This window comes from Pithys albifrons, chromosome 5 (assembly GCF_047495875.1).
Source record: "Pithys albifrons albifrons isolate INPA30051 chromosome 5, PitAlb_v1, whole genome shotgun sequence".
NCBI classification, from domain to species: domain Eukaryota; kingdom Metazoa; phylum Chordata; class Aves; order Passeriformes; family Thamnophilidae; genus Pithys; species Pithys albifrons.
The window spans coordinates 54,602,319-54,674,407 of record NC_092462.1 but is presented as its reverse complement, the minus strand read 5'-3'; the positions used below and the strand labels follow the sequence as shown (position 1 = coordinate 54,674,407).

At 35.0% G+C, this 72,089-nt stretch overlaps 1 pseudogene; it reads left to right on the top strand.

Annotated features, from left to right (window-relative positions):
• The first annotated feature begins 46,711 nt into the window (after positions 1-46,711).
• LOC139672671 (5S ribosomal RNA) lies at positions 46,712-46,827 on the top strand (annotated as a pseudogene).
• The last annotated feature ends 25,262 nt before the right edge of the window (positions 46,828-72,089 follow it).

Genomic DNA, 72,089 nt, shown 5'->3' with positions numbered 1-72,089 from the left:
GCTATTTATAGTGCTATGAATCATGCTTTGATAGTAATAACAATTCATCAGATAATAATCTATGAGACATACAATTTTTTTTTGCATATTTTAGTACACCTGTAATGACGTTAAAGGAATTAATAACTACTTTAGTGGAATTACCACTAAATTGGTAAGAATGTAAAATAATAGTTGGGCAAAAATTGAAACAAACTTTAGGTGTTATTTATGGTCTTTTATGGTGATTAAGAATTTTTGTGGTTGTATTGTAGTCTGTCAGAAAGTAGCTTTATATGCAGCTACATATTAGACTATAGGAGTCTATATAAAGTTTAGCACAGATAACAAAACATTTAATGGGAACACCTTATCTGAAACTGACAGCTTTCCTCCTCCAAAGATGGGAGTTCTTATAGTATAGGTAAAGCTCATTTATGCATAAGACAGTACCTCTACAGGCAAAACTTTAAGATTGTGAAATGCATGTTCATAGGACCAGCACAAGCCTAATGAATTCCTGCTTAAATTACAAGCTATTTCAATAAATATAATAGATTATATTCTGTTTGAATTACCTAAGAAAGTTTACATATGGAAAATGCTTCATATAGTTTAAATATATGGGAAGAAATGCTTTAGATACTGTCTTTCAAAAGAAAATACAATGCTGTTACTGGTAAATTCAGTTTAGATCACTAGTGAACTTCTTAAAATGAAAAGGTCTTTTTAGTAGAATTGGTGTCCTAAGACTATAAAACAGCACTAATAAGGAAATAATACAGAAACTGAATCATTCATATAAGTTTGTGTATACCATACTTATTATTATTGTTATTGTTATTATTATCATTGTTATTAATAATAATAATGGTAATAATACATATATACCACCTTATTGGTTTGTAGATAAAGTTGAATAATCAGTCTTAAACACAGTTATTCCTCTTCTGTGACAAACTGCTGAGCTAAACAATAGTTAAATGCACTGAATACAGATAAATTGTTTGTTTCTCTTCAAATATGTGAATTTAACTACTAGAAATTGTATGGTTTAGTTCATACCTGCTACAATAAGAAAATGGAAAACCAATGAACAATCATGAAAGATGAGGCTTAAATTTAGGCACACATAAGCTTTGTTATACATGATGTTTTTCCAACCCTCCTTCCTAGGAGTAATATGTCTATATTACTACCTGGATGACGGTATTACTCTATGATAATATTACTGTAGTATTACTATATTACTGTCTTGGCATCATGACCAAGAAAAAATTGGCTCTTTTTATTTTCTTTAAAAACAACTTAGTAACTTCACATATGCAGCTTTCAGATTCTACTTCTTGCCACGCAGTTCAATATGAAACATTCACTGAGAATATTGAGAGTTCTAGCTGTATCTATGTGGTTTAATGCCTATAAATTGCTGTTAAAGTGAATTACTTATGCTGATCTGTCTAGTGCAAAAGAGAAGCAGCAACTCATCTAAGATCAATTGTTTTCCTAAAATACGCTACTTCACTTCCATATCCTATTTTCCCTACATAACAGGTTTCTGCTTTGCTTTGAAGACAACTTCTAGATCAAGCAGCTTCTTAGAGAAAGTATTTCACTGGACCTCATATTTAAAACCAAGGGAAAACTGATGGCAGATGTGAAGGCTGGAGGCAGCTTCGACTGTTTTAGCTGTGAGTTATGGAGTTGGTGCTCACAAGAGGAGGGACCAAGGCAAACAGCGATGTACTAACCCTGGACTACTACACAGTGACCTGTTCAGGTACTTTCTCAAAATAACCTCGGGGAAGCATCATCATGAAGAAAAGGGAGGTGTTACCAAGAGAGCTTGGAGGTTTTCTTTTACCTCAGAATCTGTCCATGTGGACATACAGGAAGTCAAGTTTCAGGAGGCCTGTATGGATGAAGAACAAGATCCTGACAAAATTCAAAAGAGGAGGCATGCAAGAGGTAGAGGTAAGCACAAGAGGGCTGACTTTTTGTCTATCTCATCATTGTTTCTGCTGTTAGAGAACTTGTCAATACTCTTCTCCAGTTTTCATATTGTAGCTGTCTCATTTCCATTGAACTCAAAGCAGGGGCAGAGCACAATTGCTTGTCAACAGACCATATAAATATGTTTGCAATATAAGCATTGATTTATGCCATATATCTGCTCAATGCAGTTTTAAATGATTTATCTATATAAAGTACTAATTACATGAAATAGTCTTTATTATTTACCATGAAACAACTATGCCTTTTGGATGATAAATTTTTATGTTATTTATTTTGATATTTCCCCTAAAAACCCAATGACTTTTAACATTTATAAACCTAAAAGGCAAATGAGCATCCATTACAGAAATCATATTAGAAGAAAATTCCTTTAGAACATAATTTCCCTGAATTTATTTTCCATTATCATGACATCAATTCATTCCCTTAATTAAATTTTTTACTTATTCTCAGCTGCTAACAAAAAATATCAATTTCATGTGTGTGATAATAAATTTTATTTCTGTGATGGAATAACCTGACGCTGTTCATGTCATTCAGTTAGACAAAATTAATATACTACATGCAGATCTTAAAACTGGAACTGGGTTCCATTAATAGAATGGAAAAAGGAAAACAAAAACCAACCTAACCAGCACAGCTTTTTCCTTGCTTCAGACAAATTCCTATGGGTATAAATGAAATTCATGGATTCTGAAAGATACACACCAGAATAATTACATTTTTATTTTGGAGGGGGGTAAGGGGGAAGACGGTGGGGTTTCTTCCTGAGATAAATTTCCTCACATCATAAATTTAGTCTACAGGACACCTATACATTCCTGAGGCAAGTAAAAGTTTGCAATTTGTGGAAAGAATATCCTAAGGGTTGTTCATAAGCACAGAATTTCTTTATGGCTGGCAGGAACATCTACTTATGTACTTCTACTGTTATTGCCAATGGGATTCTAATGAACAGCTTGTCTTATCAGCAACCCGTTCTTTATTATAACCATAAATGGTACCATACAAGGCATCATTCTTCTCTGCAATAAGCATTAGGATAATATATTCTTTTTGTTCAGAATCTGCAGGGAGAAGGAATTCTTTTCTTTTATGTTTCAACCTAAGGTTGTTGACTATGCATAGAGAGTGGTAACAGCATTTAATGAAAGCTTCCTTGGAAAAAGAAAGAATCCCATAAATTCTAAAGCAGAGCTGTGCCAGAAGCAGAACACCTGCCACTGATTCCTTCCCATGGATAACTGGAAAAGACTCACTGCTTGTAGGTAACAACGCACTGGCAGTGAGTGCTCAAAAATAGCTTCTGAATCTGATTGCTTCATGCAACATGACCTGATGCACCCAGTTGTACGTGCTACATTGTACTACCAGTTTAAAGAATCATCGTGCTTTGGAGTTTTATTAGTTTGTTGTTGTTTCTAATAAACAAGGATGTTTCCTGAATAATAAATTACCTTATTCTGATACCCACTTTGTAGATAATGATTTTGGCACATCACTGCCAGATTGACCATAGATTTAAAGATTCAATAATAGTATTTCAAAGCCCCAAATCAATTCTTACAGGAAAATGCTTAATACAGCCCAGAGACTTTTCTGTACTTTCTTGAATTATTTGAAATGAAATGTATTTCTCATTTATTCAATTATACAATTATACCTGATTCCAACAATATTCTCCTTACAGTGATACTCAGAATCTTTCCACTTCACAGCAGTGTTTTCCAGTGAAGTTCTGCAGTGTACCTAATGTGTGAAAGACAATCACTGAAATGTAGAAGGCATATACCCACTACTTCAGCACTCTTAATTATACTTTTCAATTTTTTCTTTTTGAAGTGTGTCATTTGAAGTGTACATTCAAACCTAATCACATAAATTTTCTCTAAAATATAGTCCTATCCATACGTATACACGAACACACCTTGTAGAAAAAGTAAGAAAAGAATTAGCCCAGAGCCTAGGAAGCTGTGTCAAGGAATATACAGGCTTCTTTTTCAATTAGAGCTATGTGATTGGATAAATCATTAACATAGATACATTTGAGCAAATTGTGGGCCATAGAATTACAAAAAGATATTAGGTTGTGACTGTTTACAAAACATGAAAGAGAAAACAGAGAGCTTGCAGTTCAGAAATCTCTTTATGATTGGGTCACCCGTTTTGGGTTTTGGTTGTTGGGGTTTTTTTTTGTTTGTTTTTTTTTCCCCTGCTAGCTGCATAGGATAGATAAATTTTGCATTTGGAGCCATTTTACGTGATCAACACACTCCACTTTCTCAGCTCCAGTGCTTAATATTTGCAGTCTTTTCTCTTAACTTTGAGTCTTTTTGTATATTTTTTTCACCTTCTGATCCTCCCCTATCAAACCTGCCTCCTCATGAATGCTGAATTTCTTCTTTCCAACCAAATTTCCTCTGGTTCTACTACTTTTACTGTATTTTTTTCTCTCCATTTTTGATTCTTCCTTCTCATCTGTTGATTCTAGCTACTGTATCTCCAGTGTTTTTTTCTTCACTGCTATAAAAAAGTATTGGCATGCATTTGCCCGTGACTGTTTCCTACAGGGAGTACAATAACTTTGCTCTTAATCTTACCATCATCTACAGACATACTAAAATATTTCTGCTTCAGTGTCTTTATTTAATTCCCTCAAACATCTCTGCTTGTTATTTACCTAAAAGATGTCATGTCTACAAATTGTCAATCCTGTCACTTTTAATCTGAGGACATTATGCCGCAGAGGCATAAAATCTTGTATATTACCTCAGCTAATATATTACAAGGGTAAAATTCTACTCTATTACCTTTTAATTACCTGGTTAACTGGTAATTACCTGGTTATTTGTTTGCTGGTACAATTCATACTGAAAGTAAAATTTGATCTTAGTGTCTAAGTGATTTAAATATTTGAAACTTTTCAATGCACACTGTAAAATATTTTAGGAAATTAACAGACTACAAATATGACTAAAAAATTTCTTGACAGTAGCCATTGTTTTAAGAAAGAAAAAAATTGAGCAAAATCTACAGGTATGTAAATTGCTGTAGTAGAAATACTTAAGATCTAGTCCCTTAATGAATGAATGGTCTGTGGTTGCTCTGTGCTAGCTGTTTTTATTCCCTTATTATACAAATGGCATCTTTTTATTTTCCTTCATCCCTCTCCTCCACTGTTGAAATGTATCAAGAATCTGCGATTGCCCTCCCACAAAATGAGCATTTCACCATGCATAAAGATATATATATTTAAAAGCTTTAAATAAATGTCTGCAAGTCATGGAAATATGGTTTATTGTTCTATATAAATATTCCTTATTGCTGGGAACTGGATAAATTTGAGCATGAGAGGGAAAGTATCACAAGTGTGTCCAGATTAAACTGATTTTCAGAGTGACAGGATGCAAAGTCAGCAGAGAGTCAGGGAGGGTGGGACAGCCTGAAAAATTTGAGTTTGTTTGTTTGTTTGTTTGTTGTCTTTGTTTTTCTTAGGCATAAGATGACCAGAAAAAAATATTGGAAATGAATTAGTCCCTTGTCAGTTGTGGGAATCTGAAATCCAGTTTACAGCAAAAAGAGCTAGAAATCTTAAACAGCAAACCTTGGTCAACAAAGGCTGAGAGAAATTCCATCACCAAGAACAGAGGAAGTCTTGGTAATGCTCAACTTGAAGATAAGCTGTCTCCTGCCTTAACATAAGAAAAGAGTCTAGAATGAATGTTATCAGATTGTGTTGTAATCCCCTGCTGTCTTCCCTCCATAAATTCCTGAAATTACCATAACCCTTCCTACCTATTAGCATGTGTCTCCCTCAAACCTTAAAAAGTGGTCAAGTGTTCAATAAAGGATTCCAGTTTTGTTCCCCATGCTGGGATCGTGTAGTTTTTGACCGTCTCAGTCAGTGACATAGCCACATGTAGTGTCTAAGCATGTGTCTTCCTGTGTAGTTAAACTATACACATCTTAAATGGCAATTTAATTTTATGTGTTTGTTCTAATTTGTTAGCTTTGTAAGTGTTGTGTGGTCATGCAGATATCTATTAGATAAGTGTATTAATAATTGTTGTTAATGCAATTATTTAAAAACTCGATGTATGTCATCGTGTTAGAGTTATGCTGTATTTCCTCACTAAAGTTCAGCACTTTGTGATTTGCCAAGTGTGTTTTGAAAAGCTGCCTCATATGCCTAGTAGATCTGTAAGAAAAGTAATATATAAGGGGATGCACTGAGAGTGTAGAAAATTAATTTCTTCATCACAGAAATTCGAGACTTAGAAACTGTTATAGCTGATTCAGAAATTTCTGTAGAAAAATATTTTTTATATGGTTCACTTTTATTTTATCCATTTAGGGAATCTTTTTGAATTATTTTCAGAATTCTCACACTGTCTCTTTGATTTTTCCCTCACTCCCCTGAGCTGAACACTTTCTAGATTTTCTGGATAAGTAATCTTCCTCACTAACAGTATTTCCCATGGTTCAAGAATTCCTATTTATAATTTTTGACTAACAAGGATTCAGATTTGGACAAATCTCTCCGTTGTTTAACATGGCAGCAAAATCAATTAATAATCAACAATCCAAAAAGTCAGAACTGTTGTCAACATCTACTGCATATGATAATTTCCTGTTTCCAATGAATATAAAGATATTTAAATTATTTTGTAATAGCTATTTCTTAAGAATGAAAAAGAAGTGACTGAAACTTTTCCATAGGAATTAAGTGTACTTGTCACACTCAATTTCCTTATTGAAAAGTTCCTTGGAGACTTTGGAGCTCTCCAAAAGAATCTTAAATACACATGAAGTCTAAGAATTGATTGATGTACGGATGTGTTCTGTCCAGCTAATTTATGTGCATATTTTGAGAGCTGAATTTTATACAGAAGAACCACAGATCCAAACAAACAAACAAAAAACAACAACAACAAAAAAGTTTGGCCTACTCTGCAAACCAGGCACATAAATATCTCTGAGTAGAGGGATCTGAAGCTAAGACAAAAAAAGAAGGCAGAAGTTAAGGTCAAGTGAACTGAATAGATCTTATTCAAATACTTCTGGCTTTAACAGTCTCAGAGAAACCATTGTTTGTGGTGGAAGTGAGCACACAGTCAAAATGTTAGAATCTGTGTTCTGGAACTGAATGGCAATTTCGCTGAAGTTTTTTTTTTCCATGTACTCTGGGCTACAGCTTTCTCAGAATTTTGTTCTGGAAATATAATCAACGATGTTTTACATATGCAGTCAAGCACACAGAATATTGAAAAATGTGAATATTTAAAAATGTGCTGCAGTTACTTGTTAAAAATTTCTTTTAAAAGACACTAGACTAGTAATTTTCCCTTTTTTCCTTTGTCTGTCTTTTTTTTCTCTGCTTTCAAATAATGAACAATAATAATCAAGATAAGAAGTGTTTTATTTTTCCATCTTTTTCACATTACTTTGCAACAGGAGACTTAAAAAAACAGCAGAACTGTTTAGATTACATCTGCCTTGATCTATAGAAGTCTGAGATCTGACAATGAAGGAAAAGTCACGTAATATAATCCAAATAGTAATGACCAGAGATGTTTTCTTTTCAGAAAGCATATTAGAAAATAATCTGGGCAGCCTCTACTGCTGCATGGATATAGCTCAGGGTAGCTTTGCCAGTGCAGAGAGGTGAGTTGAGTCATAGCCAAATTCCATCTCTGGCGGTTTATCAGTGTTAGATAATCCTGCTGGAGGCACTTGTTAGACTGTTTTTGCAATGTGTTCTGTGAACCTTTAGATGGATCACAGCTTTTCTCTTTTCCTAAGACACTGTCAGGTTTTAATATTACATTAATGCATGCATTAAGGCTAACCATAAATTGGCCTAAAAGTTGGAGAACAAAATTTATGAATTTATTTGAGAAATTCAGTTAATAGTTCTGAACTGAATGAATGAATGAATGAATGAATGAATGAATGAATGAATGAATGAATGAATGAATAATATGTGGAAACTTGCCACAAGTTGCCAGAAAAGAAGAAATGCTGGTGGGTCTTTTCTTCCTAGCCCTACAGATACTCCTTTATAAGGAGCTTGGGGCAGGCAGGCATTTCAAGAATCTGACATAGAATTTTCCACTGATGTTAAATGAGGAATAGATTGAATTTAAACATATCAGAAAGGATGTGATTTTAGCATTAATACCAGAAAGGTGAAAGCAATTGCATTAGTAATCAAATTCCCAAAATACTGTGAGAAATTATTTTCTCTCACAACTCAATGAAGTATTTCTGCATTACTAAACTGTAAAGCTTTCTGTGGTTCATGCACAGCACTTTATTTCAGACTCTGTACTTGCAAGAGAGGATGAATTGCTTATTGAAGATATCCAAGGAAGGCATTTATTTTTAGAGATCTCACGAAAATCTGATGTGGGGCTAAAGCTAATGGTATTTAATTTAAAGAAGGACTTGCAGCTTTTGAACTTTGCTCTTATTACTGTAGATAATAGATAAGAGATAGGATGATTAAATAATAGCTAGAAAACCTCTTTCCATTCCGGGTAACAGCTGTAATTCCTCTGGAGGTTTGGATTAGAGGTGAATGAAGGAGTACTCTTTGCAATTCAGCTCCACATAATCAAAAATCTATAAAATAGCTATTCTATTATGACTTCAAAGATGAACAATATTTAAATAGGAATATTAAAATAAGCTATTAAAAATGTTATATATGTGAGATTCTCAAGTTGTATTCTTTATATAGCTGTTTACATCAAAAAATACCCATCAAGAATGATTTCAGCTATTTTACTGAAAGGTTTTGAGAAAATTTACCTGCAAGTGCAACAAAATGTAGAAATCAGTAACAATAATAACGCTTTAATTTTATGAAACAATCACTTCTTTTCTTATGATACCTTGACAAGTTTCTAATGGAGACTGCAAAATTACTCAAATTATTTTTTAGATGCTAGTGCCTTCAGGTGAAGGCATTCTATGTCAAATTCCAAGACTTTTTCTTTCTGACACTGTACCGTATGAGGAACTACTAGTTGGATGTCTGTGCTGCTGGTCTGACACAATGCACAGGAAAGTGTAATTCCATATACATTTCTAAAGAAAAACTGACAATTTTCTTGAATTCAATTCAAGAATCTTTTATTCCAAACTTAATATCAAAACTCACAACCAAGCAGTTGTTCAGGGGGAGAACAGGACACAATACCTCAATCTGGAAGTGGCTCAAAAGGCTTTATAAGGTTTTTATATCAAGGCTGATTTTTTTTTAAGAAATTGAAAATAAAATATTACCAGTTTTCTATAAGAGAAATAAACAAAAATACAAAGAAAAAAGAAATGGAAGACAAGTTTTTACATTTAGGCTGAAAAGGTCAAGCACAATTTTGTGTTTTGTCCATCTATTTCTGGAGGACTGCCATTTTCCCAGAATGGCTGTGTCTCATGCTTGATTGAACTTCTTTCCCAAGTCTTGCATCATCTTCCTTACCCCTAAATGCCTATGGTGACTTATTGGTAGATTGTAGCTTCCCAGGTACACTTAGATAACAAAAAAATCTAGATTCCAGGACCAACATATAATTTAGAGTCTTACACCTATACCTTTTATTATTCAAGACCTTCTACTTGTGGATTCAATTTGTTCTCTTCAATTGTTATTCCAGTTTTTCATGATCTTTTAGAGCTAAGGCTAGATGGAGTGGAGCCCATTTTGTTAAATTTGAGCTCCAAAAGACAGCTTAGTTCACTTGAATCCAAGTATGACAAGAAATTGGTTAGCATAATGCCATCAAAGTCTTTTTTTCTCTTTTTCAGCTAGGTGATCCAAACTTTTTAGTAACAGAGACTCTTTAGAAGGTGGTTTTGGTTTGGTTTTTTAGTTTAGTTTTTTTAGTAATGATTTCCCAGAATGAATTTAGTTGTGTTCATTTATGCCAAACCTTCTCAGAGCATCACATGATTATTTAAGTTGGAAGTGATCTCTAGAGGTGATCTGGTCCAACTCCCCTGTTCAAGCAGCTCGGTTTACAGCAAGTTCCTCACAATCATGTTAAGTTGAATTTGATTTGCAATGTAGACTCCACAGCCTCCTCAGGCAACCTGTTCCACTGTTTGATGACCCTCAAAGTAGATGTTTAAATGGAGTTACTTGTATTTTACCTTGTGTTTGGTGGGGTTTTTTGTTTTTTGGTTTTTTTCCACTGGACACATCTGAGAAGATAGTGTCTTGGTCCTTTGCTTTTCCTGTCATCCTGTTATAGTTTGAGCCGGCAAAATGCCAACTGCCTGGTACCCAGTCAAAAAGTCCACTCCCAGAGCAGGAGAGTGAGGGAAAACAGCAGAAACGAGGCTTTAAACACAGTGAGGTTTTTAAATTTATACTGAGGAGAGCTTAACACAGAATATGAAATAGCACATAGTGACGGGAAACAACAACAGGCTCACCGAGGTCACCCCAGCTAACAGGTGAAACTCCAAACCAACCAAACCTCCTCCCCAAAGGAAACCTCCCAGCAAGAGGGAAAGAGGAATTAACAGGAATGTGCTCACGTCCCCGGATAAACAGACGCGCGGACCGGCAGCAGGGCCTGATATCAGCAGTCAGGGAGCGGGAACCGTCCTGGTCAGAAGCATGGACCGAAAAGGGTCCGAGACTCCTCCCACCTTGCTTGTTATACTCCCCGATACTTCCTGATGATGTCAGATGATATGAAATACCTCTTTGGCTGCTTGAGTCAGATGATACCTGTCCCCTCTAATCTGTGTCACATCCTTTGAGGCCTGCTAAAAACTGAGGCCGAAATGGGGACCTATGCCAAAACTACTACACATCCATTGATAAAATTCCTTTGATCTGCTGGCAATCGTCTTGCACATACAGAGCAGAATTTAATTTATCTGTTTTTTGTTTAGTTCACCAAAGCAAAACAAACTCATTTAAGGGATAGTCAAGATGTGCACTGCAGTGCAATGGTAAAATCCTCAAACCACTACTATTTCAAGCCAGAATGACAACAGAAGACAGGCAGCTACAAGAAAAAACAAGAACAACAACAAAAACACAAACAAATCAAACAAAAACCAAACGAACCAAACAAAAAAAGACCCAACAAAACCCACAAACAAACAAAATATTAAATCTGGCCTCTTTATCTTTGATCTGGAAAGAACATGGACCTTTTGTAGATTGTTCCTGACCTTTAAGAACTGCCTTTCAGCAGGTCCAATAGCTTGAGTTTATTGAAGATGTGAAACAGGCTGCTTCCTTCCTCCTATAGGGATGATCATTATGATTTCAAGACTCTTTCAATGGTGAATATGTTTTCAGTGCCCTCCCAACCAGAAATCTCCTTCCTTCTGCAATCACCCTAATAGCCCGTCACTGTAGCTTTTCTTCCAAACTCTTCTTTCTTGAGTAGTGTCTGATTACATAAACTTGTCACTTTTCTGATGGATGGAGAAGTTTAGGACTAAACCACCTAGTGAAACAGCATATCTTTCCTCTCCATATTGCATACTTTCTGCCATGGGTATGAAATCCTTGTGCAGAAATTTAATAATTGAGTCAGGTTCAGAGAGCTATTTTTTTCAAAGTGTGATGACTTTTATATTCTTCTTTGTCCATGTTAGAGACATACATTGTGTTTTACAAATCTAGTCCAAAATTTCTTGAGACTTACCTGCACATTTTTAAAAATGAAGCTTATGATTTTATTTATGTATTTATTTAATGAAGTAATAAGTAGTAAGCATTAACATAAGTACTGAAATAATAATCTAGAAAGCAACTGTTGTATAACAGATTTGATCCTAGATTCTGAATATTAAGTTTAATTAAAGTTAATGAAATTTATTCTGGATCTCCTAATCTGTTTTGGTTTGGATTAGGTTGGGTTGAGTTGGGTTTTTTTTTGTTTGATTTGGGTTTCGTTTTGTTTGATAGGTCATTTTATTACAAGAGAGGTGTATTTGTTTCTGTATATTTCTCATGGAAATTCACATTGCTCATGACAACTCAATGGTCATTGTCCCATAAACTCAATCCTTCCAAGCAATGTCTTTCATAAGTATAAGGAACAATCAAAGAGATTGCAAAACAAATATTTTTTGTTTTGTCTTTCAAAATAGAGAGTGAAGTGAATTATAAGTGAACATTTTGCAATTTAAAAAACACAAATCAATTAGGTTTGGTTGGGGTTTTGTTGTTATTGTTGGGGTTTTTTGTTTTTATGACAGTGGCAACTTTAAATCTTTAGTTTAGGATGTAAGCAAGGACACTGTGGACTTCTATCATCCCATGTCCTCAGTCTCTACAAGTGTATGAGTAATACAAAAAAACCCTGGCATTGATTTTACATCCACTAGTGGCATACTTTACAAAAATTGCATCTTGGTATTGAAAGCATAAAGACACTGAGTTGCCTGTCATATACCTGCCTGGCAGAACTCTACTTAAGAATCACTTTCCCAGCAGAAGGTCATAATGCCATTGCAAACTTATGTAAATTTACTTGTTGTATGGAACACTGAAATGAAAATGAGATTCTTCTTTTCATTTCAGTGGACCTAGAATCAGAGACAAAGAATTAATCTTTCCTTTTCAGGAATTTATACCAAAAATGCAAGCAAGAAAGTTTAGTTTCAAAAATACAGTAGCTACTGTGAAATAACCATCAGCAGAGCAAATAAAATCCTCAGTATGAGCATGTTATTCTTCCCAGAGGACCATGTGAAAACCATGTTACCATGAAAAACCCACAGCACTGTGAACTCATTACTGTACCTGGTCAGCTTTCTATCACTGACACAGTAATCTTTACTGCATCTGAGCTATTTATTGAAAGAAAGATGCACTGTACAATAAAGGACCTGAAGACCTTAAGAGAGAGAAATTTATAAAGGCCATTTCTCACTGGTTTTTTAAATAAAAATGGGTCTGTATGTTAGAATGAATCTAGTCACTGTTACAATGACTATATGGAACATATAATTCAGAAATCCACTAAAGTGAGTCACTAGTCATTAATAAAATTATAAAGGTAAAAAATATGTTTATCCTGCATTCTTTAATGATTAGTACCAGAGACAATGTACAGCAAATAGCAGATTAATAGGTCCAAGTCCTATATATGCCCTGTAATTTCACCTGCAGAGTCCTCTTGCTGTGTCATACTGTTAAACTAGATTACCTTAATTAGAAGTTTGAAAGCTGACTTTATTAGAGGGTATAAATACCTTCTCAGGAAAGAAAGAATTGAAAAAGTAGAGTTGAATTATTGTTATCTCCAGTATGACCTAATGTGCTCTCCACTGCTTCTCAAACAATTTACCAACTTTAAGTATGCAGTATAAATGTAAGTATATTCACAGATAATCTAATTCTAGCCAGAAGGAACGCAACAGTGTGGGCATTATGAACCCCACCAAAGGCAAGGCTCCCCTGGAAACAGACAGCAATAATATACTAACATACATGCTGAAGTAACCTCTTCTGAATGCCAGGACATTTTTCAAAATAATTGCCCTGTTTACATACTTTAACAAAATCCACTGGAGTATCTTGAGCCCTGACTCTAAATGATTAATTTTTTACCACCTTTAATTATTTTAAATCTTTCATCAGACTAACTACAGCCATATTTATAAAGCCCTATAAAGGAGTTAAATTCAGTATCATGTTTAACGTAACAGTACACTCAATGTATCTTCCATAAGTCGCAAATTACTTGAAGCCTTCAATGTCTGCAAGTGCTCCTTTGTCTTATATTTATGGTCCCATGACCTGCATAATATAGTTAATGGCAAATTTTGCTTAATCTTACGCTTTGTGTGTTACTAACCTATCTGGGGAAAAAAACAAACTACATTAATCTATAAATATCTATAGTCACTAGCTACTTCTTTTGATTTCTTCGCTTGTGAGACACAACTTTCTTTGAATCTACTTAGGGATGCCAAAAATGTTCTGGTGAAGTACATGTTATTATATCAACAGGCGTATCCTGACTTTTTGTAAGGTTTATTGGGGATAAATCATAGATAAGAATACAACTGTGAGACTGCTATGAAACAAAGCTGGACAGATTGATTTCTCTGCAAATGGAGTTTCTGTTGATACCATGATATAATCAAGTGATTAGTGGGTTCGTCTGACAACTGCAGGTCTTCTTTTCTATCTTTTATTCCCCTGGTAGCCTTTCATTTACCTTGTTATAGTTCATTATTGTATTTTCCTATAGCTCCTATTTATTTCAGTATTATCTTTCTTTTTATGGCAATTACAACACCATTGATACAATTTTATTATGCAGTCCATGTTTTTATTACATGCCCCTGAGGACATGATAGGCTTTCAAATAAAAATGGCAACTGTTGTCAGTTATGCTAAGGAAATAAGTGGTGGAATAGGTTATATCCTTCTTTTCTAGAAATACATTTTTTTTTCAGCTGGAGATTTTTGACCACAATAAATCTGGCTACTGGAATTTAAATCCTATGTCTCCAAGAATATAACTACATGAGAAATTTTCATATTTGGAAATATTTCCTCCCTTCATATTACTTCTCTATTTGCTGGTAATTTATGCACATAAAGGTTAACTTATGACAGTCATTCTGAAAAGAGTATACTGCAATAGATAATGTATGTAAAACCTTGTTATAGCATAACGTGACAATAAAGGCATACTACATATTTGCAACTAATAGTGTAGTAGATATAATTTAGTATTAGTGTCTTGAAAGAGATAGGTGACACCTTTTGTACAACAACATAATAAGAAGGAACAGATTAACTGTTGTTAATGGATTAAAATACACTTTCTAATTATTTCAGTAGTTTTTTGATACAAAGAGTAGGACTACATGAACACAAATATTTACCTTTTCAGTATTGAAATACGGGAAACTTTATATGCCTTTGAAAATGACAACTTGAAAAAAAATACAATTTTTGAAAACAAGTTTTGTTCACTTGTGAAACAAATAGATAAAATTTGCAGCTTAATTGCTTTAAGAAAATGTCTGAACAGAATATTGTAGAGGTTTTCAGTTTCGTTAGTGACCTCGCATATGCTTACTGTAATACAATGGAGGTCTCTAATAGTGAGCATTCTGTGAAAAATAAATTTGGAAGTTCTTAGTAAGTTCCCAGCTCACTTCAGTGTCCTCTGTATATAATTGCATAAGTCATTGCGTTCTTAATCTAAATTTAAATGCATTAAAACTGCAGCAACCAAGACACTTACGTAAGTGATTGAATGCATAATTGGTTAATTTAGGATGATGAAGCAGAAATATGTAAATAGTACCATAACAAAAATTTCCAAAGAGCTGGATGAATTTGAAATAGCATTTCTTTGGAAATTTTGTCATGTCAAAAAGAGGAAAAAAAAAGATTCAAGGTCTAATCTAATTCTATCTTCCTACGAAAGGATTACACAGAATCTCATTTTGTGACTTCTGCATGATGATTAAGAATATGAAGAAGCCATCAACTACTGTAATAATTCAAATGAATTTTCAACAAAAAAGGGCATGCAAATGTTAATGGATTTTAACATATATTAACTTTACTTATTTATTGTATGTGTTTACATTGATTACTTTGATTGATTATGTAGATATTGAAAATGAATTAATGAATATGAGTAGAATGTACTAAGGATTTGAAATATCAAATGATTACATAACTGCTAAGTATTATAACCTAAGTGAGTTGTAAGTCACTCACTTACTCAATGCTACATATTAATTCCATTTGATTCTGTACATATATATGCATATATATATATATGAGAAAAATAAATGTTTAATGAAATTTATGCAATGCAATTTGAAGTATTAATCCAGATCAAAGACAAAGCAGCAGTAGCACATTGTCTGAATAATATTTACAGGAGCAGAGAAAGGGCAACCATTTCAATATGGCCAGCTGGGTTTATGGCCTTTAAAAATATATTACATACACAACAATATTTTTGGCTGCCTGAAACAAGGACCATCTGTTTGGATGGCAGCGTGCCCACTCAGAAGTTGCTAGAGCTTTTTCCTTTAAGCAGAGATGCCAGGTATCAATAGGGTTGAGATAGGAAGGCCTGCAGAACATTGCAAAGGACATCTGCTCTCCAGGAAAAGAGAAGTCCATCTTCTCTGACAGCTCCACTACACTGACACCACATGCTTCCTTGCACCTATTGACACCTGTTCATAGTTATATGCCAAAATAACAAGAAAAAACTGAACCATCTCTGAACAATGAAAAAGGGTCTCTGGGACTGCCAGGAAGATAGGCTTCACTGTGGTAGGCATTTGGGAAACCAAGGCAGACCATATGGGATATCAGAATGAACATTCAGGCATTTTGTATACCGACAAGCCCCTGGCAAACAGTATTTCTGGGAATCAACCAAAATTGCAAAAACAGTAATGAGGAAAATCTAGGCACAGCCCTTTTGTACTTATCATTAGATGCAGACAACAAATGAAAAATACTGACCAATCACTAGAGGTATGGGTTTTTCCTCTGAGTGCCTTACAAAGAAACTTCCCAACCTCTGAGTTCATGAAAATTGTGGATTACATATTATAAATAAGTACATACAAGGTAAACCTTCTGTTTTATCTTGTCATTCAACATGTTTTTGATTTAGAGATATTTTTATATACAGGCAGCTGAAAACTGTTACTTATCTGAGCACTCAAGAATAAATTAAAATGTTTATTATGCATTCAAGAAGAATATCCTTAATTTGTGTTTTCACTTGAAAGATAAATATACTTTCATTTTAAAAGGTGGGCACTAATAGTTCAATACGTGTTTTGCAGAATTAACTCCTTTATGATCCTTTCTCACCGAATAATGGAGTACTGTGTGTTTAGGATATACTTCTGAATCACAAGAAGCAATTAATATAAAGCCATCAGTTGAAGACAACAGCATAGTTTATTTTTATGGGTCCAGCATTTACATCTACATCTTATTGGAATGAATTTTACTGCAGTCTGTCTTGGGAGATGTCAAGAGTCAATTTGGAGCTTATGGGTAAAAATTAGGGGGCAGACCTACATCAACACTATTGCAGTGTGTATTTGCTACAGACCTCTTGATCAGGAATAAGAAGCAGAGGAGCCTTTCTTCAAACAACTGGAGGAAGCTGCACATTATTTTTCTTCACCATGATTTCAAAACCTTGGTGTCTGTTGGAAGGATAATATAGCAGGGCTCAAGAAATACGAGAGATTTCTTTTTGATAGTAAGGTGACTGTATGTCAGCAATGTGCCCTTGTGTCAAGGAAGGCTAACAGACTGGACTGCTTTAGGAGGACTGTTGCCAGTGGGTCGATGGAGGTGATCCTTAACCTCTATTCACCACTGATAAAACCACAACTGAAGTGTGTACACAATTCAGGGCACTGCAGTACAAAGAAGATACAGACCTACTGAAGTGAGTCTGGCACAGGGCCACAAAGATGATTAAGGGTCTGGAGCACCTTTTGTATGAGATGTGGAGAAAGCTGGGATTCTTTAGCCTGGAGAAGAGAAAGGTCAGGAGGGATTTTATCAATATGACAAATTATCTGAAGGAAGGGTGTAAAGAAGGTGGAGCCAGGCTGTTTACAGTGGTACCCAGTGAAAGGAAGAGAAACAACAGACACAAATTCAAATGCATGCAATATTACCCGAATACAAGAAAAAACTTTTCTACTGTGACAGTAGTCAAATCCTGGAAAAAGTTCCTGAGAGAGGTTGTGGAGACTCCACTCTGGAGATACTCAAAAGCCAGCTGGACCAAGTCCTGTGTAACCTTCTCTAGCTGACCATTCTTGAGCAGATAGTTTGGGATAGATGATCTCAAGGAACCTCTTACAAACTAAAAATTTCTGTGAATTTTGTGATTCTGTGATTATTATATTTTGTGAATGGGATAAAAGATTAAGGGATGTGTTAGAAAAAAGGATCAATCATCTGAATTTCATTCCATAATTTTTAATACATTTTTATTTTGTTTAAAATGCTTGATATGGGCTCTTATTTTTGATTATTCACTGGACATATTCATAAATAGGAGACTATGATTAATTAATAATAATGATGACTAAAATGATATATCATTAAATAGTATTTTCCTCTATTATTTTTAAGAAAAGAGGTTTCCAGTTGGTTGACTGAAACATCTTAAAAGGGAAACTATTGAAAAGCTTCTGATGTCATCAGAGAGGTTTCCAGATGAATATTACTTTGTATTATTGTTTTTGAAACACGAAATATTAAAAAAACCCCCAAAAAACATTAACTCTGTTTATCTCATTTTTGAACAAATACTGTGATTTTCTTTGGAATACAGAAAATTGAAGGTTTACAGAGAATAATAATGTTTAGTGCTAAATAAACTGTTAGTACGTATTGCAAGGAAGTATTAATGTTGATATTTAATTATATATAGCATGAAAATAACCATTTTTAGGGTCATGGAAATGGCCTTCTGATAAAAGTGTGAAAATTTCTGCAGAACTCCAGAAGTGACTACTTACTTACTAGTGATCAAGTTGTCAAGCAGAATTTAAATCTTGCATGCATGTGGTTATTATGCTCCAACGAGTCCTTCTGACTTTATCAAATTAGACAAACTTCCACATTTCAGAAAAACATGGCTTCTTGTAGTGTGACTGTCAGTAGGATCCATGAGAAATTCTTTGCCTTATTACCGGTCTCAAACTGACAGAGATGGTTTCATGAACTCTAGTTCTTTACACATATTTATTATGTGGAAATGAATTAAAATAACAAGTTGTACATTCAGCTGTTCATGTTGATAGCCTTTGTGGGTTAACTGGTTTCTTTTGATTCCAGTTTCTTATCTCAGAAACAAATAAGCTCTAAAGGATACTTGTAGCAGATTCAAGGTGACAGGCAACGTAGTAAAGATGTTTTTAACTGGCTGAAAAGCGGACGTATTTCTCATTCCCGTGAGTTTCTAGATAGAAGTTGCATCTCTCAACTGAAAAGCTAAATTTGGTGTATAGTGCATCTTTATTAAGTTTTTATAGTATATTCCAGAAAGTTCATGTTAAAAAGAAAGATCACTCCTGTAAGTAATGTGGATTGTTTGCTATTAATGTTAATGATATTTGAAATGTAAATACTAATGAACTTTTTTTCAAACATAAGTTCATTTTATTTAAAAGAAATCCTTTTATTTTCATATAATAAGCCTTTAAAATTACATTTTTCATTGCATAGTCCATATTTTACTGGAACTGGCCAGAAAATGTTGATTGTTCAGCATATGGTTTTGGTTCTGAAAAAAAAGCTACATGTTCAAAAATTAAAACATTACTATCTATAGTAATAAAGAATTACTATCTCTGCTACACTCAACATTGTGTAAATTGCCTGTTATTTTGTTATTTCCTTTTTACACTAGAAACTCAACACTGCACTCAAAAAATATTCCACTGAAAATTTGAAAAATCTGTAAATAACATCTGCTTTGTCAAATCAGGCTGTTCACCATCCCGTATTCTAGAAAGAAAAATAAAGATTCCAGAGACAGCTTGCTCTTTAGTGCTACTTCATTGTGACTGAAGTGGTAATTTATATTTCTGTAGTATTTTTTATTTATCCTTTCACAAAGGCAAGATTATACAAAATATTTAACATTATAAGCAATAATATTTTCAAAAATACAATATACAGGAAGGAAATAAAAGTGGAGGAGAATAGCTGGTAGACAGAGAGAGGGAGCTGAATAGCCCCGTTGTGTTCCTGGAGGATATAGTTAGTGACTGACTGAGCCAGCTGGATCCTCACAAGTCTATGGGATCAGATGGGATCCATCCCAGGGTGATGAGGGAGCTGGCAGAAGACCTTGCCAAACTACTCTCCATCATCTTCCAACAGTCCTGGCTCTCTGGGGAGGTCCCAGATGATTGGAGGTTGGCCAATGTCACCCCAATCCACTAAAAGGGCTGCAAGCAGGACCCTGGCAACTACAGGCCTATCAGCCTGACCTTGGTGCCTGGCGGGATTATGGAGCAGTTCATCCTGAGTGCAATCACACAGCACCCTCAGGATGGACAAGGGATTAGATCCAGCCAGAATGGGTTTAGGAGGGGCAGGTCATGTCTGACCAACCTGATCTCTTTTTATGATCAGGTGACCCACCTGGTGGATGAGGGGAAGGCTGTGGATGTGGTCTATCTGGACTTCAGCAAGGCCTTTGATACTGTCTCCCATAATATACTCCTGGAAAAGATGGTAGCCCATGGCTTGGACAAGTGTACCCTCTCCTGGATTAGGAGCTGGCTGGAGGGTTGGGCCCAGAGAGTGCTGGTGAACGGAGCTGCATCCAGCTGGCGGCCAGTCACCAGTGGTGTTCCCCAGGGGTCTGTGTTGGGTCCAGTCCTGTTTAACATCTTTATTGATAATTTAGATGAGGGGATTGAGTCCATCATCAGCAAATTTGCTGATGACACCAAGCTGGGAGGGAGTGTCGACCTGCTGGAAGGCAGGAGGGCTCTGCAGAGGGATCTGGATAGACTTCAGAGATGGGCTGATTCCAATGGGATGAAGTTCAATAAGGCCAAGTGCCGCGTCCTGCACTTTGGCCACAACAATCCCCTGCAGCGCTACAGGCTGGGCACAGAGTGGCTGGAGAGCAGCCAGGCAGAAAGGGACCCGGAGGTACTAATTGACAGGAAGCTCAACATGAGCCAACAATGTGCCCAGGTGGCCAAGAAGGCCAATGGGATCCTGGCATGTATCAAAAATAGCGTGACCAACAGGACCAGGACAGTGATCCTTCCCCTGTACTCTGTGTTGGTGAGGCCACACCTTGAGTATTGTGTTCAGTTCTGGGCCCCTCAGTTCAGAAAGGATATTGAGGTGCTGGAGCGGGTCCAGAGAAGAGCAACAAGGCTGGTGAAGGGACTGGAGCACAAGTCCTGTGGGGAGAGGCTGAGGGAGCTGGGGTTGTTTAGCCTGGAGAAGAGGAGGCTCAGAGGTGACCTCATCACTGTCTATAACTACCTGAAGGGAAGTTCTAGCCAGGTGGGGGTTGGTCTCTTCTCCCAGGCACTCAGCAATAGGACAAGGGGGCATGGGCTTAAGCTCTGCCAGGGGAAATTTAAGTTGGAAATCAGAAAAAAATTCTTTCCAGAGAGAGTAATCAGGCATTGGAATGGGCTGCCCGGAGAGGTGGTGGGTTCACCATCCCTGGAGATTTTTAAACTGAGATTGGACGTGGCACTGAGTGCCATGATCTAGTAAATGGACTGGAGCTGGACCAAGGGTTGGACTCGATGATCTTGGAGGTCTTTTCCAACCCAATCAATTCTAGCGTTCTATGATTCTATGATTCCATGTTTGTAAATGTCTAAAACAAGCCAAGCACAGAGTATTTACCTCTGTCATTATACAGCTGATATGAAGGTCCAACATGTTAAAACTAGGACTATACAGGTTAATTAATCAATTACATTTAAGACTGATCAGTGAGGTAGAAGAAATAATAAAGTTTAATATATGTGACAAATTGCTATTAGAGGAATAAATAATAATACATAATCTTTTCCATAACATATATACAAAAAACCCCAAAGTTATATTATTTTTGCATAGAATTTTTATTTGCCTTCTAATTTTGGTCCACTTTTAATTAAATACATAAATGATAAGATTAGTGGATAAGATTACCTCATCCTAAGTTTTAATTGGTGATCTACTGCTTTCCTGTGGTAGAAGAAAAAGGGAGATTAAAATTCTCAGACATGGGGGTCAGAGAGCAGAGAAATAAAAACAGTTGCTAATTGTACATTAAGAAAAAGTCTAAAAAGAACCCAGTTTAATTAGTTAATTTTTGAAATATGGTATGCCTAAAGTGTCTGTTATAAACAGATAATGAGTATAGCAGTTGAGCACCAGTAGCTGAGGATTAATTAGTAGAATTTTTTACAAATTCATACATTGAGCAAAACCTACATGTGATTTTGATTTCTGCCACCTTCTCTTATTTCTCACTTTTCACTTTGGATACAGGGAGGACCTGGAAGACTTAAAATATTCCTTCTGTAAGTTTTACTTCTGTGCAGTTAGACTTCTATCTTTAGTGAGTAGCAGATTAGTAAATGGGACTTTGAAATGTGACCTCTGCATCTGATTCCTCATACATTCCTCCCTTGAAGTTCTATCTTATAGAAAATGAAGTCAGATATCAGTAATTTAACTGACATACTTTTGAATACCACCCCCCCACACCTTTTCTCTTACTTAACATATGCACTGTTAGTATACATGTACATGCTTATTATGAATACAAAAATTATATTTATATTAATATTTCATCATATTAAAACAGAAAAAATATGGATGCTTCCCACCCTCCCCCCCCCCCTCTTCCCCTCCCCCCGCCCCGTAAGTTGTTTTAAAACTTGCTACTTTATTTAAACAGGGATGTTTGGCCAAAATAGCGTTTACTGGTTTTGTCAAATTTCTAATTAAATTAGATTGTGTTTCCTTTATTCTCAAGCTCATAACTATCACTAGAAAACATTTTTTTTTAAGTTAAGAGTTTGCTTGTGTTTTTTTAGAATGTCATTGATTTTAATTACAATAATATACATGAAAGTCTATGTACTGGTTTAAAGATAAAGAAATTGTAATTGTTTTTTTATTGCTCTTTTTAAAAATATATGCTTTCATTATTACGTTTTTTTTTGTGTGTAACATACTTACATGAAAGCAGGAATAATCTAAGATCAACCCAAGTATCCAGCCTCTGAACTATATCAATTATACTCTGGAAAATAATGTTTCTGTAACTGAAACCACAAACAAGCCAAAGATTAAGAACATTGTGGCCACAAGTGTGGTGCACTGCATAAAACATTAGTGTGTTATTAAATGAAATTACTTAGATTTCTGATAAATATTATTTAGCCTTTTTTAGAATCAGTAAATAAGGGACACAGATAAGCCAGACCATAACAGAAGGTAAAGATTAGGTTGATTTAACAAAATTCAAGGAAGAAAATAGGAAATTCTTGTGGGTTTGGCAAATTTCAGTAATATTCAGTGCTTAATAATAGTAAGATACTTCTTACAAAACAATATTCCATTTCTTTAAAATATTCAGGAAAAAATTAAGCTTCTTAATTTATATACCTGTTTTTTAAAGTTAGTATCACAATTTAAATAGCTCCTCAGATAGTCCTTGGAGAAAAAAAAATGTGTTTCCTCCAAGGGAATACTAATTTTTCCTTTTTGACTGTTTGGGGAATGTAGAATAGTTTTTCTCCTGGTTCAGACATAAAAAGTGCCAAACATTTGATAAAGAAATCTAGATATCAATGAATCTTTACATTAGTCATAAAATACAATTTCTATTTCCAGGAAAGAAATTGGCTTTTATTTCTTTGTGGAAAAGCAAGGTCATTGTTTCCTCATCAAAATAAGGTTTAAAGGTAATATTATTAGTAGATTAAACACCTATTTTTATTATAAAATGACCAATAATTATCTTATTTATTCATACATTCTTAAATATCTCTGCGATAGTTTATTGTAGAAAAACAAAAATTTACTGTGGCAGAGAAAAAATAAAGTGGCTATCAAGTCTTTATCTCATCTGATAAGTACTTGTCAGAGTCACGAAAGATAGAGAACATGGTGTAGTAGGAAAAAAGATCCATGTGACAGAGATTAGCAAAGCACAGAAATCAAAGTCTTCTAAAAACTGTTTCAAGAAATCTCCATTCTAAAAAAAAATCATTAACATACTGAAAAAACATAATGTCAATTAATAGAATAAATGTTTTCTTCAGTATGTCCCCAAACATAGTGAGAAAATGCTATATTGAGCCTTGGGGAACAAAATTTATTATGAGCATGAAAAATGTTACCGTTCTAATACAGTTTTTAAATGACAACATAATATGTTATGGATCATTTGATTTTTTTGTATGAAAATGCTATTCAGTGCCCAAAAAGGCATATGCTGCTAACGGCATGTATTGCAGTCCTTTCCTTATGACAGCTGGCAACTAGCAAATGCCAGTCAAAACACAAAATGTCAAGCAGAAATTTTTCCCAATAAATGTATTAGTTTAGATAATAGCATGTAAATAAACTTTACAAAATTGTTTTTTATTATTCTCGGATGCAGCATGCAACTGATTGACTACATTAACCCTTTAATAGTATGCAAAAATATGTAACTAAAAAGCTGGGGAAATATATGCATTCCCTTACATTAGTTACTATTCTTTCCATTATTATTATTTTAAAATAAATATACCTCAAAGTTGACAGCCAAAGTATTTAAGGTGACAGGAGAACATTGCCTTTCTTTATGTGACTAAAACCAGGTCTTGTTTAAGAAAAAAATATGACTTACATAGATTAATTGATACCAATATTGACTGCTTTCTTTGAATTCAGTGAAAGATGAGATATTTGGTCTAACACTAGTTTATACAGAAGTCACCATTTGTTTCCATCAGCAATGACAAACTACTCATTCTGATTTGTTTCCTACAAGTTAACTTGTCATGGTAAAATCTATTGTTTAGGAACTTCTATTTTTATAGTTTTTGACATTATTTTACACTTGTGAGCCACATTTCAATATTGTTTTTTATTCTGCTGCATTACGTAATTCCCTTGTCATTTGGGGTCTTCTTGTTTGTTTTAAAATCAAGATGCTTAATTCTCATCATTTATTAGGGGTAGAAGGAAAAAGGACTATCTAAAAGAAAAAAAAAAAGAGAATGATCCCCTTTTTAGGGAGAGCACATCAAATCACTTAACTAAAATTTCAGGTGATATTCCACACAGATGGAGTGAAAGGCTGACTCCTAAAGACAAAATTATGTAGAATGCCATTGACTTAATTTAAATACTGTTTGTGCATGTTTCACTTTCAGCTTCCTGACTTATGCTGTTTAAAATTTTCAGAACTAACCCCTGTTCAGAACTGAGCAAGTGTTTCAGTGATCTTTTTTATCTAGTGTGAATTGAAACTGATTAGCACATTTTGAGAGCCTGTGAAAAATTTTTGTTAGTCAAAAATATCAAAATCAAACTATGCAAAAACTACAATAAAATATTTAAACGAATGGTTTGGCTTCAAAGCTCATCAGCAGAAATCTTTTTGAGAATGAATACAAAAATTAATAATTACATTAATAATTTCATAGGATAAGAAGTTATATTAATATGGGGTTTTTAAAGTTTTTACATTCAAAAGAGTAGAAAATTATCCATGAATACACAATCATCCTCACGTAGAGAAGGTAGCCTTGAGTGCAATGAGCCACTCTCATATATAATTGGGGTGGATTAATCCTGGTAGGATGCCAAGCCCCACACAGCCTCTCACACACTCCTAACAGGGAACTTGAAGAGCAAATGGATAAATACTTTCCGGTTGAGATAAAGGCAGGTTAATAAGTAAAGTAAGGCTGCTTCCACAAGCAAAGCCAAATAAGAAATTCATTTACTTCTTGTCATCAGGCAGATGTTTAGCCATTTCTTGGAAAACAGGAATTCATCCTGTGTAATTATTACTTGAGAAGACAAGCACCATAACCTCAAACATGCCATCTTCCTCCTCCTTTTCGCTAGGTTTCACTCCTGAGCATGATGTCATATGATATGGAACATCCCTTTCATCTGTTGGAGTCAACTGTCCCAGCTGTGTACCCACCAAATTCTTGCACACCTTTGATGCTCAGCAACACCTAAAAAATAATGTTTTGGTTATGAATCCAAAACACAGGACCATGTGTTACTATAAATAAGATTAACTCCATCCCAGATTTTAGTACTCTAGTGAAAGGACAAGAAACAATGGACATAAACTAAAACACAGGAAACATAAGGAAAATTGTTGCAGAGATTGTGGATTCTTCATCCATTTAGATGTTCAAAACTCAACCAGGCAACCTCCTGGGCAACCTGTTTTATGTGACCCCAAACAAAGCAGAGAAATTGGACTAAGTGGTCTTGAAAGGATCTTTTCTACTTCAATTGCATTATGATTCTGTGATTCTATTGAGCAATACCTAGTGCAAGAGAAGAATAAATAAAAGGCAGTTAAATTATTTTTTACAGAATATTTTCTAAAATTTATTTTAAAAATTAAAAATTGTTATTTGAATGTGAGATTTTTTAACAATATTTAAAAGTATAAAGTATTTTAGAAGTGTGTTTGCTATGTAATAGGCTAGTAATAACTACAACTAGCTTAATTGTATAGAATTTTTACTTCAATGCAGCATTTATTTTTAAAATAAAAGTGCTGGACAAGTAAAAACAGAAAGTTTTTCTCCAGGGAAGGGCAACAAGGCTGGTGAAGGGTCTGGAGCATAAGACTTATGAGAAGTATCTGAGGGAGCTGAGGTTGTTTGGCCTGGAGAAAAGGAGGTTCAGGGAAGACACTATTGCTCTCTATAAGTACCTGAAAGGAAGTTGCAGTGAGGTGAGGGTTAGTCTCTTCCCTCAGGTAACATGTGACAGAATGAGGCAAAATGGCATTGTGTTATGCCAAGGGAGATTTAGGTGAGATATTAGGCAAAATTTCTTCACAGAAAGGGCTGTAAAACATTGGAACAGACTGCTCAGTGAAGTGGTTGAGTCACTATCCTTGAAAGTGTTCAAAAAACATGTAGATTTGGCACTTGAGGACATACCATAACTTAGTTTGGTGTTGAACACAGTGGTGGTCCTAGGTTGACTTTTGGACTTGCTTATTTTAAAGATGTTTTCCAATCTTAACAATTCTATGAATCTGTAAATCTATGGTTAGTCTACAAACCCACTAATTAGTAACAAATCACTAATGTCTAATGTAGGAATAAATGTGAAAGCATATTTAGGTGTGTAAGTCTATAAAATATATGTAGTAGTCATTCTATTTTTAAAAAAATATTATGAAGTTATTCTTTCAGAGTTTCAACTAACTGCAATTCTCATTTTATTAGTAAAATATCAGTCAATCATTAGAAAGCATAAATTAAGAAAAATCCAAAACAATCCCAAATCCTACAAAATCAGTGAATAGTTGATTCCCAATGTAATTGTGTCCTGGTTTCAGCTGGGATAGAGTTAATTTCTTCTCAGTAGCTGGTACGGGGCTGCGTTTTGGATTCAATAGGAAAATAATGTTGATAACACACTGATGTTTCAGTTGCTGCTAAGTAGTCCTTATCAAGGACTTTTTTTTAGGGTCTCAAACTCTGCCAGTGAGGAGGTGCATTAAAAAAAAAAAATTGGGAGGGAGCAAAGCCAGGAAAGCTGACTTGAATTGGCCGAAGGGATATTCCATATCATAGAACATCATGCCCAGTAAATAAACTGGGAGACTGATCTGGAGTGGGGAATGACTGGGGTGCAGGGACAAGGCCTAGGATTGGTCAGTGGGTGGTGAGCCACTCTCCCTCTGAAAATGTAGCTGAAGAAATCGTGTTTCTTTTATATTGATTCTGACCATTAGACTACATTCTTCAGTAGTGAGTAGGGAACTTACATGCTAGGCCCCTGTGAACTAAGGACAACAAGGGGATTTGACTTGTAGTACAGTGATATCTCTTTTAAGGGTATCAGACCTATATTATAGCTAAGTAAGCATCATAGAAGAGATTATGCGTGATTTGAACTGATGAGTCAATTTTGGAACATTAAGAGATCAAATGCCTAAAATGAGCACATGACATGAAACAGAAAACTCTGGAAGAGATCACAGAAATTGACCTATGATGAAGCACTTAAAATTTCGCAAGCAGAGGTCATTAGGTCCAGACAGAATCTGATGGAAAAGAAAAAAAATAACCTGACGCAGAGAACAAGACTGAGAATAGAGAGCTGAGGGATAAAGCCGAATGAACTAAAATTCATTCAAATCAAATAAAGAAATCCTCATACATTATGTTAGCAAGTAGATTATCTATAATACCTAGGAAAAACTGTGATAATGCAAGTAATTAAATAGTGTTGATTGTAAGAAGCTCCAAAAAGAAACAAAATGAGATGGTGCTCATTCTAGTCATGTTATAAATGAAAGCCTCATATTGCTGAGTTAAACTTGGTTGATGGAACTTGGTTGATGCTTAGATGGCTTCCACATCATAAGTACTTTTTATCTCACATACTTTCAACAAGGTGTCTGGCAGTACAGTGAGATAGTCTTCAGTCATCTCCTTCCTCTGTCTTGAATCGATTATTGCTCAAGGTATGCTGTTTAAAATATCTTGTTATGGTATTTCAATCTTGTTTACCTGAAGGTAGGATATCAAAACTTTGGCACTAAACTAAGCATGATCGAAAGTATTCTCAACGTGTCATTATGGGCAGATTGCTGTGGTTTTTTCTATACCCTATTTCAACATATAAAAATTACTTGGTCATTTATCTATCACTTATGTTAACTATGTACCATCACAGCTGGACATTCATTATTAATGCCTTGATAGACATGCAGTCAACAGATCTTGAGAACTGGCCAGCTTGCCACTTCATCTCACACAGAGAGCACAGCAGAATGCATATAAAGTTTATATAGGTAAATTATTTGTTGGAGAAATAGACAATATTGCAACATGAGATGAATATAATACTTTCATAAAAACAAATGGATCAAAAGTAGTAAGCTTGGACTTCTGTGGACAAAATAACATATTGTCAGACATACTGAAAACCCACATATTAGGGAAGTAAAATGAACAAATCTTGAGGATTACAGTGATGTGTTTTTCTCCTTGCTAGAGAATATATAAAATTGATTGACTGAGAATTCATTTTATCTAGCTGCTTGAGAAAAGAATCTGACAGCGTTACCATGCAAAATTGCACAGTGGGCAAAAGGGCAGGTTTGAGAAAACGGAATTGAAGAGTCCAATCCTGAGACTATAGACATAACACAGGGGCAATTTTATTCTGATTGTTTCAAGGAGCAAATTCTTCCTAAGAAATGGCCAATATTTAAACATTCAGATAAACTGAATTAGTATACTTTTATATAAATATTTAAAAAAAACCCCCAAGTATATTTATCTTATGAAACTGATCACAAACATCTATCATTTAAGGGGTATGTGGAAGACATAATTCCCTTACTGAAAATGTGGCTTTATATCCTGTTTTGAAATGAAAAACAGGGAAAATGCTTACTTTTAGAGCTCCTGTATATAACAGAAGTTACTGATGTAAAGACATGAATTGAAGAAATCTCTGGCCAGTTCCTTATTTTAGAATAATTAGCAAAGAACTTGTTTTGTATAATTTAAATAAGTGGTGGCATTTTCATTAAACTACAGAAAGCTCTTCTTAGTATATATAAGGTATGGCATACCTTCAAAATTATAGAATCATGGAATGGCTTGAGTTGAAAGTAACTTTAAAGATCATCTATTTCCAACCCACCTGCCATGGCCAGGGAGACCCTCAACTAGACCAGATTGCTCAGAGCCCCATCCAACCTGGCCTTGAACATCTCCATGGATAGGGCATCCACAACTTTGCTGGGCAACCTGTTTTGGTGCATCACCACCTTTACAATAAAGAATTTTTTCCTAATATCATGTCTAAACTGCTTCTCGTTCAGTTTGAATCCATTCTTCCTTTTCCTTTCACTAAACACTTCTGTAAAAAGTCCCTCTCCATCTTCCCTGTATGCTCCCTTTTGTTACTGAAAGGCTGCAATTAGGTTGCCCTAAGCCATCTTTTTACAAGGCTAAACAAACCCAGTTCTCTAAGCCTTTCCTCTTAGGAGTGGTGCTCCATCCCTCTAATCATCTTGCTGTCCCTCCTCTGGAATTCCTCCCTCAGGTCCATAGTTCTTTTGTGTGCTGAGGGTACCAGAGGTGGATGCAATACTCCAGGTGGGGTCTCACCAGAGTGGAGTAAAGAGTTACAATCACCTCCTTTGACGTGCTGAACATATTTCTTTTGATGCAGCCCAGGATATGGTTAGCTTTTAGGGCTGCAAGCGTACATTGCTGGGTCATGTTTAGTCTCTCATCCACCATCATCCCCAAGTCATTCTCAACCTATACTGATATCTGGGGTTGCAGCACCTTGCAATGATGAGCAATGAATATATACATTTTTCACTAGCCTTCATCTTTTAATTGTAGATACTGTCAGGTACAGGCAAGGGCTGGCTGGTTCTTGAGATATGGGAAGCCATCGGTCAAGAGTCACAGCAAGTCAGACTGGGGAAGAAGTCTGTCCTGCAAAAAGCCAGGATGCTAAGCCAGCGAGTCAGGGTCAGGATCACGCCTAGGAAAATGTAACTAAGGTCAGCTATGGTCCAGTGGCAATCCAGCAAGTCGTTAGTTACAAGCAGGTTCAATATTAAGGAGAAAGTCATACCAACAGATCAGGGTCAGCTATATATCAGACCATATCCAGATAGAGCTTCAGGGAAGCTGTAGTGACAGTGATAACTGCCAAAGCCATCTGAAACATGTCAGTCGGTCATATGAAAGGCTTGGACTTCCCAAATTGTCTTTCTTCAAAATGTTATTTAACATTTTCACTGAAAATGAACAAAGAATGTGTAAAACTTGAACATGCTGATGGAGATCAAGGTTTCATCAACACAGAAAAGTATGATTAAAGTACTACTTTAAGAATGAATTAGTAGAAATGGCAGTAAGTTTGACATTGGCAAGTTAAAGAAACTGATGAAAATGCAGTTAGAAAAACAAAGTCTAAGAGCATTTTGGAAACTAATTAGGGGCAAGAAGTGGGGATTAGAGAATTATTTCTTATGAAGAATTATGTGCAAAAGCAAATGAGTGAAATAAGCTGCAGTAAAATTCACCCTAAAAAAATAAGTTGTGTTTTTAAATGTCGAAGGAAGAAGGTCCAATAAGAGTAGCAGGGGAAAAAAGATTAATTATTTTTAAAACAGTAACATTTTATACTCTGCAACACCAAGGGTGTCACAGAGTCATTTCCATTCCTACATCACTATTACTTAATTATAAATAAGTAATACATAGGTAACAGATGCATATATATTAAAATATTTATCTGTAGCTCATATGAAATATCTCCTAGATGGCAATTTGTCATTTAACTGCTGAATATATTTTAATTGTTTCATATCTTGCTACACATCTTCCAATCAGTCTGAATTTTTTCATAACTTACAAGCTTAGTATTTGTTTGTTTCTTTGGAAGTTTGAAATTTTCTATTACCTTCAGTGGGGTTTGGATCTTATGATAATGTTGATTTATGCAATTTATAATTGGATGACTCATGGAAGGAGTTGGTATGAATATAAATCTCAAGTTTTTGATGAATTATACAATGAAAAAAAAATTCTTGCCTTTCATTTCATCAGTCCGAAGAAGAGAAAAAGTACGTCCTATAATTTGTTGTTTTAATGCCAAAACCAAATTTGGTCTTATCTTCATCACAGAAATGAAGTCACAGCATTAAATCAATATTAGTCCTTATCCAGGGCAGACTGTTGAAATCTTCAGCTATTAATTCATAAGCCTGTGTGATTCCAAAAGCCATTTTTTCCATTTTAATTGAAAGTAATTGTGTAAAAGGTGTACCCATTTTTAGAAACAAAACCCCCTTTGGAACAGAGAAAAAACTCATTCAGTATATCTAAATCCTATTCCGTTGTGTGTGGTCGCATAGCATGTCCCTTTTTTTCTTCAATAAATGGTTATTTTGTAAGACATGGAAGAAAAGGAGAAAGGTTTAATGATCTTTTTCAGTTCTCTGGTGAATCAATATTGGTTTGCCTCTTGTATTATTTATCCACCACTTAATTGGTTTCAACTCCCTATATAGCAAGGTCCTGTGATAAACTGTGAAAAACGTCTGGAATATATATTTCCTCTCCACTACCCACTTCCTGCTTCTTAATAGCTTTGATGATTTATGGGTAGAATAAGTGTCAGAATGCAGGCAATGTTCAAGTTCCTGCATTAGTCAAAATTTACGTTTTTTCCATTGTAGGTTGATATTGTATAACTGCATTTAAAGAAACTAAAATAAGGTAACGGCTTATATAAAGGAAACGATACAGTATAATGCTTCTGCAAGCTACTTAACAGCTGGAAGCCTCATTTTTGAGCTTCTGTTACTAAAGAGACAGACATCTTATTAACTATTATTATTTTTCATCTAAAAAAGAAGCTAGATCTTTCTGCATTTCCTTAATATCCCCCAATTTTTTTTTAAATAAAAATATAGAAATCTTTAATTGCATTGGTTGACCTTTAGGTATTCTGATATCTAAAATATGGGGACAAAAAAGAAATAAGAAAGACTTGGATTATTTTGCATAATGCTGAATCATAGATTACTCTGTTAGTAGAATTATCCTGTTGAATTACATCGTGTCATGTTGTTTTCACTTGATTTGCCCCATCTTTAGCTTCTCTAATGTTGGCATTTTTTGATAGTATGCATAGCAGTTCCTAAAATTCTGTGCCAAATTTCTAGCTGAATATGCAAATGAACTGTACATCTGCCATAACATTCTCCTCTAGGGTACCTTTGAATGAAACAAACTGAAAATATCTTGTTCTTTTGGCTAGGAACAAATGGAACCAAGAGGAAGGATTTAAATGTGCATTTCCACTGACTACAGAAAGAAAATAGGAGATGTGCACCCTGACACATGCATTTGGGTTTACACCTTGGGAATTTAACCTAAAACACTGTGAAAGGTCTGCTTTAGTTAGAATGCAGCATTTGTTTTGATATAAGGCACATAATACTTATACCATGATGCATGCCACTCTTACTGTAATGATGTTAAATTTCATTAGAATTTGTAGTCAGGTTTTGGTATGTTATGGTGTCACCTTCTAATACTTTTTCTCTAGGGCTACAGTGTTACGATAGAGTAATATTTGCCAATTCTTGGAAAAAACCCAAGTCATTAGAAATATATTGCGTGTCTTGTGTATTATATTCCTAAATATAAAACTAAAACAAGAAATGCACTCATTTCATATTATAATTAAACATACTATCAACACACAGGCTCTAATACCCAATAGTATTTCTACTTTTGTTTTTTCCATATTTATTCTCTGAAGGGCACCAGCACTCACTCATTGAATGGACAGTTAGTTCCTCCCTCCATTTGTCCAGAACTGCCTAGAAGCTGACATAAAAAAGTACAGCAGTGATAGGGAAGCTGGTGAGACATTACGAGAGTAAGAGAGGCACCAAACTGAGGTAAAGGAGGTAAAATAATTTTGAAAAAGAGACTATTTTTGAAAGATAAGAAAATAAGAATCTGTTTAACAAAAGACTGAAGCTATATCCTCTAAGGATCAAGTGATGGCAGATACAGTACAATAAATTACAATAAAGTCCAAAAAAAGGTAAATCACTTGGATATTTTTCATAGATAATTTTCTGCATCAAGTACTATTCAATCTTTCACACAAACCAGACAAGCCATCTATGTGACAAACAACACCAGAGGCAACTGTAAATTTTCCAAGCTCTTGATGATGGAGAAACAGAAAGCTCCAGTACTTTTTGTGCAGGGAAAAAACCCAAACAAACAACACAACAAAATTAAAAAAAAATATCCAAACCAAACCCAACAAATTCACACAACATTTTTATTGAATATTGTATATCATTATTGATCTTCATGAAGAGCAGCTAGGTGAATAAGGTCATGTACGGACATATATCCTCTGAGGAGCCCTGGCTGGCAAAGAATATGTGGAGTTTGCAGACTAATTAACCTGTATTTTTCATTTTACACAAGAAGAAAGTCATATCATACAAAAGGGCTTAAAAAGTTAAACCAGCTGGTAAAGAAAGTAGGAATGATAACATGGACTCTCAACTTGTATAGCACATGACATTCAAAACATTTAGACAGATCTAAAAAGGCCTTTGAATGTAGATATTAGTTCCCTCTACCCACACTCCAGCTTGACCTGAGCTCCCAGCAGAACGGAGTAACTGCTGTGTTATCACAATACACAATGAAAGCTAATGTACCTGTCTCTCATTGGGGATTACTAAATCATGTATGATAACATGCTGAGGAGACCTACGTAGTTTTCCATCCAGCAAGAACAAGGTAGAACAAGATTTTGTTTCCCTTTCAGGAAACTATGTGAACATGCCCATAACAGATTTAAAAAAAAATCCAAATAATTTCTGAAGGGATATGAGTGATGTTTAAAATTTCCAGAATAAATGATCCATGCAGGTTCTTTTTTACTATAGTGGCCTACAGTTAAATTTTGGTAATTACAGATCACTGCTTTCATACAAAGTCCAAGTCTGATATCAAATATATCAGTTCCTTAGCTTTAAGAGGAGCTGGATATATTAATAATGATTTAATAGGTGTTTTTAGGACTTCCTCACCAGACTTTTAAAAAAAATCCTAGTCTATTTCTCACCATTATTATTAATATTAATATTAGTACTACATTATTGATGTTCTTAATATTTTAGAATAGAGTTAAAAAATTCTGTTTAATTTTGTTGATATCTGTCAGGTGTTTTTATTGTTAAGAATACTGGATTGTAGGTTTCCGTGTTAGTTATTTGGACCACTCTTAGTTCTTCCTTGATATTGTTGGCAGGGTATAACAGGGAAGTGACTTTTTGATACCATTATAATGAAATAAGGTTGGACTATTAGCATATTTGTACTACTTCATTAAATTAAAAAAAAAAACAACAACTGGGAGTAAAGGATTGAAATGGAAGTTAAATAAATAGGCTCAGTAACAGACAACAAGGGGGAAATTATTGCAAAGCTGATTTTGTTATTTCAAACAAGATTATATATTTTCATCATTTAAACAAAAATAACCAGATGGAAACCAAGAGAAAATCAAAAGTTCAGGAAAAAATTGTAAAAGATTCTCTACTGAAAATGTTCAGTTAAGGAATTTGCTATAATCATCCTGGTCCCTTCTCTCTTTTCAGGCAAGAACTGAACTACCATTGTAATGACTAATTGCATTATATAGAAGAGAATAAGGAAAGATAGAATTTGTTTTATGCACTCTTCATATACACATCCATGTATATGACATGCACATATGAGCTGGACAACAACTTCCATTCTACCTTCATTCAAGAAGCTAATGATCTCATTCGCAGGCAAAAACCTATAAAAACCCTCCATGGACTAATGAACAGAGATGCTGTGAAATGGTTGTGGTTGGCACATGTCCCCTAAGTAGCTTTATGTGCTCAGTCTCCAGTGGCCTAAGGAATGTTCCTTGCATACATAGATCACCTCCTGCACAGAAAACTGTATTAATATGCAGAAACTGTGCCAAGGGGATGGTTCTTCTCCTTTATTAATTTAAACATTTTAATATTCTCTATATGAAAAACATAATTAGAATTAATGGACTTTAGCGCTAATGCAGTGCCTGAAGCAAGCTGAAGCATCTATCTTCTGCATATGATAAACATGAATTTTGAATCCCTTACCACCAGCAAGGCTGGAAGCTCAGCTCAGTCTGCTGATGTAGTTTGGGTCCGGATAAAGATCATATCAACTGACAGACAGAGGGTATTATCATTCTTTTGATGAGATAAGCAATTGGTCCTCCAGGGAGGAAGTAAAGCATGACTGAGTTGCACTGATTTTTAAACTAGATCTCATTATTAATCTATAAAGACAGTGTAGCTGGGCTACAGTAGCATGTATGAGACAGAAAATAAATGTCAGATTTTAGTCTGCTGTGTCCAAACTGTTAATATTTTCCTTGCAAAATATCACATTCCTCATGTGAAAGCATATGAAATAGAATTTACATGTTCGCTGGTATCTCATATTCAATTAAGAAACAAAAACTTTTCAAGGAAAATAGCAGAATATTTTATTTGAAAGTGAGCATAAAATAATGTGGCAAACAGAAGAAGATATTCAGGATGAGCTGGATACAAATTTTGAGAAATTACAGTAACTATTATTAAAAATCCAGAATAATTCATGCACCGCTTTTGTTTTTTTTTTCTCAGAAATGAAAATGACAGTAAAGTGTAAAAAATTGCTAGTATCACATATGATACTGCCAAGTTGGAAGGGACCCACAAGGATCATCGAGTCCAACTCCTGGCCCTCCAGGGGACCATCCCTGAGAGTGGCACCATGTGCCTGAGCGTGTCATCCAAATGCTTCTTGACCTCTGTCAGTCTTGGTGCTGTGGCCACTTCCCTGGGGAGCCTGTTCTAGCACTCAACCACCCTCTGGGTGAAGAGCCTTTTTCTAGTATCCAACCTAAACATTCCCTGACAAAACTTCAGGCCATTCCCTTGTGTCCTATCACTGGTCACTGCAGAGAAGAGATCAGTGCCTGCTCCCTCTCTTCATCTCCCAAGGAAGTTGTAACTACAGTGTGGTCTCCCCTCAGTCCCCTCTTCTCCTGTCTGAACTGACTAAGTGCCCTCAGCTGCTCCTCATATGGCTTCCCCTTCACCATCTTCATTGCCATCCTTTGGACGTTCTCTAGGAGATTAATATCCTGAAAATGAATGTGTCTTGACTCTCTCATGGTTACTTGCTTTCCCAAATAGGTTCTTTTTATGGGATTGCTGGGAAAAAAAAACAAAAAAACACCACAAAAACCAAACCAAACAACAAAAAAACCCCAACAAAACAAAGTTCTGAATTCAAGAGCTATTCACAAATACATTAATCTACTGTAGGTCTTCCTTTACTTCTACTGTGTTTTAACCTCAGTGTGAAGTTTACCCCAATGTAGCTGCTCACTCATTCCCTCTCAGTGGGATGGGGAAGAGTATTTGAAGGGCAAATATCTGAAAACTCATGGGTCAAGAAAAAGACAATTTAATACACAAAGTAAAAGCTGTATGCATAGGCAAAACAAAACAAGAATTTGTTCATTGCATCCTATCAATAGGCAGCTGTTTAGCCATTTGCAGAAAAGCAGGCCTCCATCATGCATAACAGTTACTTGGGAAGACAGGTGCCATCACTCCAAAAGTCTTTGTTCAGGATTCCTCCTTCCCCTTCCTCTTCCTTTTCCCCAGATTTTGTTGCATATCATGACTTTGTATAATATGGAATACCTCTTTGGTCAGTTAGGGTTAGCTCTGCTGGTTGTGTCCCCTCCTATCATCATGTACATTCCAGCCTATCCACTCGATGGGCAGTGTGAGAAAGAGAGAGGGACTTGACATTGTGCACACACTGTTCAGGAAGAGTGTTGTAGTTTGGGATTATTATGTAAATTCTCTCCCCTGCCACTAACTGCCCATGCCAGGAGTTAACAAAAGAAGTAGTTAACTACTGATCACTTGGATGGGGGCAGGTTTGTCTCTTTTGTTTTTTGGGGACATCTTTTTTTTCTTAGCTCAGTGGAAGGCAGGAGCGGTGGCTGCCGAGGAGAGAAGTGACTCTGCTGGCACTGCTGGGGCTTCTGGCTGAGCTGCTGCTTTTTTTTCTCCTCGCCGTGGCTGTTTCTCCCGGTTCCTGCATCTGGGATCCCGGCCTCTGTTCCAGCCTGACCACCGCCTGCGCTGACCACCGCCTGCACCGTCACAGCCTGCCCGCCCCGGCTGGGGCAGTGACCCAGGAGAGAGAGAGGTTTGCAGCTGCTTTTGCAGGACATGTGGTGGTTCCCCACTTTCAGCTTTCTTTTTCCTTCATCTGGGACAAGAGACACAGAGTTCATCTGAGAGCTAAACACTCGTCTGTCTCGCTGGAGAGGGACTGGGAACTACTGGGAACTCACTCCGCAGCCAGCTGGACTGTGACATTTGACACCTCTTAAGTATAACTTTCCTCCTGGAGGAAAACGTGCTGGGTTTTGTTGTTGTTTGGTTTTTTTTTCTTTCTCTTGTGGTGTTGGGGAAGCGGTTTGCACTAGTTTGTTTATATATAGCAGTTAAGAACAGTTATCCTTCTTCTATTAAAATTCCTTTTTTTTCTTAAATTTGATAAAGAGTGGCGTGATTATTGTGGAGAAGGCCCCCTTCCCTGCTTGTGGGTAAACATTTTGGTTTTTTTCCCCTCAAACCAAGACAAAGAGCCAAAACATTGGTTTGTTAACAACACTGTTTTGGTCACAATTCCAAATGACACCACTATACCAGCTGCTATAAATACAATTAACTCTATCGCAGCTAAAAGCAAGAATCATCACTTTTGTTATGATCTGCCATGAGAGATCTGGCCACTTGTGTTGGGTTTTGTACAGGTGTAAGTGAATTGCTGGTGTTTGTTATCATTTTCCCTATCTGACATGGTATGTGGAGGACAATTGTACAAAATACGTTGTGCACATGAATGCTTTTAACTCCTTATTGTATTATCATGCTAGACAATGGATGATTTACATTCTTTCCCTGCACATGTCTCTAAGAACACCCTATTCTTTCTGTAATTAAGGTTTTGGCATCCAGTGACTGATCTTTCTATATGCCTTTGTCCTGAAATCTTTAATGAGTATACTCACGATTTTATGTCAATATTAAACACCTAGGTTGATATTTCCATAAATAAATCCCAGCCTGAAATATGCCCAATATAACAGTAATTTTAAATAATAACACTATTTTCCTCTAAGGTCATTAGAGTAGTTAAATATGATTATCTCAAATTGTAGAAAACACAATTTACTCATGCCTTTTAAATAACCATCAATAGGCCCAGATAGATATGTAAAGCAGCATAAGGAAATACTAGTCAGCATTTGCTTTATGTGTACCTGATAAACCTTATACACAACATGGAAAATGAGATAAGTGAAAAGGATTTATCAATAAGACAGAAATCTCATGCTGGTCAAGGTGCACAGTGGGAACTTGGTGTTTGTCTGCAACTCACATTGTTAAATAAAGTATAATAATGGTCCTTGTAAAAAAAAAAAAAAAACCCAAGAAATCCAAACCTGAATAACAAGCCAGGATCCCTACTAGAAAAACTGTTTACTGTTGCTTCTCAAGAAAGAAACCTGCAGATCTGCTGCAGTAAACTGTTGCCATTGTCAATTCTAGAATTACAACTCTCTTACATACGCATTCCTATTTGATATGTAATAACCATGTGAATTAAAAATATAACAGAATAACCATTATATACCTCTGTTGTGAATGAGTGGTTTGGCTGCTTGAAGAAACACTGTCAAAGATCAAAAGCAGAGTTAATATGAATTTGTTAAAATGCGGCTTTACAGAGTTCAGTGGCAAGGTTCACTCTATTATTTACTGCACAGGTTAAAAGAGAAAGCAAAAACAAACTAGAAGCAATTTGGAATGATATACACAGAAGCCAGGGATGTAAAAGAGGGTAAAAGTAAAAAGTATATGGATGCAAATATAAGGGTAAGAAAGGGCTGAGCAGCACTTAATCATTGAACACTTTAACATGTACAAAGCTATTCAATAGAGGTTACTAAAGTTATAACAATTAATTGACTATAGTTTTGAGGTAATAGCATTCATACCATAATCAATTCACACATACACACAGGGGTAAAATATCTATGTGTAAAGGTACCTGTCAAAAATTCCCCTTGGACTCAGTGAAATACTGATCCCTTTGCATTTTTCACCAGACAAGGGCTGCACCTAGAAAAATGTGGAACTAGATGTGTGTGTGGGGGTCGTTTCAGCCTAAACTTTGTCATCAGTTATGGTGTTTGAATATCTCAAGCTTGACCGTTTGTGAGCTTGGAGAGGTGTGCAACTCAGAGGCAGGTGCTGGCATAGCTTCCTGCAGTCGAAGAGAGCTCAAAGGGCCTCACTTAGGACCACTCTTTATAGGGTCACACAAGATGATTGACTTTGCTGATCAGTAAGGTGCTTGAGACAACAGCCCAACCTGTAAATCTAAAAGAATAACTGATACAAAATTAGTAAGAAATTAGTGGAAAGACCTTACACAAAGATCTGTGACTTTGTCAAGTTGAGAATCTAGCAATATTTGATATAGTACATATTAATATTAATTCCTTGGTCATGCAAGTCAATCTGGGGGCATGGTCCAATATTTTTTTCTTCCTTTACTACTACAAAAATTTTTGCTGGTGGCTCATCACTATTCCCAAACAGAAGATGTAAGAGTTGGTGTTCTTGCTAATTGGAAAGCTTTGATCTACCTTTCTATTTCTCAGCTTTAGTAGGTTATATTTTCAATGACAATTCACTTTTCAGCATTGCTCAGGCTTGCACTCATTCTCACAGGATGAAATCTTTCCCAAAACATCTGTTCCCAGAAAGTGCAGTCTACAGTAAGCTTGGATACTTGCCAGTATTCCAGAAAGTTATCTGTTGTGCTGTCTAAAGTATTTTATTTCCCACCCAATTAAGTGAAAAAACCTCATTATTCAGTATAATAATTTTGTGGATAATTAGTAACTCTCTCATTTCCTATAATTCATTCTCTTCCTTGCATTGTTAACGTTGCCAGCTATAACATCTACTGCAATAGATTATAATCTTGAGGACAGATTTTGGATCTGATTTAAATTCTCCTGATGATTAAGTGAACCCTTTAACAAGATTCTTAATATTTTTCAGGTACAAATACAATTGTACTTATAATACCAGGTGGTGGATTCCAGGATCTCTCCCTGTTCCAAGTTCAATTCTGCTCAATAACCACACTAATCTTTAAACCTTGAAAGATGCTTTCCCAGAGCATCAATTCAGATCCAATTTTAGATCTGATGACAGTTTTCTTGCTCACATACAGGACCATTCAACATGAGTTGCATCATCTTTGTAACCAGTCTGATTTGGATTTATTCCATGGTCACAACACTGGATGTCAGCAAGCGATTTCTTCCTATGATACTTATCATAGTGAAGGAAAGGCCGACAGCTTCTTTACCAAAAATAAGACTCTAATCTATGCTTCCAGTAAGAACATTTGAGTTTAGTCAAATGGCACCATCGCCCACCTTGAATGAATTCCCAATCAGAAAATCAGAAATGCCCCAGAAATACAAGTTCTGTGACAATGCAATGTTGGAAATGTTGAATTTTTGGCTAGGAAAAAAGAATACAGATTGATAGAGACATGGAACTGTAACAGTAGGTGGGGCTGTACTGTTTTGTCTGGAAAATGCTTTGTTAAAACATGTTTTCATATATCTATTTTTTTATTGTTCTCTTTGACATTCAAAGAAGTCAAGACTTTGATTTTTTGTATTTTGCATTACAGGCCACTAAATTCCAAAAGCCTACCTAAATTATTTCCTTCTACAATTTTTAATGCAGTTAATAGATCTTACCTTTTCAATAATAATAATTATCCTATAGATTTTAGTGTCAAATTGTAAGTGTTTCTTTCCTGGTCTCACGTACAACTGTCAAACTCTCTTTGCACATTCAGATATCTTTCAGTGCACTAACTGTTTTGGATTTCCTCTACTGCTCATCTTTATTTTGGCAAGTCATATCTGCCATGGAGATGGGAAATATCTTCTGCACAGTTTTATTCTTATCTCCTTTGATCCAGTATAAGCCTGCATGATCCCCAGTGAATGTCTGTCAATCACCAAGTCTGAATCTAGCATCCCATCTTTTCCACTGAATAAAAGGCTATTACACTAACTGAAGATTTGCATGGTACTCAGTATCACTTTTTTATTTTAATTAGACTTTGATAATAAATTGAGGAAGAAAGAAGAAGATTGATAGCTTCAAAATATCCACTCTGATGGCACCATTCCAGCTATAAAATTGAAGATTTTTAAATTCATGAAAAAGTAATAATTCTCCATCTTTTCTCATGAGCTCCCTAATTGCTTAATAATCCTGCTAGTTTATTAACAGTAACTTGTGATCTAATATTCTGTTTAGGCATTTCAGACATGAAAAAGGGTCTCATACTTTTCATTAGTTGGAGCATGTCCAACTTACCACACCACCTGCAGCAAATAGACCTATATTCTTCTAAATAAACCTATGCTGCAAATGAAATTGTATCCTAGTGCCACACTGCCTGAAAAGAACTAGGGTATTAATAATGCTGAAATGCATAATGGATATGAACTGTAATGTTTTCTGATGTTGCAGGCAGCCAAAACTCTCCCCTTTTAGCTCAAAGGCAGTTTTTCCTTAAGTTATTCAAAACTCATTTTTGCCAGCACTGTCTACATGTCCACAGAACATTACAGAATGAATAATAGACTTTTAAGGAAGTGATATTAAACAATTAAAACTCAAGATGTCCTAGGAGTTATTGTAAGTAGTAGATGGCCATACCTAGTCTTTAATGATGAGTACTAATTTTTTTTTCTAATGTTCTGAATCCTTCAAATTAGTTATTTTAAATAGGGATAACTGGTCTTTAGAAAACTCATGCATTCCTGCTGCTGTTGAAGGTCAAAATCAAGCAGGATAGATAATAATAAACTACAAGATTATTTTTTCCTCTTAGGAAAGTGACAAGGAAAAGCACTACCATTTTTCACACTGGCATCTCCAGCCCTGGTCCATAATGACCATGAACCTTTATAATCAGTACAGACTAAAAAAAATTAATAATTTCAAGCAGAAAAGTATAATTGACTGGACAGTTTTAGACAGAGGCATGAAGAATTTTATATTGAAATTAACTTTCATATATTCAAAACAAAGTATTTTTTTATTTCTTACCTTTATAGAAAGGTTCAGTAATTCTTTATGTGTAATTTTTATTTAAATAGTATACAAACACCACGCCTTTTAAAAAGGAACACCACAAAGTTAGTATTTTATATTTTACCACATTTCTTATTTGCCATATCTATTAAACTCCTCATTAAATCTATAGTGAATCTACTGCACATGGTATTCATTGTTTCAGAGACCACTTATCCTTTTTTTTTTACAGTTGTTACACGGCCATTTTTCAGTTTTTTCATTAGTATACAAACAGTACTAGAAACTCTTCTAACTGTAAATATAATGAATCCTCTTAATTCTTCTGAAATTAATTGTATGTGTTGGTTTTTCAAGGGAATCTGAGAAAAACTAATTTCTCTTTTGTCAACTAATTAAACAATAATAATATTAGAGCTTCTTTTTCTAACATACCATAAATATGTGAGCCTCTTTATAAACCAGTACATATATAAATCTATATTTATAATATTAGATAAATATATATGGATTGTAGTTAGGTGAGGCAATTTGTTAAGGAATAACATTATTAAGAGTTAGTCAGAGAAGGTTTCTCCATATGTTCTGAAATCTGGGTTTATATATGGTGAAAATATATATATACATGCCATCAGGTTCAAAAGATTGAATGTAAAAACTAGAGAAATTTATAAGGTACTGAACATGAGTAATATAATTAATATTTTTAAATAAATGTAACAAGGAACTTATTTTTTATTTCATATATTTCTTGCACAACATTTTAAGAAATATCCAACATTTGCTCTTTAATTATGGAAAAAAGGCACTGATTGCAAAAGTCTTTTCAATGACCTCCTACAAGGACAGGCTGTCAGATGCGGCTGTTTTTTTAAGGGTGTTATGAAACAAAACAAAAAAACAACAAACAAACAAAACACCAAAACAAAACAGTAGAATAGGTGATAGATGATAGATAGATAGATAGATAGATAGATAGATAGATAGATAGATAGATAGATAGATAGATAATTGACAATCAAATTTTCTGTTTTATTCAAAATCATAGGTAGGCTATTAATACATATGTTTACAGCAACAAATGGATAGCACTCTGGGCTCTGAATTCCAAGATCCTGAGTTCAAGTCTCAGTGGGGACTGTCCCCTGGCATTTAAATGCCTCCCTGCCATCCCATCCTATCAGATCTCGCATGCTAAGGAGAGTCAGCCCCGGTTAGTACTGGGTGCTGTAGACAGTCCTGCGGACTTCACTGTCACTGTCCAAGCTCACTAGGCCGTGGCAAATGGACTCTTAGGACTTAAACGATGGGACCGGTTCTGCACACGCTGTGCCTCTCCTAAAAAATCCACTGTGCAGGCTGGAAGGGCACACCTACTTGGGGAGAGCCCTTCCCAAATCTTTGTTTGTGAAGCCTGGCCATACATACACAGCAAGAATTTCACACTTAGAATTTACTTGGTGCATAAAATTACTGAATTATGATCAGATTAACATAATATAGGACTGCCTTTAATAATGTTTCTGCATGTTCATTGGGTAGAAAAATAATTATAAGGCACATCTTTTATGGCATTGTAACCCAACCCTAGCCCATGTATTTTAGGTTAAGTTCTCATTTATGAAACAACTGCTATTCCACAGTCTGTGCGTGGTTTTTTGGGTTTTGTCTGATTTTTCTTAACTGTTTGTTATGGGTTTAGGCAAGTGGGCCTAAACTTAGGTTTTAAAGTTCAGCTAGGCCTAGGATTGTCAGCTGATTTAAGCTAGACTGAGCTAGCTAACAGCTGACTTCTTTCAGCCAATAATATTGTATTCCATACTATACTACATCATTTTAAAGGGTGTAAAATCCAGTGTGTGGGAGTGGCTTAGTTCAGTTGCTTCCCAGCTGTGGTGCCAGCAAGACACTCTGCTGTCCCAGGAGGGATGGAGAGGCCCAAGCCCAGAGCAGCGGCTTAACATCATGTTATCTGAAAGAAGTAAAATGTTTGTTCTTAGCTTTTCTCTCTGCTTAAGTCTGTCTCTGAAGAACCAACTTCTCTAAAATGATTTGTAGTTAAAATGGTAAAATTTGTGTTTACTGGAAAGTGGGAAGTTATTTCTTGTTATATGTAACTTGTGTAAGTGTGTGTTATATTGTAGCATCCTCTTAATTTTCTCTTCTCTGCATAAATACATGTAGTTAGTTTCAGCTTAGACCTGGCTTCGGAAGTTTTTTTTTCCTCTCTCCCTTTTCTTTTTCCCTTAGCTGGTTGGGGGGAGGAGGAACCCTTTTCACTCTCTCTTAGACAGTTGGCGTTTTGCCAGCTCAGCCCAGGACACTGTTCTTTTTGGGTTTTTTTAACACTATATGCTCTGTGAGAGATCCAAAAAATTACTAAATGATAATAAGTCTCAGTAAACATTGCAGTACTTCTTTTAAACATCTATTTGAAATATTTAGAGGAAGCTTTTGTTTCTTTAATTATTGTTTTTAAGAAGTACATGGAAATGTTTTATTAAAAAAAATTATGATGGAGCTGTAGAATATCTAGAGTACTTTTTTGAGTGACAGACAATACAACTCCAATTGATAATTATCTTATTTTTGAATGTCAACACCAACATTTAAAATTATAGCATTTCAAGGAAATTTAATTTCTGGCAGCTTTAAAAATCACTATTGCAGGTATTTTACACAGCATTTTTATTCCATTTTCATTTTCATTTTGCACAGTTTTACTATGTGCAAAATTTTCAAAAGTAATCAAATTATATCAGTATCTAAGATTATTGATTTTATTTTGAGTCTTCTTATAAGATTTTTGGAATTATCTACATGTGAATCGGCACAGATTTACTTATTCTCACACTTCTTTTTTGTAAGGATCAAAGTATATCTAATTTTGTTCTTTGAACCAAGTTAGTGATTTCCCAAACCACCAGAAACATATATAAATAAATGCAAATATTATAGATCTAAGTAATATACAAATTATAAAATCAGACTATTCTTTTTTACAGAGGGACAATAGTATATTAAACTATTTTGTTTCTTCACTGAAAAAGTGTGAATCACAAACAGCAATTGAAAACAAGTTTTCTACCAACAAGCCCATTGTTCATCCTGCCCCCACAGCACTTCAAACAATATTGATTAAGTTGTTTTAGAAATCTTTTGTTAGTAAAATTTTAGAAATCATAAATAACATTAGTAAAATTTAGATACCTAAGTGCAAACCCTTACAAGAAATGGAAGAGCTAATTTAGTTAAAAATAAACATAATCCTACTCTAATTATAAAGCACAGGTGAGGATATATCACAGATATTTTTATATTAATAGGACTGTGTAAATGCACATACACAAAAATTATGTAAGGAGTTCTGTCCTACCCTTTAACAGCATAATAGTAGCCATAGGATATAGCTGGGAGATGGAAATTTAAAATCCTCTCTCAAATATTGCAGGAATCTCCTATTATTATTCAGCACTGTAGTATGGTAGGAACTGTCATAGTGTGATTTGGATGAAAAAAACAAGTATAACAGAGACAAAGATGCCTGAAAATAGTTCTGTAATCATCTGGGTGGATTTGGGATGTTGATATTGCAGAGAGTGTTGAATTTTTCTTTCTGGTTCTTTGAAAGGCAGGTTATCCAGTGATGTTTTAATTCTGTAGGAGAACGTTAAAGATCTTACAGATTGTCTACTGATGGCAATCTAAACAGGCCTGAACATTTTAGGTTATTATGTGTGCAATAGTCAAACTAGCTCTTTAATAACTGCATTTTTTTTCTCATAAGAAAACTATTCATCCATCCAGAGACTGGTTACTGTTTTTGCCCTCCTTTATCAAGACACTTTAGTAGCTGAAGAAAATGTGTTTTAAGTTGAATTATTTGATGTAAACTTGCCTAGAAAATATTCCCAAGTAGTTGCAGTAGATCTTGCAATCTTGCAATAATGTAATTTCCATTTGTCTTTTCTACCAATTCTCGCCTTTATACTTTAATGCTTCTCAATAACCAAATCAAAATTGTCAATAAATCACTATTAAAAGTTCACATCTATCACAGGAAAGATGAGAATGCTATAGTTTTACAAACTTTCATACACCTTTCTTCATCCATTCATTCTCATGAAAACTACTATGGCCATGCCACCCTGAAGCCCGATCTCATCTGATCTCGGAAGCTGAGCAGGGTCAGCCCTGGTTAGTACTTGGATGGGAGACCTCCTGGGAATACCGTTGGCTGTAGGTTCTATTCCTGAGGACTTCACTGTCCCTGTCCAAGCTTGCTCAGCCATGGCAGATGACCCTTAGAAGCAAAGGGTGGGGCCAGTTCCACCCACGCTGTGCCTCACCTAAAAAATCCACTGCCAGGCTCAAAGGACACACTCCTGTGCGTAGAGCCCTTCCAAACTCTTTGTTCACAAAGCCTAGCCGTGACGATGAAATCCCATGCATCATGTAGAAGCTATGACAAATAAGATAATTTCTACATCAGCCAATTATTATTTTTATTTGCAAAGATTTTTATGGTGTTCTACTAGATTTCTCTATTAAAAGAGGGTTCATGGGAAAACAATTAATTTGCTTTTGTAGGTGCTTTTTTCTGTAAAAGAATTGCGTGAAGCATATGATAGACTGTGCCACCAAGTAATGGATGATCTTTTACATTTCACATATAAATATTGGGATTTTTACAAAAATAAAGTAATATAATGTGGATATAGAAAAAAAAAACAACAAAAAACCCCAACAGAATGCTAATGACATGATGACATAGGATCTTATTGGCATGATCTAAAGTGGAAGAAATAGTACTTTTTGCAAAAAACAGCCAAACTTATGTGACTTTGTCAATATTATGTCAGAATTATTTCTATCAATCTCATCTGATACAGAATTATCCTTGGAAGTGTTAAGTTGTTGTTTTAAATATATTATTACAGTCTATTGGTTTCTGTGGTAAAACATTCTGAAGTAATTTTAAAGATACTAGATAAGGGAATAAGCAGGGAACTCTTTATCTGCCTAAATAGGTCAAATGAGAAAACAAACAGATGAAGGAGTATAATTTCTAAAATGAGTTCTGTGATTGTTTGAAATATAAGGTTTTCTCTTCACATATAAGGACACACTGACAAATATTGCCCTGACTTCTCTTTCAATGCAAAGACATCAATAAAATTGCAAAGTATAGAAAGTGAAATGGAATTTGTCCCTGTCTTTGCATTCCGATACTTTTTCCCCTTTATGAAAACCCCTCAATAAATTTGAGCATAATAACACTTCAATAACACTGAAAGTACATACTTTAAACTAAGGTGCAATTTATGGTACATTTTAGAGAAACAGCTACTGAGACCTGGGCACAGTTCCAGTGCTGACATTGCAGTGCAACTGAACAACATTGAACTATCACAGATGTTGTTTCTTTTCTAATAGTGACTAGTAGAAGATCTAACTTCCAGGGAACCTCTTGAAGTGAGGTGTCCTAATAACATTCTCTTTCTCAGTAAAAGAGATTGTATCTTTCAAGGCATGTTTGAGCTATTGTTGATTATTTAATGACTGTAGCATTTGGTAATGCAATTTCATTCAAAACTGTACCTAATTCATTGCTTTGTGCAGCATGAAACTTCCTTTATGCTTCTGGTAAAGCAAAACTTGTCCTGTTATAGATAACTTCCAGTAACAAATCTTAACCTATCAGAGTTTGGCAGTTTTGTTATTTCTGTATGAATCTGTGTTTATTCCCTTATGTATGCAAAGCTACATGACATTTAAGAAAAAACCAAAACCAAAACCAAAACCAAAACTACAGATTTAATATTTTATTTGATGGATGTCACTGATGGCCATGTAGAGAACAAATCCAAAATTAAAAGTTCTAAAAGCAAGTATCAAAACTGACAGGAATTATCATAGGTATCCTCTTCTCTTTACTGTACCTTGGATATTTTACTGTATGCGATAAAGTTACAGCAGCTGAATAGCTGCAAAAAAGGTTATATCGACATAAAGAGTAATTTATACATAATTCATGGACTCTATGCTATTAATGTTCAGTAATATTTAGACAATCCTATTGTTCATAACAGCACTTGATCACTTCAACTGTCTCAAATATGTTTCATAGAAGAAATGGAAGTGTTCAAAATAATCACAATCTGTCATACTTTGGAATGAATTTTGCAATATATAAAAGTTTTATTGTCCCACCTGGCTTCCTGCTATGATGAACTGTTATTGGAATGGAAGATCCTACACAGTTTTCTCTGAAAAAGAATCAGTTACATCATTGAAAAATCTTTATAAATATTAAATACACAAAAATTCAGAAACACATAGTTACTTCTAACAAATATTTCTGTTTCTGAAGTATTTTGTTACATATGGGCCATTCACTTAAAAATTGGACTCGATCTTCCCTGTGGGTTCTAACTCAGAATATTCTGTGAAATCTGTGAAATAAATATGAAACTACGAGCATAACTGCTCACTGAGAGAAAAGAAAGATGAGAAATATTAGAATGTTAAATGTAGTCATACTAGCTACAGTACAGAACCAAGACAAACAGAGCTTTTTTGACAAAATGGTTAGCCACATGTTAAAGAAACTGTACTGCGTTACTCTGAGTCAGAGCCACAGCATCAGTACCTTGGCCAAAAGTAACACCCATGGAGATGGAGTTTGCCCTAGCATCAACATCCCTACAGAGTGAAAATGAGGCCTCTCACGGCCACCAGCAGGAGAGGGCTGCCCTTGGACATGCTGGCACTGAGCTACCTCACAGCCCTGACAGCCCAAGTCCTCTGGGTATATTTTTAGGAACCTTTCAACAAAGTTGGGAGTTTCATCCTGCACATTTCTATTCTATTCTATTCTATTCTATTCTATTCTATTCTATTCTATTCTATTCTATTCTATTCTATTCCAAACTCCGTTGGCCATTTACTCTCATCCTATGACTTGTCACTTGGAAAAATAGAGCAACATTCTCCTTGCTCCAATCTCCTTTCAGGTAGTTTTAGAGAGTGATAAGGTCTCCTCTTAGTCTTCTTTTCTCCAGACTAAACACACCCAGGTCCCTCAGCTGCTCCTGATATGTCTTGTGCTCTAGAGCCAGCACCAGCTTTGTTATTCTTTTTTGGACACATTCACATACAATTAAAGGTATATTTTTGAACATGCATTATCTCATTGGTTTTCTCTCTTGAATTGGTCACATATTTCAGAATTCTATAATCAAATTCTGTGAAGGACTATCAATTATGTTAACATTTAAAATTAAAACAACGTGCGGTTGTATGTTACTCAAGACAAATATTAAGTCATTTCCATTTTCATAGAATCTTAGATTGGTTTGGGTTAAAAAGGAGCTTTTAAGAATCATCTAGTCCACACCTACTGCCATGGAAGGTACACCTTCTGCTAGATCAGTCTGCTCAAAGCCCCATCCAATTTGGCCTGGAACACTTCTAGGGGTGGGTAATCCACAACTTCTCTGGGCAACCTGTTCCACTGTCTCACCAAAATCAGTGTAAAGAATTTCTTCCTTATAGTTAATCTAAACATATCCTTTTCCAGTTTAAAACAATTGCCCTTTGTACTGTCACTACAGGCCTTTGTCATAAGTCTCTATCTTTCTAGTAAGTGTCCTTTAATTACTGAAAGACACAATAAGGTCTTCTTGGAGCTTCGTCGTCTCCAGCCAGAACAACCCAAACTCTCTCAACCTATATTCATAGCACAGGTGTTCCATCCCTCTGATAATTTGTATGGCCTTCCTCTGAGCCTGCTTGAGCAGGTCCATGCCTTTCCTGTATTGACGAATTCAGATCTGGAAGTAGTATTCCAGGTGGAATATCACCAGAGCAGAATAGAGGAGGATAATCACAGAATCACAAAATGGTTAGGGTTGGAAGGGACCTCTGGAGATATCTAGTCCAATCCCCCTGTCAAAGCAGGGTCACCTACAGCAGGTTAGATATAAACATGTCCAGGTGAGTTTTGGATGTCTGCAGAGAAGGAGACTCCATGACCTCCCTCACCAGCCTTTTCCAGTGCTCTGCCACCTTCAGCATAAAGAAGTTCTGTAGTTCCTTATGTTGAGGTGTTTTAGTTTATGGTCTGTTCTCCTTTTGCTGTTACTGTACTTAACTGAAAAGAGTATGGCACCACCCTTTGACACCCATCTTTGAGATACTTGTATGTATTGAGTAGATTCCCCCTTGAATTTCCTCTTCCCTAGACTAAACAGGCCAAACTCATGTAGTCTCTCCTCATAAGAGAGATGCTCCAGACCCCTAATCATTTTTGTGGCCCTTCCACTGAACCTTCTCCTATAGTTCCTTGTCTTTCTTGCACTGTTGAGACCAGAACTGAACACAGTACCCTAGATGTGTCCTCACTAGGGCCAAGTAAAGGGGAAAGATCACCTCCCTTGACCTGCTGGCCACACTCTTCCTGGTGCATTGCCCCTCCTTGTTGCAAGGGCATGCTACCAGCTCGTGATGAAATTGTCATCCACCAAAACATATGTTCTACTCTTCAGAGCTGTCTCTAGTAGGTCATCCCATAACCTGTACTGGTGCATGAGATTATTCCTCCCTAGGTGCATTATTCTACAATTGTCTTTGTTGAACTTCATTATGTTATCTCCACCCAACTCTCCAACCTCTCAAGGTCCACTGAACAGCAGCATACTCTTCAAGTGCTTCAGCCATTCCACCCAGTTTCATATGATCAGCAAACTTGCTTAGGGTGTATTCTATCCTTCATCCAGCTTGTTGATAAACAAGTTGAATAAGACTGGACACAGTACTGATCTCTGGGGAACAGCATAGACTACAGGCCTCCAGCTGAATTCTGCTCTGCAAGAACCTCTGAGCTCTGCCATTCAGCCAGTTCTTGATCCACCTCACCATCCATTCATCTAACCCACATTTCCTGAACTTACCTATGAGGATGTTATGGCAGACAGTGACAAAACTCTTTCTGAAGTCAGGGTAGACAACATTTACTGCTCTCCCCTCATTGACTCATCCTGCCATGCTACCATAGAAGGCTATCAGATTGGTCAAGCATGATTTCCCCTCAGTAAATCCATGCAGACTACTCCCAATTACCTTCTTTTCTTTTATATGTTGGGTACTGACCTTCAGAATGATCTGCTACATCACCTTTCCAGAGATGAAGATGAGGCCTACTGGCCAGTAGTTTCCTGGGTCATCCTTATTTCCCTTTTTGAAAATGGGAGTAACATTGGTATTCCTTTAGTCATCAGGAATCTCTCATCATGTTCTCCATGTTTTTTCAAAGATGAAAGAATGGCTTAGCAACATCTGCCAGCTCCCTCAGACCCATGGATGCATCTCACCGAGACCCACGGATTTATGAGTGTTAAGTCTGCCTAGCCAGTTTCTAACCAAACCCTTTACAATCAAGGGGAAATCTTCCTTTCTTTATCTTTCCTCTCTTACCCCCAAGGTCTGGGATTCCTGAGGACTGGCCTCAGCAGTAAGACTGAGGCAAAGAAAGCATTCAGTAATTCCACCTTCTCTGTGTCTTCCAGCACTAGGACATCACTTCCTTGACTTTCTGAAGAGAAAATGCATACTGCTGTCTCATGCCCAACTTTTCATCCACAAGTATGCCCAAGTCCTCAACAGGGCTGATCTCAGTTGTTCATCCCCCAGTCTGATACTGGGGCTTGTCTCAAACTGCATGCGAGCCCTTGCACTTGGTTTTCTCGAACTTCTTGAGGTTAAAGGAAATTTACCAAGAAATGATAACACTAGGGATTTTTTTGTTTGTTTATGATTTTCCTTCTTACTTTTTGCATTTAAAAAAGCCCCTATATAGATTATAGGCATAGAAGACAATTGCATGCTTTAAGACTTTAACACCTTGCAGTTATCTTAATCCACCTGGTCACGATGAACAAGTTCCTAATACAAAGCTCTAGAGAGATTTTTTTTTTTAATTGCATGTTATTCCAAGGTCAATGAATAGTTCAAGTCTTAAAAGCTTCATTGTTGCTGCCATGGTCATTTAGTAAAGTCATTAGAAAGCAAGAATCAAACTGCTGGAAATATCCCAAGAAAATAATGTTGGATGGCTTCCAGAAAGAATTTTCTAAAAGTCATTAGTTACTCCATCTCCTCCTGGACTGGCACCTACTCAGAGAATGTCCTATACTCTGTATAGAGTTATCTAATGACTCACTTTGTATTACCTGCGCTGCACAGCATCATGGATTGTCCTCTGTATTTGATAGCAATCAACTAAAAATTCTATAATGATTTTGTTATAGATTCTTGTGGCATTTTTATCAGCCTTCAGCTATATGAGAGGGGTTGGCTGAAGACTGTATTTCTATCACAGGCAGATTTAAAGTAAGATTCCATCACTCCCAATGTTGCCTTCAGGTTATGATTTTGGCAATGAAAGAGTTTTCTCAAGATTTAAAATAATAATATATCAATCATTCACCACCCGATTAATAAGAAATATCAGAAAAAAATTTAAAGAGAGAAGGTGGACATAACTGTGAAGAAGACTAATAGTCCCAGTTATATTAATGAAATTGGACAAAGCTTAATTGACTGCTTGCAGGAAAGTACTGAAATCCGGAACCCACTCTTATTTTAAGAGATGCTGGATTTTGTGAACTTTATTGCAAATCCTTTACTTGGATAATACGAGAGGGCAGCTGGAAGGTAGATCTTCAAATAATTGTTGCCTTTATTTAGGGCATTTTTTGTCATTGTGAGTGAATATTTTTACCTAAATGATGACTCAGGAATAAAAGTTACATATTTAAACTGATGAACTTCATAGCAATTAGCATAATAGCTTTTTTACTGGAACTGCATCAGAAGTAAATTGCTCTCATGATTCTCTCTGAACTAAATCCAAGAACAAATTAATTTTCTGTTGTGTTCCAAAAAATCCATCCCTCTGCAGGGTTTAGTACAGTGAGTGAAATTGCTTAGTGGGGTTCTGCATATTTCTTTTTTTTCAGACACTGATTTAGAAAATTTATTTTTTTTTAATTCCTGCTCTTTATCTCCTATGTTGCTTTTAATTTCTGAAGTTGTATTTTCTCTCCTTTTTCAAAATTATGACCAATTATCTATGATACTTGAAAAGAGTAACATGTTTCACAGGTTTCCCTAAATTTCTTTTTTTATAGGTTATATACAGTTTTAAAAATACCATTCACTCCTGAGGTAAAATAAACTGCAATCATTTTAAAGAACAAGACTTGGTCTATAGTTATTACTTAGCAGTTCTAATGTAATTAAAAGAATGCAAATAAAAATATTTTAAATTTATACAATACATTTTAATGAAAGTAGAGATAAAATTATGATCAGCTGGAGTGTATGAATTCAAATTCAGGTAAAACAAACTCACAAGCCAGTTTAGAAGATGGAAATCAACTAATGTTCTAGACAACAAGGAATCAAGTGTATTTCTTTGAAGTATATCTACTGATCATCATTTCAAGACATAAGTAATTTTTCTCATCTGTATTTGTCTAATGTGGCAACTCAAATATGCAAATGAGGGCTACAGACATACCTTCAAACAATGTGGCTGGGACAGAATCAAAGTCTACATCTGATCCCTTCTTTGTTAATCAGTCTGACCTTATAAACAAAACATAGTTGGTTAGCTTTTAGCATAGTTATTTTGTTGGACTAAAATACCGAAATAGGTGAGCTGTACATATCACTAACAAAGCCATGTTATGCCTAAGGTAATTATTATTTTGACACTTACTTGACTGTGTTTGGTGGTCACACTAACAAAACTCTGTTCCTTATTTAATGATTCTATGTTTGGTTGGTTGGTTTTCTTTAAAAACTACTAGAATGAGCATTTTCGCTTTTCTAATAGAGTTTTTGGCTGATTTTATTTTCACCCATTAAAGGGGGACATTATAGTCTTTGAATAAAATAGAGCCTGTGTTAACAGCAGTGGTACACTGTAAGCTGAATTAGGATCTTCATTTAATCAGGAATGGTTCTCAGTAATAAAAATAAATTAGTACTTGGATCAAACCAATTTGATGTTGATTTTGCACAGATAGCCTTTTGCAAAATTTATGGTCAAAAAAGAGTAGTGAGGGGAAATTTCTTTCTTTCTTTCTTTCTTTCTTTCTTTCTTTCTTTCTTTCTTTCTTTCTTTCTTTCTTTCTTTCTTTCTTTCTTTCTTTCTTTCTTTCTTTCTTTCTTTCTTTCTTTCTTTCTTTCTTTCTTTCTTTCTTTCTTTCTTTCTTTCTTTCTTTCTTTCTTTTTCTTCCCTTAATCTCTTTCTTTCTTTACTTAATATTTTGGATAACTTAAAACCGGTGGGTTGATTTTTTGCTAAGTTGTATGGGTTGGTGTGTGCTGGGACAGTACTTTGTGGAAGGCTCTACCTTGGTTGTATGTTACCCCTTTTAAACTTTTGCCAAGATACTTATTTTGCCCCATATTTTATCAGTAAAATATCTCCTGAGAAAACATGAACATGTGCATCAGTTTCTCTTTACACTGTCTCAAGGTATTAAAGAACCAAAGGCTCTACAAGAGTTCAATGGGTGAACTTTTGGAGCCTTGTAAAGAAAAGAAGTCTCACATGTGTTGTAAGCTGAAAGACATGTTCACATTTTGGAGTCTCAATGGGAAAAGAGAACACTGTGACTGTCAGCCTCATCAGACTGTGTAAGAATTCTGTGAATACTTAAAAAAGCAAAAAAAAAATAGTGAGATTAATTAACAGAATTTAGCTTCAGTATTAATCTGAGTGTTCTGTCTGACATAGGACAAATTATATATATATATGTATATATATATATATATAAAGAGAGAGAGAGAGAGAGAGGGAACAATATAAATACTTGCAATATAAATATTGGGTTTGCCACTACTATTACAATTTTACAGGAGGCAAATATGAACAGTGCAAAATATCTGTTCACCTACTTAAAATACTTTTTGAATGAATTTGGTAACATGTCAATCATATTTTTACTGCTATAATTGTGTTATTTCAAATATTAAGATTATTAGGTCAATTATGTTTCCTGATGAAAGTGTGTACCTTTGGCCAGATATATTAACAATTATGAAATAAGAACATATTTTGTTGTTGTTGTTGGGGTTTTTTTGAGATACTGTTAATTCAACCAACAGGAGATCTTGTATTTCAAAGCTGAATTTAATAATGCATTTGAAATCCTTCCCAGCAGCTGGTTAACTTTTTTTTTTTAATTTTTATTCTTCCTATTTTATTTTTTACACTTTTATGCTGAAAACTCTTCCATTTGGTCTTTTCATCAGAGATGCTTTCAAATGACACATTTGCTGATGTCTAGGCAATCTAATTCTACTCGATTATCATACGTGTAGGGTTTTCATAATGAACTGCAGCACATATACCTTGAGAACTGCAGATTCTACCGTTTGATGCTTTCTAATCAGGACATTACAAACTTCTTCAGAATCGCTTTGTTTCAATGACAGTAAGAATGGTATCTTTCAAATCAATACATATCTGGCCTTCTTCCTATGAAACAAGCAAAACTTACTCAGATTTCTGAGATTTAGATTATGAAAAGTATAAGGAAGTAGTGGCAAGTATAACAACTTTACATATTCTTGGGAATAATTAGTCTAATTCTCAAGTTGGTAAAAATAATATCCAGAATGGCAAACTATTTTAATACACTTGAGAATACTCCTCTTCATGCTGCAGTGAACATCGTAATTTCTTTTCTTTTTTTTTTTTAAGGTTTTGAAAACAAATATCTTTTAAGTAAAATCTGGACAACATATAGTAGTATCCCTTTAATTCTTTAGATTAAGATTGAAATATCAGTCATTTAAAAGGAATGACTGAATATTAAAGTATACACTACAGTTAAAAGTCATATTTGCAATTTTTAAATGCTGAAATTCTATAAAATAGCATACCTGTAATAATGAAAACAATTAAATTCATAAAGTATGCCATAAAAGATTAAATGTTCTGTTAAAAAAACAGTGAATATTAGCATACTAACATTGCCATGGTGAATATACTACAGTCTAGTAATAAGAGATGCTGATCAGTGCTACAATACTAGTACCTTCCAGCTGAAGACACTTGCTGTGGAAAAATCGTTGTTATGAACAAATAGTAACATTTCTAGAAGGCTAATGTAAAATATTGATTGAGTTTTCCTTTAAGAGAATGTTCTTATATTTTCCTAATTCACCCTATGGTACAGAATTTAGCAGCTTACAGCTAAACTAAATAAAAATTAAAAGAAAATAAATTATTTTATGTGTTTGATGTGTTTCTGTTCTTGAAATCTCTGAAAGTGTTCAGGAAAAACAGTTAATTGTTTTAAGGTGGGACATGTTTGGATTAATCAAAGCACCAGCTTTTCCTATATCAGAAATTCTCTTTTACCAAAAGAAAAATGTATTAGTGAGATGTTATATAAAGAAGTTAAAAAAGTTCAGCTTAGGGAACTTTTAAACAGTTCTGACGTTTGCACAGATTAATCTAGTCCTTCGTGTCTTTTTGCATCCTCTCTCTCCCAGGTGAGAAGTTAGAAGGAATGCCGTTGAAAGGAAAATTGATTTGCAATAACATGTGCATCAACTGTAAATCTTCTTAAATAATGGTATTTTTTCATGAATCAAACCAAAGTTATTTTGAAGTCTTTGCCAAACCAAAATCAGAAACTAACATAACACCCTTGTCTAGTTACTGAGTGAACTAAAAACTGACATCTCCTGGAAAGATCTGAATCAGCATGAAGTCTCTGCATTTACTAAAGCCTGCAGAGCAGCCTCATGTTCCACCTACCTTTTCATCCAAACATCATTCTCTCTGTTTCACTGTCAGATTTGCCATTGAGTGCAGTGTGAACTTTCTCTTTATTTGCCTTATCTAGTATAGTGTTGGGATTTTTTCTAAGGTCTTTAGGTAAAATATTCCAGGTGACTTTTTATTCTTCCACGGTGGATACCTACTTTTGTTTCTAGCACAAAATCCTGCAAAGGCCTGATCAATTCTTGGATTGATTAGTCTGTCCTAGATCTCACAGCTATGAACATCACTCTGTGTACGTATGCATTGCCAAATTCATGTGCTGTGGGAAATGCAGAGTGTGAAAAGAGGTTTGCCACCTCTCTCACCCTCTTCCACCCCACTCCCCCTTTTGTTGATCACTATTATCGGATTGATAGACAAGTAGCACCGCAGTGCAGCTTTGTTTACATTCCAAAATCATGTGTATTGGATTTAGGAAACTGGAAGGATGTTGAAGTACTATTCTGAGAAATACAGAATGCTTGTACTCCAGCAATGGTGACCCCCACATAGGCTTATGAAAACAATTAAAAGAAATGTTATTGATGTGAATTAGAACTCAACCAGGCCAGTTTCAACCAGAAATACCTTAAAGCAATACTGAAATGAAAAGCTTTATCAGTACAACTTTTTGAAACAAATCTCTAAAAGTCACAAAATGGTGGTAGGAAATCTGTTGGTCAAAATCACTTTGAATTAAAGTCTGTTGTTTACAATCTTAGTGAGCCAGCAGGGTACATGCTATCAAATGTTCAGGGCATACTAGAAAATTTAAACTAGCTATCATCCACTTCATGAGGATGTAGGCATCTGAAACTCATTGGAAGTCCAAAAAAAGATCTCAGTTCTATTTAACAGAATTCTCAACTTCCAAATCCATTAGGTGGCCCTCTTAGATTCCTAGTTTCCAAAGCTCCTAGGGGCCATGTATGTCCTGAGTAGCTTGTTCTTCAAACTAGATTTACGTTACAACTCGGATGTACACAGACAGCTATCTAAATACTGTCTCAAAAAATTAAAAAGAAAACCAAAAATATATCTACAGTGTTAGTTTTTGTATTATGCAGATATTATAATTTTGATGAAAGTGTAAGCATAAAGTCAAGCATATTAGGGAGATGTAAATAAGATGATATTGACATTCTCCAGGCATTTTTTTTTCATTGTCCGCCAACATAAAGCCTCCCTTCTAAATAAGAGTATATATCTTTCTTTGTATTTGGTATAACAAATACAGATAAATTTAATATTTCTCTCTTTGCATTTAAGCCTATGATCTCTGATACTGTGCTCACACATAACAGATGCTGTGCCATTAGCCTGGTTGGTATAGGCTGGGAAAGGTACTTTGAGTGTATACTTTTTATTATTTATTCCCTTTATGCCTCTTCCTTTTCCTTTTTTACATTGTCATTCCATTCCAACTGAATGAAATTTCATTTACTACTTTTTACATTCATATTGTATCAAAATAATTTATTGCAGGTACCCATAAAACAGCAAACACAATTTTGACAGTGAATTTGAGTGTAATTTTCTGGATGATTCACTATGCACGTAAGAATCAAAAAAACCCACATGAAACTTTGTTTAGCTCAACAGCTATTTTTATTGGAAAATTTCTTTTTTCTTGATTATTTTTCCTTAAGATGTTATAATTTGCTTTACAGCTGCTAAAATACACTGTACAAATCAAAGACATTTTATTTTTAATGCAGCTGTCTAATAGAGTGACATCAACGGTAATATAAGGTTGGGATACCACCAGGATTAAAGTCGATGTGGAACACGCTATTATTACGTCATTTTTGCAGAAATACCTGGATCTTTATCAAAAGAAAAAGAAGATTGAAAGACACTGCTATTTAAGGAAAATGCAAAAAACTGTAATAATGGTTTTCACTGAAATTATTAAAGCAGAGTGAAAAATTAATTTTCTGCAGAATATGAGTTTTTGCCAAAAAACAAATAAAAGCAGCACATGGCAATGCCTTTACAAAATTTGTAGCCTTAATTAGCCAATGGTAAAACTTTCAATTACCTTATGATCACTGAACTAAATTAAGATGTTTTGAGTCCCCAGATGATAATCCTTATGGTGTTAGATCTCTCTGAAGGGAAAGGTAAGAAATAATAGAAAAGCAAAAAATGTGAACATTTCTTATAGACCCATGTACCTTTTGCCATCTCCAATCTCCTTCTCACACAACTGTGTAATAATAGAAAAGATGTATACATATTCTAAGCAAACACATTGACAGATTCTGCAGGAAATGCCTTTTGACCAAGTTTACTCTGTTCAGGAAACTGAATATGTTTTACAGGAGATCAATGATAGTTGTTGCAGTATCTTTCTTGCATGGTCTAGGCTAACAACAATGATAACAGCAGAAGAAAAAAAAAGGCTCAGAGCCAGACTGCACTCAGCACTCATCAGATACAAACACTACATAACTTATTGTGGACTGTTTTGAAAGTCTGTCTCTAACAATTTGCGGTCTCATATTGCTGACAAACCACACTCAGGTTAAATGCCACTCACTCATTCAGGTAAAGGCAGTTACATGGTGATATGAGGAAGTTCCAGAACAGTACCAGAAGTTAAAAATACTGTCAATACCATCAAAAAACCATCAATAAAATTCATCACAGTCTTCTTAATTTGTAATAAGCAAAGAAAAAAGATTATACAAATAGGATTGAAGAATGGAAAGCGTTATGTAATATAAATAGTTCCTTAACATTGAAGTTTTTAATTACTATGATTGTATTTCAGTTATATCCTTTCTTGTAACATGTCTCAATTTTCTCCCTACTCTCTAACTCAATATGATGTAAATAAAGAACCACTCCTTTACTTTATACTATTTCTTTAGTAGTTGTTCTATTTATAGACACAAAATAATCTAAGTGGTTTAGGACTACACAAGAATTGTTACCATCCAGTATCTTACTCCTATTCTTTTAGTAATTATTATATACATTCCCTATTCTTATTGAAGCCCAGTGACTTGGACTGGCGTCAAGTAACATGAAAAACCTTATTAATTCCAATATTTTATAATTAAACTCTGATTACTGTACCTTTGTGGATTCAATACCTTTCTTGTCCTTACTTAACCATTTCCCTCCTCACCTTTATAGACCCATTGCTACGTGTAATTAATGTCACTGAAATTGTCATTCACTGAAGAATATTTTCCTCAAAAGATGAGAAATACTTGGGAATTATTATTTTTTTTCCTTAAAATATAATCTGAGGCTTTTTTAATGCCCCAAGTAAAAATTCCCGTTTCTGAAGTGAGCTGTAGAAACAGTTTGACATTAAACCAAAAGTAAACTTTTCAGCTGAAGCAAGAGCATCAAACATGTGATTTGACTGGTACAATTATATTTGTCTGCTGATGGGTTACCAGTTTATCCAGTTTTTCTATGTAGAGAGTACCTAATTAAATTGATCATATGCTCAGTAATATTAGTCAATGGTCAAATGGGCATGCTGACTTAAATTACCATGACAAAAATAAGCAAACTGCTGTACCTTTTCTTTCTTATCTAGGAGAATAGGTGAGCAGAGGTTTATCAAGTAAATGAATGGTAAATGTAGGACTTATTTAATTTAATTTGTGGAAGAAGTAGCAAATGCCCATTTTCTCCTCTCATCTTCTGAGTATTTAACCGGTTCCAATACAATGGTATTGGAAAATACATTATCAGCTGGTGATTGATCCTCATTAGCTTATGTCAGTCAATTGACGTGTCTAACATACATAATATAAGATTTCCAGAGAGTTACTGATATTTTGCAATGGGATTTAGAGCAATTCCTACATATTTACAATCCCACCTTTCAATTTCTGAAGACTGCTATGGATTCCATTCCTTTTAAATTCTATAGATTTTTTCCAGTTGCAAGCAAAATGTTACTAGTGATTAGTTTGCTTTTTGACAGTGGTTTGAATTACATTTTTGGATGGCTCATTAACCTAAGGATCTTATTAAAATATTCCAGTAAGTAAACAGAACATTTGCTAATGACTCCGTCTCCTTGCTCTAGTAAAAAAAAGGTCATTCTATCATTCTATTAGATCTTACCTTATAAATAAGCAAATAAATAGGACTTTATGAATTTAGATTTCTATTTCTCTCACAAGGTTACAAAAGTTCCTCTCTTCCACACTGTTTCTAAGGTTTCTTAAGATTATGGCCAGATGGATTCTCTGAGGACAGCAGAAAATATCTGGGATGGAGAAGAAAAGGGCCAGAAGCTAGAATTACTAAACATGATCATTGCACAATTACATCTCCCTTGTAATCAGTTGAAACATAATTAAAAGTTATCACCAGTAGAGAATTTTTCTTATAAGGCTCTTGGCAGGTTTTTAGAAGTGAGGGCACTTATATATTGCATTAGAGACATGGGTCCACCACCTGGTCAGATACAGATGACCTGATCTTCAAATCACACAGTACTTTGCTGGTCTGTGGAGGTTTTCTTTAGTAATTCCTAAAAAATGCTTTTTCTGATTTTTAGGTGTCAGCATTATTACTGGTTAGACCACATTGAAGACTTCAGTCATAATTCAAAGTATTTAGGATGAAAATTTGGCAAAATTCCTGTAAATGTTGGTATAAGGTCCCGTAGAATAATAATTATAGAATGATGAAGTGAAATAAAGGGAAAGCTTTTTTAATAAACATGAAGGTAATTGATCTTTACAACTGTGTGAAAGGAGATTCCAGTGAGTTGGGTGCCAGTCTCATTAAGTAACAAGTCCTAGAGCAGGAGATGGCCTCAAGTTGTGCCAGGAGAGGTTTAGACTGGATTTTAAAAAGAAAAAATTCTTCACTGAAAGGGTTACCAAGCATTGGAACAGGTTGCCCAAGGAAGTGGTTGAGACACCAGCCCTTGGAGGTATTTAAAAAAACTTGTAAATGTGGCACTTAGAGACTGAGTTTAGTGTTGGACTTGTCAGTGTTACATTTACAACTGGACTCAATGACCTCAAGGTCTTTTCCAGCCTAAATCTTCTATGTTTCTACTTTACTCTTTTTTTTTGTTCTTTTAATATATTCCCAAAATCATGAGGATCATACTGTGGTTATCTCTCTCTGTCTTTGAGTCCTAATATATTACCAAAAGACTTTTCAATATATAATACATGACTGGTTTTGACCTTTCCCCAAAAACATCTTCTAAGCAAAGTTCTGAAACATAATATTATAAAGAAGTATCTGGGTGAAAATTTGTTTTATCAGGTAGAATCTGATCTGCTTGAGAGCACTTTTAGCTTAATTTTCTCTAGAATTTCTTATTTTCTCATCAGAGCCTAAACCAGTACAACTTGACTGGAATTGCACATCATTTATGGCAAGACAATAAAACATCAGTTTAGGTAGATTGAATGAATACTGAAATATGAACACTTTTTCAACTGAAAGACCAGATCTACCAGAATGACTTTTGCTCATTTTCATAGTGCTGCAAAGTAACCACTTAAATTCGTTAATAAAAACTTTGAACTATAAAAATGTCATATTCATAAATCTAGGTTATAAGAAAACAAATCTGCCTAACTAATTTCTGTTGATATATATTAATAAAAGTATCATTGCTTTCTGCTTGCTCTTTAGTTTTATTTAAAAGGCAAATAAACTTGATCTCATTCAATGTGTTTTTTAATCTTTTTTTAAAACTGGAGAATTTTGCAAGTTACAAATAGAGATGTAATTATGAACATTTTTTTTCTTAACTTCTGCTGAATACCATTTCCTGTGTTACTGCACTTCTGAATAGCTGAGTGATACTCTGCTGCTATACAGGAAATGTGCTGACACAATTATTTTAAACTAAGTTTCAGAAACTGGCCTCTAATTTTTTAAAAATAACCAATGTAATTGTTAATCATTCTCACATGATCTCTGTGGTTTTGTCCAAAACCCCACTCTATTTAAGTCTATTACATTGCTCAGCAGATTTGACAAATGTCTTCTATCTTGATATTATTTAATGTGCTATAAATGGTTTGTCAGAAAAGGACGAGGAAGTTAATAGATTAGTATTATAATTCCTGACAGAATGTTAAGAATTAAAGTAAAACATTCTCATACTGCTGTGCTTGCTATAAATATTGCATGAATACCCAATATAGGAGTGCCACCCATTCAAACTTAATATGCTTCTGGCACAGTGGGAAAAAGAAGCTTCTCCCAGGCAAAGTTGTAAGAGTTTACTTTGTGGAAAAATTAAAAAAAAATCCAATACAACATAATTCCTAAGGAATTAATGAGTAGCTTTGCCTCATTCTCACGCTAGTTTTTCCAAATGGCGGTTAGTTCATTAATCCTCAGGAAATGCCCTAGACAGACTTTCTTAACTACATAGGTATTTCTAACTAACAACAGGAGCAAAAATAGTCTCACTTCATAGGATTAACATGGTTTCTGTCATTGTTAATCTATGATTGATTAAAATAAATGTGTATAAGTTCTAAGAAAATATTATTTCACAATATTACTTACAGAAATAAACAAAAAACCCCCACTTCTTATAAATGAAAATTTCTATATTGTATAATAAATAAAAATAATGTAAACAAAGAATGGTATGATTAACCTTTATTATATATCTTCAGAGTACTTTGCAGATAATTAATTAGTAAGAGTAATGTCCTGGTGACACTGATAATAAAATTGCAGTGATTTATTCAAAGGCAAATATCAACTCACTTGAAAATTTCATCTTGGTACCAAGCTGGTAAGTAATTCTCTTATCAAAGAGATAGTGGGTTTTCTCTATAATTAATACTATAATGTTTTTCTAGAATGTTTGGATAATTTCAAAGAAATACTACACTTCAAACCTCTTCCAATTTTCATTCTTGCTTCTCGGCATCATAGGTTCAATATAATTCTATTTCTTAGAAAATTACAGTGAAATGCTACCTGTGAGAACCACCAGTTCCTTCTGAGTTTCTCAGCTCAAAAAGGGACTGGAAAACAGTTAATGCAGTCTCAATATCCACTTTATACAGAGAAATTTAACTCTCAGCACATGTATTGAATGTGTTATCCTCCAACATATTTCCATTGGAAATCCTATTTGCAATCTTCATTAGATAGCTTATTTATATTATTTTCTAAAATTCTTTTTGTCTAGTAATCTGCATGGGATTTGAGTTTAAAGATATTCAGATGAAGAATTTGCTTTCTTTTTGAGGAGAATATATTTAGCCTTAGTGATTTTTTATTCAAATTCACTGTGTTAGCCAAGAGACAATCAGACTCAGGTAGAATTAAAAATGTCTCAGACAGTACTGGCTTTGAGGCATGGAGGCACCAGTGGTTTAGTCTTGCAATTTTGAGGCATGAAGTGATTTAAAATATTCACCAAGTCTCTTTTGAGGGTGTCCAAAAGTGCAGAATTTATTCCAATCTTATTTCTATGCAATTATTGCATATGCTTCCAATCAGCATCATGTTTTTCCTTCTGCTCCATCCTGATTATCCATTTCTGCATTTGTTTTCTCATTGGACTGTAAAACATGTTGACTGTTGCCCTATTAATCCAAGCATTTTTAAAGCCTGAAACTTTTGAATGTCTGCCAAATTGAACTCTATTCTCTTGATGCGTTTTGCTAGCAGAAGAAAGAAAAGACCTAATCTCCTTTCTCAAAGCTGGATTGAGCATGTAGGCTCTCAAAAATTAAAGATGACAAACCAGAAGGCAGTTTTCTCTGAACAGTGTTGATGAGACCCATGATACAGGATTCAGAAAATGAATAATTCTATTCTCTCATTTAAATAAAACAAGCCAATTTATAATATAAATTCTATGTTACACAATATAAACTCATGGCATTCTCTCATTTGGATTTGATATACTGTTCTCACTCAACTAAATAAACCAACCAGCAACACATATTTGTACACATGTATGTTTTACCTATGCATACATGTCTTTCCCCAATGGCTAGAACTAATAGAAAAATCAAAATTAAACAGACTGCTGAACTGAATGTACCATTCTGAAAAGGATTAACTCTATAATACAGGCAGAAAACCAAAATATAACTGTATACTGTATTTTTTGTAGCATTGTACTTATTGAATAACTAATACTTAACAGCAAATTGTTATAAATAACAAAGATGCTGAATCTCTTGTGAGAATTTGAGGTTTCTATATTTCTTCTTTCAGAAACAATGTGTAACTTTTTTTTTTGCTTGTTGATTTTCTCTAAAACAATTACATGAACTTTTCAGGATCCAGGTTTTACAATGTGGAGGCTGAAAAGAGTCCTTTGTACCTTTCAATTATTCTAGAATATACCTAGAGTATTTAAAGTATAACTTAGAGAAGATTTTGGTCTTGAAATCCCATAATTGTGAGTTATATATTCATTGGTTTGGGTTTTTTTCACACTTAAATAGATTTTACAAGCATCTCTATATTTTCTGGAACACTACTTTTTAAAACAGATATGAGATGACCATTGTTCATATCAGTAAAACTAATAATAGTAGTAGTAGTAGTAATAGTAATAATAATAATGCTACAAAGTATTACTTAATTATGTGGTCCCATCAATAAATATACATGCTATAAAGCAAAAGTATATAATAAATAAAATCGGTGTGTTCATACTGGATCATTTTTTCTCCTTGAATCATTAACCAAACATTGCTATTAACCTCCCTGACAGAAACAGTTGATGAAAGGTTTGCATTTCCTGCTGCTGAGCTACACAGGCAAACTTAAATGCCAACAAATTCCTTTTTAGAGCAGTATTTTATGTTTCCCATGACTGCATCAAAGCTTTGATTACATACTTCAAATTATATCCCCCACTGGAATATTCAAAGGCACATATTCCAAAATCAAACCTCAGGATAACAAGTAACCTTTCATTGTTAGAAAACTAACAATCACTTTATCAAAAAAAATTTAAAAAAAACCCCAAAACTGATAAGAATGGAAAGAAAATAAACAAAAAGTTTTAAATATTTTTCCTTGTATGTATAAGTACACAAGGAAATATGTTATTGTAACAATTCTAAGAAAAAACTTCTTGTATCCATCTATTTGTGAGTGTCATTTTAAATGCTGTAGGATCTCAACAATAATACAGTTTTTAAAAGTTGCTATTGGAAATTCTGCATTCTCTTTGTTTCTTTCTATAATCAGAACATATCTACTATCTGAATTCTCTATTTTTAGATGTCCTCAGAAGAAATATAGAGCAATAAATGCTTAGAAGGTGTAGGTTTACCTGTGTGGGGAAAATATAATCAGCAATCATAAAAGACACAATGATCCACTTTAGGAAGGCTTTTTATTTCTGTCATAGTATTGACTATGTTTTAATATTTCACAATAAATTATGTCAAATTATCTATACCACTTAACTTTATAATTTATTACATAGAATTAAGGAGCACCTGTTCTCAAAAAAAGTAACTAAAAGTGTGAAGACAAAATTATGTTGCATGTCAACTTTAAATGAGCAAATATCAAAATACTTCTAACTTTAACCCAATCCTTTTGTCAATGACTGGAGGAATTCTCAGATTGAGACCTGTAAAGAGGCATCAGAAGCCTGCTTAGGTCACAGGAAACTCTGCCCCATGTATTTCTTCACAGTCTCAGCCTGAAAAGGTGTTTTGATACTACAGTAGAATAAAATTGTTCCATTCCAACAAAGATGGAAATATAAGTCCTTTAAGGTGACAAAATCACATTGGTTTGCAAAATTTAGAACCCTTGAATTTTCTCAGCGTGACAAAATATATTGTGTTTATTTTCTATTTGATTGTTAAGTGTGAAGAGACATTAAAACCCTAGATCCAAATAGAGGAAGATTCTCTGGCAAAGGGAAGAAAACAAACATTTTAATGCAGATTATTTCCCAAAATAGGAACGGGTCTCAAGATGCAGAGGACATTTAAAGCAGAAATCCTCAGTAGGAAAATTCTGGATTTTCCAGGAAGTATGAACAATAAAAGTAAACTGAAAACAACTGCTTAAATTTAAACAGCTTCTCCTGGAAAATCAAAAGTAGGGCAGAATGAGATAAGTGTAAAAATATGTTTGTGCCTTAACTGTCCCTTGTACCTTCTTCACTGTTCTTCTTGGACATCCAGAATAGATTTCTTGTTTAGATACTCGTAGATACACAGTAATAACATAGTACTTTTCTGTTTAATACTGCAACATGATAAAGTTTTCACAGTTTGGATCTCTGGGATTGTTTATGCACCTGAGTGTTCTCAGGAATATAGTCATCCCTTAGCTCTATGGAGTAGTTGGTGCTTCTAAGAACATATAAGAGATGAGTTTTATGATTTTCAACTACCTGTACATGTTTTCAAATATACTCTTTCCTTTCATTTCACTGGAAGTTAGTTAGGAACTGGATTGTATGGATTGTTCTACATCTTGGAGCAAGTCCAGAAAAGGTCTGAGATGCCTAAAAAGGTGGCAATTTCTCCCTATGACCAATTGTGTGATTATAAAAAAATTCAATAATACTTAGTGTCTTGGACAAAGATAAATGAGCTGACTGCTGTCTTCTTGACACGAGTACTTGGAAACAGACACTATCAACTTTTGGGTATTCAGAAAATTGCCTTGACCTGAAAAAGAATCAATTTATATCACCCTTCTGCTACCATTTCATTGTTCCTCTTGCTATGTATGCTGAGACACGTACTGCTCACCTGAGACTAGACAGTAGCACAGAATTACATGAATCCTGTTTAAAAATGCAATTCTCAAAATGCACAGAATAGATGATCTTTAAGGTTCATCTTGAATGCTAGCTTGATAAATGGTGGGGTTCCTGGAATTTATTTTATTGCTTCTTTATGTCTAATTTAATCAAAGCCCATAAAATATTAGAAGAAATGCAAAGGTTAAAAGACTATTATGATGTTCACATTCTCTAGGCACAGTTCTTGTTAAATCCAGTTGCACTAAGATTTTCCATTAGTCAGTATTCCATATAGAAACTGGTGTCTGGCTATCATCTCCTTAGTCAATTCTAGCATTTAACAGTTCAATGCTATTGCTCAGAGGAGTTGTGGATGCCTCCTCCCTGGTAGTGTTCAAGTCCAGGTTGGCTTTGAGCAACCCGGTCTAGTGGAAGATGTCCCTGAGCATGGCAGCAGAGGGGTTGGAACTAGTTGAGAGTCCCTACTAACCCAAATCATTCTATTCTGTGGTACTCTGGTAGCAAAAGCAGTTTCCTTGGATATGATGTATTTTCAATGAACAATTATCATTTTTCCCTTTACTTGCAAATATTTTTTTTTTATTTGGAATCAAAAGAGTTACAGCTTTCTCATGAGACAAAACATGTAGTTTCCTCTAAGACCTCTCAAGCATGCCCAGTTATTTTATTTGTAATCATTTCTGCAAGTGCAAAATATACCAAGAAGAACTGATTTGTCCCTGAAAAATAACAGCTATTTTGGTTCGGGGTTTTTGTTTGTTTGGAGGCTTTTTTATGGTTTTGTTGGTGTTATTGCTTTCTTTTCCCCTCAAGTCCTCAACCTCGAGCCCACACATCACACACACAAATAATCTAATATAAGAGCAATGTAGAATCATAAATCTCAAAAATTTTCTAACCTTGCTTCTTAGTCCATTAGAAATATATATTGGAAGAAGATGCTCTCTATCTGTGGGCCTGTACAAAGCTTGTCACAAAATTTGGTAAAAAATGAGCAAGAAAGTAACAGAATTGATGATTTTGTGGGAGTGTGCAGTCCAATTCAAGGTGTTAGTAAGTCAGAAATATCTGTAAATTGTTAATATTAGTATCTTACAGACACTCAAATTTCTGCAAGACATTTAGTCATATAACATGTAGTTCTACATAGAAAAAGACTATGTAAGTGCACACAGACATGCACACCCTTACACGTATACAACAGAAAACCTTCTAAATTTGAGAAAAGTTCTGTGAATAGTTTCTACCTAGAAACTATAACCCTGTCATTTTTAATTTCACTTTTCCATAGCTACCATGTTTTACATGCCTAGAATATAAAAGGAGTGGAATTTTAACAGTTCTCTTTTCCAAAAGACAAAATAAAAGGAAAAAAAGCGCCAAGTTTTCAATCAGTATAATAGAAAGTCCCATTATTTCCTCTTTTCCAATAACATAAACAAGATTTGTCTTTATCTTTCCCAGTTTCAGAACAAAGGATGAGCCTTTATATTAACCACAGCAGGTTTGCACTGACTCTCCTTACAGTGACTATAAATTTTAGCATATGATTAAATCTCTGGAAGAAACTAAGGGAGCATAGTGCAGCAGCTCAGCTGAAAGGGAGATTAAGTAATTCATTAACTGTGGTTTCAAAGAGTGGATGTCTAATTTTTTTAATCTTCTTAAGTATAAAGAGACACAAGTCCAGTTTCAGAAATTCTGTCTTTCTTTGGAATATAGGCATTCTGTCTTACGACTTCTTGATGTACATCAGCTTAATGACACAGGCAGAACTCTGAAACACCATGTAATAAAGAAAATATTCAGGCATTTTAAATTTTTGCTTTATTTACTGGGGATTTTTTTAAAGTCTAACTTCAAATAATTATGCTAACTGGGATCTATTGATAACAAAAGAACAACGTGAACCAAAAAGTAATTTGCTTTATTTTATTAAAAAATAAAAATAATCTTTTCTACAAGGAAGTTCATATAGCAGAGAGAATGAAGGACTTTTTATCAATACATTTTTTTCATTAAAAAAAATAGCTCAAACACATAAATATTTTTATTTAAAATGTATACTAATAATCAAAGTATGTAAAGGACTAAATCTATTATGACTTTCCCAGTAGAAACATAGGTTTTACATCATGCCAGATGTGAACTAGCATAGAAATTACTCATATATAAATCTGTTACAGTGCAAAATTCCTTCCCCTATCTGTTTTAACATCAACCTTTCATACTTACTACACTGTGGAAAAGTCATTCATTTAAGTGTCCAAGTGCTTTTGAGGAATGGAAAGAGCATTTCAGAAAATTGACCTCCGAGGAGGACAGCGCTAAAGAGCAGCATGGACCAGACCAGGTACATATATGAGAGACTTCTGTTGTTTAAAATTATGCATTTTCATTGTACAGATTTTAGTTCAAAAGGTTCTATTGTTGTCCCCTCACATGTATTCCCCTGTGCCTTTGTCCCTGGTTAATCACTGTGCCACTTGAGGTGCAGGGGCTACCTTTCCAGGCTGTGGCTGTGCCACCCGGGGGATTGCTCCTGCCTTGCGCTACCATGCGGCACTGTTTGGGACCTGCCAGGGGATCCCCTTTTATGGGTCACCTCTGTCTTGAATTGCCAATGCAGCCACTGGCAGTGTGCCCACCCCTTCCACCTGTTTCTGCCTCTGCCCTAATCCCTGAGTTCCTATTGGCTAGTTTTCCCATTGTTTGACGAGTTGCCAGTTACTCACTCCATCCCTACCCTCGCCCAATCACATCCAAGTTCCAGAACCTTCCCCTCAAAACCCTGTAAGTATTCCTGTAGTTCCTCAATAAAGACTCACTTTTGTACCTTCATTCCATTAGGTGCAGACTGTATCATTATTTCTCCAGTCAAGGGCTGTCACCTTTGTAAGAGTCATTTTTCCCACACTCTCATTGTTATGGGTTTGGCCAAGTAGGCCAAAAATTTAGGTTTTAAAGTTCAGACTAGGCCTGGAATTGTCAGCAGATTTGAGCTGGGCTGAGCTAGCTAACAGCTGACTTCTTCCAGCCAATAATATTGTATTCCATACCATATTGCATCATCTCAAAAGGGGTAAAAACTTAGTGGGTGTGTCTTAGTCAGTTGCTTCCCAGCTGTGGTCCCAGCAAGACACTCTGCCGTCCCAGGAGGGATGGGGAGGCCCAAGCCCAGAGCACTGGCTTACCATCATGTTATCTTAGGGAAGTAAAATGTTTGTTCTTAGCTTTTCTCTCTGCTTAAGTCTGTCTCTGGGGAGTTGACTTCTCTAGAATGATTTGTATTTAAAATGGTAGAATTTGTGTTTACTGGGAAGTGGAAAATTGTTTCTTGCTATACATAACTTGTGTGTGTGTTATACTGTAGTTTTCTCTTCATTTTCTCTTTTCTGTATAAATACATGTAGTTAGTTTCAGCATAAACCCGGTTTAGAGGGTTTTTTCCCCTCTCCCCCTTCTTCCCTTTTCACTCTGTCTTGGGCAGTTGGCATTTTGTCAGCTCAACCCAAGACACTCACATAAGTGAACTTTTATGTAAGTGCCTCACATTAGCAATAGCAGTTTGTTCTATTCAGGTGCAATCCACCTACAATTTACAATTTTTTGTTGCATTACATATTCAGAATGGATTTTTCCATATAGTTCTTTTTTTATTTCTTTTTTGGCTTATTTGCTTATCTACTATCCAAACTCTATATACCTTATGTTTTACACATAATGTATTTTGTTGTCATCAACCAGACCATAAAAGGTACAAGAAAATGGAGTCTTCAAAACTATCATCACATGATTGTCATAACATAATTGTTATCTATGTTGTGAACAATTCCTCAGTTTGGTATTATAGCCTTCACACATAAAAGTAACTTTGCATACTGAGAAGACAATTAAAATTGCTGGAAATACTTCCGATTTTCAC